The 72,089-nt window shown below is 40.5% G+C and overlaps 1 pseudogene; it reads left to right on the top strand.

Moving 5' to 3' along the window:
- Positions 1 to 26,481: 26,481 nt before the first annotated feature.
- On the top strand, positions 26,482 to 28,628 carry LOC140509294 (eEF1A lysine and N-terminal methyltransferase-like; annotated as a pseudogene).
- Positions 28,629 to 72,089: the final 43,461 nt, after the last annotated feature.

The raw sequence follows: 72,089 nt of genomic DNA, 5'->3' as shown, positions 1-72,089 counted from the left end.
AAATTTATATTATTAGCCATTTTCCTTCTCTTGGTGTTTATGTGTTTTTAAGGGCTTCTTTAAAAGTCACTTCTCCTTTTTGTCCTTAGGTATTTCTAAAATATTTTCATGGCATAGGAAGAAAATTACATTGGTTGACTTAGTATTTGAATATTAACAACATATTCTATTCCATAATGATACAAAGGATAAGTGGCAAAGAAATAACAGTTATTCATATTTTTGAATCTAGGTCTAGACATGCCAGTAAAATTCATATGGACAAAATGTTTTGGTTTCATTCATCCTGATCAAACTTAGATTTGACCAATGCCCTTGCTCCCTAAATAGAAGTCCAGATTCATAACCCTAACCTTTTTTTTCCTCTTTTCTATATTCATGACATCGTATCAGGATATATTTGGCCAGTAAGACTTTAGTATTTCAGAATGTTTGATACCCAACAAAATTCTACTTAGAGTTAAGTAATGTATCAATTGGGTGGATATTTTTGAGAGATTTCAGTCTCTATTAATCATTTCTGCTGAGAAAATAAATATCGAAAATAGAGATGTCAATGAAAATTTCTGTGACAAGCTCTGCCGGAGAGTTTCCTGGCAAACTGTTTCCTTCTGTTATGATTTAAACTGGGATAAGCCTTGACATCAGCATTTCAGAAGGATGATTAACTAAAAAGATAGTTAGATGATGGAATGTTTGAAAGACCCCAAGGAAGGAAAGAAATTAATTTTCTCTATGCATATGTTACTAGTCAATCAAACTCTTTTGACTATAGAAGAACTGACAGCACACATAACAAGAAATATAAAATGTCTTTCCAGGAATTGAAGCTAAGTAGAAACAGAATACCCAAAGTTGAACAGGGAGTGTGAATTAAAGGGAGTAAAACTAAATGGCTGCTTCCTCACTGAAAAGAATTGCTGGTTAGATTCAAATGATAAGTTCTGATTTGATATACATGTACACATGTAAAATGTTTCCTATAACTATGGATGTAGAGATAATTAATATAAAAGGAAATACTGCATAATAGATAGAGACTGGACCTATTATCAAGAGCATCTGGCTTTAAACCTTGCCTCAGTCAGTTATAAGTCTGAGTAAGTCACTTAACCTTTCTAATCTCCATTTTCTTCATCTGCATATAGCAACCCCTCTGGGCCACTCCTTCAGCTCACCCTCAGGAATTGAATTCCCACTGAGCAATGTTTAGGATACCCACCTGAATTGTCAATTAATTTGTGGAATTGTTCATTGATTTATTGCAACCCAAATGAAGTGGGAAAAAAATCTCCAGGAAGAGAATATGAAGTTCAACTACCCACCCTTGCTTTCTACCCATGAATTCACTGAGCCTTGTTCTTTCAGAGGTAAGGACAGCTATGAATAACATATAGTCTCAGTTCTGATGCTCCCAATTTGTGACTAAGGGAATGGGACCACTAGGTCATCCCTCTGAGTTGAGAGGTAGCTGGCATGCCTTTACTCCTAAATATATACATATATATATATATATAAAAGTGTGTGTATACATATATATGTATATATGTGTGAACATATATATATACATATGTGGGTGTGTATGTATGTATATATATGCGTGCGCACACACACACACACACACACACACACACACATATATATATATGTAAGTGTATATATGTGTGTATATTTCTCCAAGAAAGAGTATGATGGCAGAAAGCAGGAAAAAATGTTTCAATCACATTTTAATAAGGCACAGAGAGAATGACACAGCAAAGAAAGTACAAAGGTAAATGTCATGGTTGGTGGGTGGGGTGGGGGGAGGAGATAATAGGGCGGGGAAGGAACACAGAGTCAATTATGTAACCATAGATCAGAGTTGGGAGAACTTGGGCCGCATGGACCCCATAGTAGGTGAAAGAATGTTAGGGGGCAGGGGGAGGACAAGACTTTGAAGTTCCATTTTTATAGGATTTGGGGAAAAGGTGAATTAATTCTTATCCATGCTACTTTAGGGTTAGTTCATTAATATAATCACATCATCTAAAAGCGAATAGTAACACTTTAGGATTAATTCATTAGCACACTTACCGATATTCTTCTGGTCTTACTATACATGTCTACAGCATATTTGAGGTTTACTGACCACAGACATTTAGCATGACAACAAGGCTGTTATATTAAAACCTAGCTGGCTACCACAAATTTAGCACATAGTCTCTGGATATGGCTTTAGTTAATTTATGAAACAATTTATAAGTAACTGTCATGCTCCCTTAACATATGGGACAGTCTCTTCCATGTTTTCTTTTATAATCCTACTTCTTACTATTGTTACCTTTACTAACTACTTATAAACTTATTTATTATTCTTTCTGGAGATGGGTGAGGGAAGAGGGAAATGTCAAAGAAAGCAGAACAAGATAGCAATGTTAACACACCACTCCTAAAACCATAGCTCACCAATCCCAAATGTTACCTTTCTCCTTAGTAGCCATCTAGTAGACACAATTAGCTTGTAGTGAATGCTTTTTCTTTGATGATATAGTAAAAACAGTGGCAATGAAACATTCTCCTCATAATCCTGGAGTTCACTCTCCCACAAATATATACAGCATCAATGGGAAGAGTGAGTACATAGGAAGAGGTAGAATTCATGTGGTAGAGGACACACATGACCAACAATACCCATTCATTATTCTGGTACAGAGAGAGGAGGGGCAGCTAGGTGGGCAGTGGATAGAGCACCAGTGCAGGAGTCAGAAGGACCTGAGTTCAAATGTCACCTCAGATACTTGACACTCACTAGCTGTGTGACATTGGGCAAGTCACTTAACCCCAGTTGTCTAATCCTGAGTCATCTCCAGCCAACCTGATGAATATCTGGTCACTAGATTCAGATGGCTCTGGAGGAGAAGTGAGGCTGGTGACCTGCACAGCCCTCCCTCACTCAAAACAAAGTCAAGTGCAAGTCGTGTCATTATTTCTGTGATGGCATGGTCTTCTTTGGCAATGAAGGACACACACACACACACACACACACACACACACACACACACACACACAGTCCCTTCTTTCCTCAGGGAGTCCTCAGTCCAATTCTCTATTGCCATGGCTAGCTTTCTTTTTCCTATAGATAGTTTTCTCTGCTGCCAAATATCCTGCTCCTACAAGTTAGTTCTTTCCTCAAATGACTGCTTCATTGTATCTGTGTCTGTCTAAAGTGTGTGTGTCTGCTTGCTCAGCTGTGCCTTAAAATTTAACTCACTTTCCAACTACGGGATGTAGTGTTTTCTTTTGGTTGAGTAACTCCAATACTAGATGCTATGGCTGATGGTATCAGGGGTAAGAAGAGGAGAGGAAAGAGAAATTCTTTCTTCTTTGATAGGCATCTCATTCCACAAGGATTTGAGTCTTGATTATCTCCCATTCTCATAATGCCAAAGGATCCAGGGCTTAGCTATTAAAAAACACTATGAAGGCATGCCGATATGTTGCTTGCTCAATGGTATGTCTTTAATTAATTCCTTTGAAGGATCCAGCTTGATACAGTCTGGCATCACTCTAAATTTGTGGTTAAACACTTCATTATTGGCTCCCTTTCTATGATTAGGACTTGGACTTTCACCTTACATGTGAAATAGACATTTCACTTAACCTTTGTCTGCCTCCATTTCCTCAGCTGTAAAATGGGGATAATAATAGCACCTCTCATGGGTGTAGCTAGAATAAAATGAAATAATTATAAAGTACTTTGAGGACTTTAAAATGCTATAAATAAATACCAGGTATTGTTATTATTAAACTAAGAATAATAATAGCACCTGCTTCAGAGGTTTGTTGTGAGGCTAAAAGGATGTGCTTATGTATTTTAAGCATCATATAAATACGAGCTATTACTATTGTTGTTGCTTCAAGAGAGGATACAATATATCCCCAGTTTCCAGTTTTCCTCCCTCTAAATTATGGGGAATTTCCCTATGAGGGACTTTCTCTCTCTCTCTCTCTCTCTCTGTGTCTCTCTGTGTGTCTCTCTGTGTCTCTCTCTGTGTCTCTTTCTATCTCTCTCTGTCTCTCTCTCTGTCTCTGTCTCTCTCTCTCTCTCTCTGTCTCTCTCTGTCTCTCTCTGTGTCTCTCTGTGTCTCTCTCTGTCTCTCTGTGTCTCTCTCTCTGTGTCTCTCTCTCTGTGTCTCTCTCTGTCTCTCTCTCTCTGTCTCTCTCTCTGTCTCTCTCTCTCTCCCTCTCTCTCTCTCTCTCTCTCTTTCTTATTTGAGATGACAGGTATCACTTCCAGTGGGAGAGCTTATCCTCTCTGATAAATTTTATTGTCTGGTAAATTCTAATCTGTATAACTTCTCTGGTTTTTGTTTGCTATCTACTTGGATAAATGGTTTATTCAGTATTCACCATTTGTAATGATCTTTTGCGTAACTACCATTTGCCAGGATGGAACCAAGCTTGATATGAGATATAAGCTTGGGATACTTCTTCCTTTTAAGGAACAGTAACCAGGGAATCAGGTTGAACTTAAAAATAATTTTCCCTAGACTAATAATATTTGGAGAGAAAGATAGTGTAATGCTAATGAGATTAAAGGGCTTCCCCACCTATTAATGGGCCTGCTCATTAAGGGGAGTATGATTATGGGAGATATGTAGGAAGGCCCACACCTTTTGTTAATAAGGTACTTGTTCTCAAGGGTTGCGATGCCCTCTGGTTCTGAATAGTGTATATCTACTGTGAGGTGAGGTTTTGTTTAGGAGCTTATTCTTGGAAGTGTTTATTTGGCCAGAGAAGACTCTGGGCAGGCAGCTGTTAAGGAGCCTCCTGGCTTTGAAAACCCAGATGTTGGTGCTTCTCTCTCTGACAACTATGCATGTATGGTCAGTTATTTATCAATCTGTTGATCTGTGATACATATATGTATATATGCATATATACATATATATACATATACATACATACATACATATACATACATACACACACACACACATATATATATATATATATAGATATATATATGTATTGCTTATGCTCAGGTACCTGGATGCCCTGTCTATAGATTTTGATTTCTTTGTATTTTCTCTGAAGTTCAGGGTGCAGACTTTTCTCCCTGAATTAGGGGAATAATATATGTGCTTGATTAAAGTGATTGTTGACCCCTCAAATACTGCTTTCCTTTTAGAAAAGCAGATCTAAGAACCTGTACAGCAGGCCCTCCTCTGTATGTCGGGTGCTTGCTTTTACAGATAGATATAATTTTAGAACAATATCGTCTCTCTAAGGATAGCACAGTAGACAACCTAGTGGTCCCTCCCCTTCAGGCAAGAATCAAAATGTCCCTTGCAGAGGGATGGGTAAGATTTCAGAGGTATCTTTCCGTACTTTCCAATGAGACTCATTTAGACAGCCTATATGAACATACAAATAACTTAAATGAGCACACATACTCTACAGTAGAATAAAGCAGCTTGGTGACCAGCAGAAAGATCTACCAGAGATAAGAGGTTAGAAAGCAGATAAGCAACACCCAATACAGAGGCAATACAATGCTCAGCAGTAGCCACTGGAATGATGATATGTCCAGAAGACACTGGCAGCAGATCAATCCTGCATTCTATTACCTTAGGGATTTTTCAGGCGACTAGATAATCTGATAAACTAATTAGAATCAAGACATAATGTCTGATAATACTTTAATGTTACAATAGATATCCCCACAAATTATTTCTTTTGATCATTCTAAAATTCTATGAGCAAAAAAATGATAAAATTCATTTAGAAGAACAAAAGATCCAGAATATTAAGGGAATTAATGAAAAGAAATGCTAGGGAAGGTAGCCTAGTCATAACAGATCTTAAATTGTTTTGTAAAGCAACAATTATCAAAACTACTTGGTACTGGCTAAAAAGTACTTGAGCAATGAGTCAGTAGAATAGATTAAGTGCACAAGACACAGTAGTCAATGACTATAGTAATCTACTGCTTGATAAACCCAAAGAATCCAGTTCCTGGGATAAAAACTCACTATTTGACAAAAACTGCTGGGAAAACTGGAAAATAGTATGGCAGAAGCTGAGCATAGACCAATATCTTACACCATACACCAAAATACAGTCAAAATAATTTAGATTTATGATTTAGACATAAAGGCTGATACAAACTGGAAGAGCAAGGAATAGTTTACCTGTCAGATTTACAGAAAACAGAAGAATTGCTGACCAAGCAAGATATAAAGAACATTATGAAATGCAAAATGAATAATTTCATTACATTAAATTGAAAAATTTTTGCACAAAGTCAATGCAACCAAGATTAGGAGGGAAGCAGAAAATTGGGAAAGAATCTTTACAACCAGTATCTCTGATAAAGGCTTCATTTCTAAAATATACAGACAACTGAGTCAAATTTATAAGAATACAAGTCATTCCCCAATTGGTAAATGGTCATAGGATATGAACAAGTAGTTTTCAGATGAAGAAATTAAAGCCATCTATAATCATATGGAAAAAATGCTTAAAATCACCATTGATTAGAGAAATACAAGAAAAAACCCCAACAATTGTGGGGTACCACATCACACCTAGCATATTGGGTGACATGACAAAACAGGAAAATGATAAATTCTGGCGATGTGGGAAAATTGGAACACTAATGCATTGTTGATGGAGTTGTAAACTGATTCAATCATTTTGGAGAGCAATTTGGAACTATACCTAAAGGGTTATAAAAATGTACACACCCGTTGACCCAGCAATACCACTCCTAGTGCTATACCCCAAAGAGACCATAAAAATGGGGAAAGGACCCACATTTACAAAAATATTTATGGAAGCTCTTTTGTGGTGGCCAAGATTTAGAAACTGAGGGACCCTGTGGATTACTTATGGTTAGCAAGGGGAGACTAAAGAAGAGATAGAAAAGGACCTGTAAGAGAAATTAGAAGATGGTACTATGTCAAAGAAGCCAAAGGAAGAGAATGTCAAGGAGTAGAAGGTCCATAGAATAACACCCAACTCATTCAGTTGTTGCTGGGATTGGAAGCTCAATTCCATGTGGACAGTCTCGGGCAGGTAAAGGTGGGAACTTCTAAATCTTAGAGTTCTCACGAGGCCCCCCATAATAACAACAGGGAATCGAGGAGGAGACCAAGCTATCTCGTGTGTTTCCGCCTCTTCCCATGAGATACGTGATGGGAGGAGCATCCCCGCTCTGGAGATTGTCCCGGATCTGGGCACACCCATTGTTACCTAACAGGCACGGTATTCAGATGCAAATTATGCGGCTGGAGAGCTTAATTGGAGTCAGGAAAGCCTGAAAGTTCTCTTGGGCGGAGGGGCCACGTGTGAGGACAGAAGGCTCCACTTTTCCTCTCTCCGCTCTTCCCTCCCCCTCTCTCCCCACTTACACTTCTACTTCCAATCTCTTATTGTAAGATCTTTGCCTCCTTGGGAGATTCTTTGCTCCCTCCTAAGGAAGAATTCCCCTGCACTTGTAACCAGAACCCTGAATAAAGCTCAACCCTTGTTCGACTCTGATAGGTCTCTTCTCTCATACGAGTATCCGGTTTGGCCAGCCGAAGACCTCCGATAGAGGTAAGGTAAGACTCGGGTAGCCCACAGGCCTCTAGGCCTGGCAAGTTGTTGTGAGTATCAAATGACACATTCATAGAAAAGACTTGGCACAATTCTTTTCACATTGCAGGAACTTAATAAATGCTTATCCCTTATAGTAGCAAATATTATGAAGAGGTTGAGGAAGATAAAGCCTAAGAAGAGACCATTGGATTTGGAAGGAACAATTCTACTAAAATGCCAATAGTAAGAAGGAAGTTACAAAACCAGGTCCAAGGATCTCCTCACAATGTTGCCTATAATCTGGTCATGATCCTCCTCTCTCCCTCTTCCTTACAACAAACCCAAGCCTCAACAAGTTTATCTCACCTGGGACAAAATTTTCAGGCTACTTCTAGAGGTATATCTTTACCCCTGCTATTTCCTTTTCCTGTATATGTTATCTTCCTCTACTAGAAGAAGGAATGCTGCTTGAGAGTAAGGGATGTCTTGCTTGGTTGTATTTGAATCCCCCAATGCTTATCTCAGTGTCTGGCACATATCTATCCATCTATTTCTGTCTCTACCTATCCATTCACCTTTCCACCTGGAGGGGGGTTGGAACAAGGTCACCTGTCCTAATAACTGGTAGAGAACTTTGTCTGCTTGGTGGGATTGGAATTGTTATGGCTCCACCAACATTTTCAATTCAGGGGGAGAGAGGAGTGATGTCTAACAGTGGGCAGGTCCTACACATTCTCAGATTTGTCTATGGAAGGGAAGTAAGCAGCCTTATTTGGACTGGTACTTTTTTGTCAGGTTCCTTGCCATTACAGAGGTCTTACCAGGGCTTCTGAATTTTAGAGATCCAAGTGGAGCCACCCACTGGGATGATGTCATGAATCTATAGTTACTGATATTTTGTAACAATTATCAAAATGCATGAATATGGGGTTGAGGGTGGATAGAGAGATAGGTAAAACCAGAAAGAGAGTGACAGAATGGGACAATAGGGAAGGGTTCAGTGACTGAGGGTCAGGATAAGGAAAAAGAGTAGGTTGTTTAGGAGTTAGGAGGTAGGAAAGGTGAAAGGTAGAGAGGTTATATCATGAAGCCAAGATGGTGGAGTAGAAGGATGGACCTGCAGAACCTCCCCTTCATAGCCCCCCCAAAAATCTGTAAAAAAAGACTCTAAACAAATTGTAGAGCAGCAGAAGCCACAAAACAACAGAGTGAAACAGATGTCCAGCCCAAGATAGTCTGGAAGGCCAACAGAAAAGGTCTATCATACCAGGCATGGAGTGGAACTCAGCCCAGCCTTGGCTGCTGGCAAGGATAGGAACAGAACAGGTTTCAGGGGGCAGAATCTTCAGCTGCAGCTGTGGTTCCCAGATTGCTCGACCCACGAAAACCAAAGACATCTTCAAAGGTCAGTGAGAAAGCTCTTTCACCTGCATGAGAAGGGAACAGTGTTTGGCCCTGCCAGGAGCAACTGCAGTGGCAACATTCACTTTTGGAACCCTTGGCCTAAAGTCCCTGGGGGAATTGAGCAGCTGATATGAATCTCAGCCCTGACTGTCTCTCATGGGTTGAAGAAGAGAGCTGGCATGGTGAAGCTGGAGGCATTTGGGGAGAGGGAATTGTAGTTGTAGATTCTGGGCAGAATAGAGTGCTTCTGGGTGCTCACAAACAAGAGCACAGGCCAGGAGAGGATTGTGCCACCTTGGAGGAACTGAGAACTTACAGATTCCTAGGGTATACCTTCCTTTTGAAAAAGGACTCAAAAGTGAAGTAATTGGGTGGGGAAATGCCCCAAAATGGGGAAAAAATAAGACTATAGAAGGCTACTTTCTTAGTGAACAGGTATTTTCTTCCATCCCTTAGAATGAGGAAGAACAATGCATACCATCAGAGGAAGACCTAAAGTCAAGGCTTCTTCATCCAAAACCTCCAAAATAAATATGCAATGGTCTCATGTCATGGAACAGCTCAAAAAGGATTTTGAAAATCAAATTAAGAGAGGTGGAGGAATAATTGGGAAGAGAAATGAGAGCGATGCAAGAAAATCATGAAAAGCAAGTCAACAACTTGGTAAAGGAGACCCAAAAAATGCTGAAGAAATTAACATCTTTAAAAATAAACCAACTCAAATGGCAAAAGAGGCCCAAAAAGCCAATGAGGAGAAGAATGCTTTAAAGAACAGAATTATCCAAATGGAAAAGGAGGTTCAAAAGCTCACTGAAGAAAATAGTTCTTTCAGAATTAGAATGGAGCAGATGGAAGCTAATGACTTCATTGAAACCAAGAAATTACAAAACAAATGCAAAAGAATGAAAAAATTGAGGACAATGTGAAATATCTCATTGGAAAAACAACTGACATGGAGAATAGATCCAGGAGAGACAATTCAAAAATTATGGGACTACTTGAAAGCCATGATCAAAAAAAGAGCCTAGACATCATCTTTCATGAAATTATTAAGGAAAAGTGCCCTGACATTCTGGAACCAGAGAGGAAAATAAATATTGAAAGAATTCACCAATCACCTCCTGAAAGAGATTTGAAAAGAAAATCTCCTAGGAATATTGTAGCCAAATTCCAGAGTTTCCAGGTCAAGGACAAAATACTGCAAGCAGACAGAAAGAAGCAATGTGAGTATTGTGGAAGTACAATAAAGATAACACAGGATCTGGCAGCTTCTACATTAATAAGGGATCGAAGGGCATGGAACATGATATTCCAGAAGTCAAAGGATTTAGAACTAAAACCAAGAATCACCTATCCAGCAAACTGAGTATAATACTTCAGGGGAAATAATGGTTATTCAATGAAATAGAGGGCTTTCAAATATTCTTGATGAAAAGACCAAGAATCAAGAGAAGCATGAAAAGGCAAACAGGAGACAGAAACCATAAGGGACTTACTAAAGCTGAATTGTTTATATTCTTACATGGAAAAGTAATATTTTCAATTCTTGAAACTTTTCTCAGTATTTGGGTAGTTGGAAGGATTATACACACACACATATTAATATATATATACATATATATATAAACAAAGGGCACAGGGTGAGTTGAACACGAAGTGATGATATCTAAATAAATAAAGTTGAGGGGTGAGAGAGGAGTGCATTGGGAGAAGAAAGGGAGAGGTGGAGCAGGGCAAATTATCTCTCACTAAAAAGGACAGAAAAAGCTTTTTTGATGGAGAGGAAAAGGGGAAGGTGAAAGGGAAAAAGTGAAGCTTACTCTCATCACATTTGGCTTGGGAAAGGAATAACATGCACACTCAATTTGGTATGAAAATCTGTCTTACACTACAGGAAAGTAGGGGAGAAGAGGGTAAGTGGAGTGTGGGGGGGATGATGGAAGGGAGGGCAAATGAGAGTGGGGATAATTGGAGGTGGACACTTTTGGGGAGGGATAAGGTTGATTGTGGTACTTGTTTGTTTTGACAGATAATTTGTAATTTTAGCTGGACTTTTCTGGCAGGGGTGATAGGGAATGTGAGATAGGAGAAGAAATGAAGATGCCAAAAATAATTGCAATATAGTGGCAGAACCAAAGAACTGAGAGCTCATGTAGTTAAATCCAGTTTTCTTCTCATGCCAATCTGTACTGTAAGGAGAAGCAAGTTTACATTTTGTCCACCAGTCCACAGGCATATCATGATAACATGTTACAGGTACTGTGCTAAGACCTGGGGAGTACTTTGCTGATGGGAAATTACCGGGATAGGGATGAGAAAAAGCATTCATTGTACAAGACTATCTTGAAAGCATTTTGTGAACTTTGATGTAGTATATAAATGTGAGCAATAATTAGTAGACTCTGAAAATTGGTTGCAACCAGGTGAATAATCACTGACACTATTGCACCATTTCCTGGGACATGAAAATTGCTTTATTCTTTAGAATGTTCATGTGAGTTTACAATGTTTGACAAAGCACTTTCACATGTATTGTCTTATTTAACCCTAGAAGGGGGAAGAGAATAAGAAGCTATTAAGTACGTCAGGCTCGATGCTAAGTGCTTTGCAAATATTTGATATTTTCATTTGATCAATGAGAAAAAACACACCCACATCCAAACAGCATTAATATTAGGGGCAGGGACAGCATCTGTGATTTAATGAGTATAGAGAACTCCCAGATGAAGAAACTCATTTTGCCAATGCAGGTCTGCATTTTGTTTGTTTCTGCTTGTTTGGTTTTTTTTCCAGAAAAAGAAGTTACTTAGGACAGAGATGTCAAACACTTAGGCTCTCAGCTCTGGGAAGTCTGCAACATTCTCAAGTGCTGCCAAAACTAGATTAAGATGTAATTGCTCAGGGGAGAGCATGTGGGGCCTGAAAGTCAGAAGATTTATTTTCATAAGTTCAAATCTGCCCCAACTCTTACTAGTTGTTAGTCCCTGGGAAGTCACTTAACCCTGTTTGCCTCAGTTTTCTTATCTTTAAAATGAGCTGGAGAAGAAAACAGTAAATCACTCCAGTATCTTTGCCAAGAAAACCCCAAATGGGATCATTTAGGGTTGAACACGACTGAAAAAACTGAAAAATATTAATATGTGGTTTTGTAAGTCAAGATGCAGCTAGCTGGTATCCTTATGTATGGTTTTAGTACTGCCTCACCCCCCACTTTCTATTTGAGTTTGACACCTAGGTTTAGGATACTCACAAACGATTAAATAACTGCCCCAGAGTCTCTGAGCCAATATGTGTCAAGGTAGGTTCTTGAGTTCAAATGTGGCCTTAGGGAGGCAGAGTCAAGATGGCAGAGTAGAAGGACCAATGTGCTCTAGCTCTCCCCCCATCTCCCATGAAATACCTGTAAAAAAATGACTCTAAACAAATTCTAGAGCAGCAGAAGCCATAAAACAATAGAGTGAAACAGAGCCTGGAAGGCTGACAGGAAAGGTATATCACACCAGGCTCAGAGTGGAGCACAACCAAGCTTTGGTCAAGCAGCATGGCATAAACAGGACTGGAGCAGGCTTCAGGGAGAGGAATCACAGGTAGCAGTTGCAGTTCCCAGATTTCTCAACCCACAAATGCCAAAGATAGCTTCAAAGGTCAGTAAGAAAGCTCTTTCACCTGGGTGAGAGGGGAGTGCAGTTTGGCCCCAGCCCCCAGACCCAGGGCAGCAGCGGCATCCACTTTTAGAGCCCTTGACCTAAAGACCCTGGGGGAATCAAGCAGCTGATTTGGGTCTGAGTTCTGAGTGGCAGTCCTGGGATGAGGAGGAGCACTGGTGTGGTAGAGCTGGTTCTGGATGTGGAGAGGGAATCCTACTCACAGATCCAGGATAGAAAAGAGTATTTGTGGTTGTTCACAGACAAGAGCACAGATCAGGAGAGGAGTAAATTCCTCTCCCTTTATTAAGTCACCTTGGAGGAGGTGAGAACTTACAGGTCCTTAGAGTATAACCTCCACTTGACAAAGGACTCAAAAGTCAAGTAACTGGCTGGGAAAATGCTCAAAAAAGGGGAAAAAATAAGACTATAGAAGGTTAATTTCTTGTTGAAAAGATATTTTCTTCTATCCTTTTGTATGAGGAAGAACAAAGCATACCATCAGAGGAAGACATAAACGTCAAAATTTCTACATCCAAAACCTCCAAAAAAATATGCAATGGTCTCAGGCCATGGAAGAGCTCAAAAAGGATTTTGAAATTCAAATTAAGAGAGGTGGAGGAAAAATAGGAAAGGGAAATGAAAGCAATGCAAGAAAATCATGAAAAGCAAGTCAGTTTGCTAAAAGAAACCCCCAAAAAATGCTGAAAAAAATAACAACTTTAAAATAGACTAACCAAAATGGTAAAAGAGGTCCAAAAAGCCAATGAGGGGAAGAATGCTTTAAAAAACAGAATTGGGTAAATGGAAAAGAAGGTTCTAAAGCTCACTGAAGAAAATAGTTCTTTAAAAATTAAAATGGAGGAGATGGAAGCTAATGTCTTTATGAGAAACCAAGAAATTGCAAAACAAAACCAAAAGAATGAAAAAAGTACGAAAGATCACGTTTCAATGTGATATATCTCCTTGGAAAAACAACTGACCTGGAAAGGTAGAATGTAGCAAATCATCTCACATACAAGAAGGAAGAAAGAACTTTTACAATGGAAGAGAAAGGGGGGAGATGAAAGGAAATTATCGAACCTTACTCTCATGGGATTTGGCTTAAGGTGGGAATAACACACACTCAATTGGATATAGAAATCTATTTTACCCAGCAAAAAGGCAAGGAGGAAGGGGATGGGAGAGGGAAGATAGTAGAAGGGACAGCAAATTGGGGAAAGGGATAATCAGAAGCAGACATTATTGTAGGAGTACAGGTCAAAGAAGAGCATGGAATAAATGAAGGTCAGGATAGGACAGAGGAAAATGTGGTTAGTCTTTTAAAACATAACTATTATGGAAGTGCGTTGTTGCACATGTATGACCTATATTGAATTGCTTGTTTTCTCAATGCGGGTGGGTGGGGAGGGAGGGAGGGAGAAAATATGGAACCCAAAGCTTTAAGAATGAATGTTAAAAAATTGTTTTAGCATGCAACTGGAAATTAAGATACACAGGCAATGGAGTATAGAAATCTATTTTTCCGTATAGGAAAATAGAGGGGAAGGGAGATGGAAGAAGGGTGGGTAATATAAAGGAGGACAGAATGATTAGATAGGGCAAATACTTCCTTGGGTGGGAGTGGGGAGACATGGTGAGAAAATTTTGAATTCAAATTCTTGTGGAAGTGAATGTTGCAAACTGAAAAATAAATAAATTATATATTTAAAAAATCTGGCCTCAGACACTTATTAGCTATGTGACCCTAGGTAAGTCACTTAATCCTATTACCTCTCAAAAAAAAAAAATATATATATATATACATATATATGTATGTATGTATCTATATATATGTATATATATTCATTTTATTTATTTTTAATGTTCTACAATCACTACCACAAAACTAAGATGTTTTTTCCCCTACCTGCCCCCGATCACCCCCTCCCTCCCCAAGATGGCATACAATTCTACGTAGGATTTACACATACATTCCTATTGAATACGTTTTCATTATAGTCATGCTGTGTAGAAGAACTAAAATAAATGGGAGAAATCATATAACAAACCAAAACATACTACACACACACACACACACACACACACACACACACACACACACACACACACACACACATGATCTGCTACATTCTGCGATTGAATTCCATAGTTCTTTCTTTGAATGTGGAAGGCATTTTGCCTTAGAAGACCATTGGGAGTTTTTTTGTTTTGTTTTGTTTTTTATGTCCTTGCATTGCTATGAAGATCCAAGTCTACCAGAAAAAACTTTCACACACTGTGGTTGTTGCTGTACACAAAGGTCTCCTAGTTCTGCTCCTTTCATTTAGTATCAGATCATATAAGTCCTTCCAGGTCTCTCTGAAGTCTTCTTGTTTATCATTTCTTATAGCGCAATAGTATTCCATTACATTCACATACCATAATTTATTCAGCCATTCCACAATTGATGGGCATCCCCTTGATTTCCAGTTTTGGGACACTACAAAGAGTGCTGCTATAAGTATTTTTGCACATGTGGGACCTTTTCCCATTTTTATGATCTCTTGGGGATACAGTCCTAGAAGTGATATTAGTGGGTCAAAGGGTATGCACATTTTTGTAGCCCTGTGGGCATGTTTCCAAACCACTCTCCAGAATGGTTGGATGAGCTCACAGCTCCACCAACAATGAATTAGTGTTCCAACTCTTCCATATCCTCTCCAACATTTGTCATTTCCTGTTCTGTCATGTTTGCCAATCTTATAGGTGTGATGTGGTACTTCAAAGTTGTTTTGATATGGATCTCTCTAATCAAAAGTAATTAGGGCATTTTTTCATATGATTATATATATCTTTAATTTTTTCCTCTGAAAATTGCCTGTTCATATTCTTTGATCATTTATCAATTGGGGAATAACTTGTATTGCTGCACATTTGACTCACTTCTCTATATATTCTAGAAATGAGGCCTTTATTCCCCAAGATTAGCTATAAAAATTCTTTCCCAATATACTACATCCCTCTGAATTTTGGTTGCATTGGGTTTAGTTGTGCAAAAACTTTTCAGTTTAATGTAATCAAAATTCTCTCTCTTGCACTTCATAATGCTTTCTATCTCTTCTTAAGTCAAAAGTTCTTCCCTTTTCCATAAATCTGATAAATACATTATTCCTTGCTCCTCCAGTTTGTCCATGGTGTCAATTTATATATCTAGATTGTGTACCCATTTGGACTTTATTTTTGTGTAGGGTGTCAGGCATGAGTCTATACCTAGTTTCCCCCACACTGTTATCCAGTTTTCCTAGCAATTTTCTTATCCCAGAAGCTGGGATCCTTGGGTTAATCAAACAGTAGATGGCTATATTCATTGCCTACTGTGTCTTAAGTACATAGCATATTCCACTTGTCTACCCTTCTGCTTCTTAGACAGTACCAGTGGTTTTCATAATTGCTGCTTTATAATACAATTTAAGATCTGGTAGCGCTAGGCCACTTTTCCTAGCATTTCTTTTCATTATTCCCTTTGATACTCTGGATGTTTTGTTCTTCCAGGTGAATTTTGATATTATTCTTTCCAGCTCTAGAAAATAATTATCTGATAGTTTAATTGCTATGGCACTAAAGAAGTAAATTAATTTAGGTAGAATTGTCATTTTTATTATATTAGCTTGACTTACCCATGAGCAAGTGATGTTTTTCTACTTACTTAGATCTGACTTTATCTGTGCAAAAAGTGTGTTGCAATTGTGTTCATACAGTCCTTGGGTATTTTTTGGCAGGTAAACTCCCAAATATTTTATAGTGTTACCGTAGCTTTAAATGGGATTTCTCTTTCTATCTCTTGCTGTTGGACTTTGTTACTAATATATAGGAATAAAGAAGATTTGTGAGGGTTTATTTTGTAACCTGTAACTTTGCCAAAGTTGTTTATTATTTCAGGTAGTTTTTTACTTGAATCTCTGGGATTCTCTAAGTATATCATATCATCTTCAAAGAGTGATAACTTAGTTTCTTCTTTGCCTATTCTTATTCCTTCAGTTTCTTTATCTAGTCTAATCACTACAGCTAACATTTCTAGTACCATATTGAATAAGAATGGTGATAATGGATATCCTTGTTTCACCCCTGATCTTATTGGAAATGCATCTAGCTTATCCCCATTGCATATAATGCTTGCTGAAGGTTTTAGGTAGATACTGCTTATTATTTTATGGAAAGTTCCCTTTATTCCTATGTTCTCCAGTGTTTTTAATAGGAATGGGTGTTGTATTTTGTCAAAAGCTTTTTCTGAATATATTGAGATAATCATGTGGTTTTTATTAGTTCTATTATTGATATGATCAATAATGCTAATAGTTTTCCTAATATTGAACCAGCCCTGCATTCCTGGTAGGAATCCTACCTGATCATAATGTATTATTCTTGTGATAAGAAGCTATATTTGTTGTGCTAAAATCTTATTTAAAATTTTCGCATCTATATTCATGAGAGAAATTGGTCTATAATTTTCTTTCTCTATTTTGTCTCTTCCTAGATTAGGTATCAAAATCATATTTGTATCATAAAAAGAATTTGAAAGGACTCCTTCCTCCCCAGTTTTCAAAAATATTCTATGTAGTATTGGAATTAACTATTCCTTAAATGTTTGATAGAATTAACTTGTAATTGCATCTGGCCCTGGAGAATTTTTTCCTAGGGAGTACATTGATGGCTTGTTCAATTTCTTTTTCTGAGAAGGGGTTGTTTAAGCATTCAACTTCCTCTTCTGTTAATCTGGGCAATTTGTATTTTTTAAAGTACTCATCCTTCTCATTTAGATTTTCAGATTTGTGGGCACAAAGTTGGGCAAAGTAATTTCTAATTATTGTTTTAATTTCCTCTTCATTGGAGGTGAGTTCACCCCTTTCATTTTTGATATTAGTAATTTGATTACCTTCTTTCTTTTTTTAAATCAAATTGACCAAAGGTTAATCAATTTTATTAGTTTTTTCATACAACCAACTATTGGTTTTATTTATTAATTCAATAGTTCTCTTAATTTCAAATTTATTATTCTCTCTTTTGGTTTTCAATATTTCTAATTTGGTATTTACTTGGGGATTTTCAGTTTGTTCTTTTTCTAGTTTTTTCAGCTGCATGCCCAAGTCCTTGATCTCCTCTTTCTCTATTTTACTTATGTAGGCATTCAAAGATATAAAACTTCCCCTAAGAACTGTTTTTGCAGTATCCCATAAGATTTGGTAGGTTTTCTGATTATTTGACAACCATTATTTATTATTATTATTCTCTTGAATGAAGCTGTTGATTGTTTCTTTGATTTCTTCTTTAACCCACTCCTTCCTTAGGATTAGACTATTTAGTTTCCAAGTGATTTTTGGTTTATTTGTCCAGGGCCTTTTATTACATATAATTTTCATTGCATTATGATCTGAGAAGGATACATTGATTATCTCTGCCTTTCTGCACTGGATTGTGAGGTTTTTATGTCCTAGTAAGTGGTCAGTTTTTGTATATGTGCATTGTACTGTTGAGAGAAAGATATATTCCTTTCTATTCCCATTCAATTTTCTCCAGAGTCTGTCATATTTACCTTATCCAGAGTTTTATTTACCTCCTTATCCTCTTTCTTGTTTATTTTGAGGTTAGATTTATCAAGGTCAGAGAGGGGGAGGTTGAGGTCCCCCACTAGTATAGTTTTACTGTCTATTTCTTCCTTCAACTCCCCCAGCCACTCCTCTAAGAATTTGGATGCTCTACCACTTGGAGCATACATGTTTAGAATTAGAATTGCTTCATTGTCTATGGTGCCTTTTAGCAGGATATAGGTTCCTTCCTTATCTCTTTTGATTAGATCTATTTCTGCTTTTGCTTTGTCTAAGATTAGGATTGCTACCTCTGCTTTTCTTACATCAGCTGAAGCATAATATATTCTGATCCAACCTTTCACTTTTACCCTGTGTGTTTCCCCCCATTTCAAATGTGTTTCTTGTAAACAACATATTGTTGGATTATGGCTTTTAATCCATTCTGCTATCCGTCTCTGTCTTATAGGAGAGTTCATTCCATTCACATTCACAATCATGATTATAGTCTGTGTATTTCCCTCAATCCCCTTTCCCACTCTTTGTGCTTTTAGTTCTCCCATGTCCCTTCTCCTCCTCGATAATGTTCACTTTTCACCACCACCTCCTGCAGCCTTCCCTTCCTTCTTTTGGCCCACTCCCTTTTACTCCCCTTTATCCTTACTGCTTCTTCCCTCCCTTTTAGCTTCCCTTCCTCTTTCTTCCTCTTCCCCTCCTACTGCATATAGAGCTAATTAGAATTATATACTTAAGTTTAATGTTCCCTCCTTGAACTCAATTAGATAAGAGTATCTCTCAACGTTCATCTCCCTCCCCTCTTTCCCTCTACTATAATTTTGTACTTTTTCCTGTATTTTGCCTTTTCCTGCTTCCTCCTTTTCACATCTCCTGTTACAATCCCTTCACATGCTTAAATCATATTTTTATCATTACATCATTTACTTTATACCTGTTTCCTCTATGTATATCCCTTTTATAGTTCATAATAGATGTACAATTCTCAAGATTAACAGGTATCATCTTCCCGTATAGGGAACAGTTTGCCCAATTTGAATAACAAGTTTTGGTTTTTTTCCCCCATTTACCTTTGTATGCCTCTCTTAAGACCTCCATTTGAGACTGAATTTTCTATTAAGTTCTGGCGTTTTTGTCAGGAAGGTCTGGAAATCCCTTACTTTGCTGAATGACCATCTCCTTACTTGTAATGTTATACTGAACTTTACTGGGTAGTTGATCCTTGGTTGTAGTCCCAGCTCCTTTGCCTTATGGAATATTATATTCCAATTCCTTTGGTCTTTTAATATAGAAGTTTCAAGGTCTTGTGTGATCTTGACTGCAGTTCCTCGATATTTGAATGGTTTGTTTCTGTCTGCCTGTAGTATTTTCTCCTTCACTTGATAGTTCTGGAATTTGGCAACAATATTTCTTGGGATTTTGAATTTAAGATCCCTTTCAGGAGGTGAACAGTGGATTCTTTCCATGACTATTTTACCCTCTGGATCTAGCACTTCTGGACAGGTTTCCTTGATAATTTCCTGGAAAATATTGTCCAGCTTTTTTCCATCATGGCTTTCTGGCAGGCCAATAATTCTTAAATTTTCTCTCCCGGATCTCTTTTCCAGGTCAGTTGTTTTTTCAATGAGATATTTTACATTTTCTTCTATCTTTTCATTTTTTAGATTTTGTTTGATTGATTCTTGCTTTCTCATAGAGTAATTAGTTTCTACTTGCCCAATTCTAATTTTTATCAAATTGTTTTCTTAAGTTAAGTTTTGCATCTCCTTTTCCATCTGTCCAATTGTTCCTTTTAAGGAGTTATTTTCTCCAGTTAAGTTTTGTACTTTGTTTTCCATTTGCTCAATTTTCCCAGTTAGGTTTTGTGTTTCCTTTTCCATTTGTCTAATTTTCCCAGTTAGGTTTTGTGCTTTCTTTTCCATTTGTCCAATTTTCCCACTTAGGTTTTGTGCTTCCTTTTCCATTTGTTCAATTTTCCTTTCTAAAGAGGTGTTTTTATCAATGAATTCTTTTTTTGTACTTTTAAAATCATTGGCCCGTTTTTCTTCTATTTCTTTCTTCAATTGTTTCAGGAGAGCTGTTTGTGCATGCAAGCAGTTCATAGTCCCTTCTAAAGTTTCCGATGGAAGTACAGTCCCACTACTGACATCTTTGGTATTTGTGTTTTGGTCTTTGTCCCCATAAAAAAATTCTATGGTTTTTTTCACCCTTGTTTTGCTTTTTCTTGCTCATGATGGTGATTGTGTGTTGTGGCTTCTGGTTCTTTCAGTTAGAAGCTGCAGAACTTGGTGTTGAGCTGACTGGTGTGAAAAAGCTAAGAGCAGGTGTCTTTTTATCTTTTTGTTTTCTGTTTCCCTGATCAGCCCTGGGGTTAGCTTGTTAAGTGTGGGGGAGGGGTGGTCTGGTCAGGGGAGATCTCCTCAGCTGAACTGAGGCGAAGGCAAGCTCAGGGGATGGTGATCCCATCTGCCCTCTTGTCTTCCCATTTCCCCTGGAGTGCTGAGGCACACCTAGATCCTAGTGCGAGTTTTCACCCCTCATGGAGCTCCTTTCCTGGCTCTGAGGCTTGCCTGGGTCCTAGTGTGAGTTTCCACCACCCTGGGGCCCCTCTCCTTCCAGTTTGCCTCTGCCACAGTAGGAGGAATAACCTTTAGCTGTTTTCCTAGCCTCAGGTGTTATGAGACTATTTGCCCCCTCTGCTGTTCCCTCTGATCCAGGATTTTTCTGGGAAACTATGTTATGGTTCTTTTGAGGTCATCAAGGGGAAAGGAGACAGCATTTACTGATCACTCTGCCATCCTGACTCCTGGAATTTCAAGTAGGTGACTTACAGATGTTTAATCTGTGGGCTGAAAGTCTCAGGAGCTGCTGTGGCTGATATCTGGGGCTCAGCATCTGTCACTGGCTTGGCTCTGCTGGTCTCTTATTCTGGGCTGCGGCTCCACTGGTTCCATCTGCTGCTGCCTCAGGTTTCCCTGGGACCCTCCTGCTCCACTGCGCTGGATGTGCTGCGCTGTGTACTGTGGTCTCACCCTTATGGAACAGAGCCTTCCCATCAACCTTCCAGTCTCTCCTGGTCTGTGAGTATGCCACAGTCTGTCTCCTATTGGATTCTGCATCTCCAAAATTTGGTCAGATTCTCTTTTTAGAGGTATCTGAAGAAATTTGTCTAAGAGCTTAGGTGAGTAGTTGTTCTCACTCCACCATCTTGGCTCCGCCCTCCTGAAATTTTTTTTTTTTAAAGAACAGCCACTGAACACATTCTTCAATGCACACCATAATGTGAGATTATCTTTGCTATGTCAGTGGTATTTAGGGAAAATACAATGAATGAATGAAAAACATTTAATTACTTAGCATATGTTGGCCATGGGAGACAAATTTTAAAAGAAGGACAGGTCCTGCCCCCAAGGAGCATATTCTAATAGGGCCAGAGGAAGAAAGCGCATATTGAGGAGCTACATAGAATTGGAAAGGGGCAAGGGGAGGTCATAGGCATTGTTTAAACATGGTCAGGAAATATTGTAGTGTCCTCTTCCAACAGAGATGACCCCAGCATCCCGTGAGTGGGAATCTGAAGAACTTCAGGTCCAATATCTGATCATGAAAATCTGCATTTCCATGTTGGTCTCCATATAACTTGACAAAACAAGGACAACAATAAAACAGGTTGACAGAACTATTTGGATCTGAAAGCACCAAATTCTGTCATTCAAGGAAGCCACATATTTTGGGGACCTTGGGAATGCAATCCAGGGCCAGACTTGGACAACATTTAAGAGTAACTTAGGAAAGGCAGTGTGGTATTGTGGAAAGTGTTTTGGCATTTGAGTCAGACAGACTAGATTCATACTGCACTTCCATCACTCCTTGTGTGAGCTTGGGTAAATCACTTGATTCCTCTGATTCTCTACCTCCTCATTTGACAGTTAAGTGGCACAGTGGATAAGTTATTGTACTAGGAATCTGGAAGAACTCAGTTCAAATCCTACCTCAGACACTTATGACCTGACCAAGTCACTTAACCTGTCTACCTCAGTTTCCTGATCTGCAAAATGAGGATAATAATAGTAACTACTTCAAAGATTTTTTATGAGGATAAAACAAGTTAATAGTTCTAAAATTTTTTGCCAACTTTAAAGCCTCATATCTATTATTTGTAAGGGATATTAGATGACTTCTTAGATACCTTCCAGATCCAAATCTATGTTACTATGAAACCATGGAAGTCAGTGAGGTTTGTCCACAGCATACCAAAGTTCATTTTGTATACAATTTTCCCATTTTCATGATAATCTGGTAAATCACTCCCCCATCCCACTGCTGAGCTTCAGTTTCCTAATCTGAAAATAAGAGATTTGGACTAGGTGATCATATTCCAGCTCTAAATATATGACCCTATGGTTGTTTATTAACCAGACTTATGCCCATCACTTGACTTTCACATATTTAGTATGCTTAATTTTAACCTCCCCTCTAGTTTATGGAATAGACTGCTGGACACAGAGGTTAAATAATATCTCCAGTGTTATATAGACAATAAGTGCTATTAAATGTCTGGCCAAATTTAAACTCAGATTCCTGTCTATAAGTCTGACATTCTATCCATTGTACTATCTCATATATATATATATGAGCATGTAAAAAATAATACAAAATTATTTAGGAGGAGAAAGTAAGGTTTCATATTCATGGTGGCACTTGAGCACAGCTTGTAAGGAAACAGGATTCTAAGATGCAGAAGTTAGTAAGGAGTGTATTCCAGGTAATTGTCATTTGTGAATATGGGAAAGAATTATGGGAAAGAAGAAATCAACAGCATACTGATAATTGTTTAACAATATTTTAGCATTTCTCTGAAGAAAAAAAATTACACAGAGCACATTTTTAAGTTTAATCTGCATTATTAACATTTTTCCATGACCTTCTTAAGTCTAGATTCTAGATCAATCCATATATAAGGTTCTCTGGGGGCTGTATATTGACTTACTTTGAAAATATAATGTTATCTGTATTTATTGTATTTTATTTATTCTGTCAAATATTTCCCAATTATATTTTAATCCGGTTCCTGCAGCACTAGCAGTGTTGAAGCCAGCTGGGTGTCTGATACCTCTCTGTTCTATTTTCTATGTTCTAGAAACAATCAATAACAAAAAAATCAAGCTGAAATCTACCAAATCTGTAGTGGTTGCCATTTTCCAAGGTGTAAATGCTCACACTGAACTTTGAACTATAGAATTCTCTGGACCAGAGCAGACAAAAGCTGGCTCCAGCATATCCCTGGGCATAATGAATAACAAGGTAAATATACCATTATCTCCATTTTATAGATGGGGATGCTAAGATATAAATTAACTTGCACAGGGTCACTTAGCTATTAAGAATAGTGTATAATGAGGTAAATGATATTATTATTCCCTTTCTACAGAAGAGAAAATTAATGATTAAGTGATTTACCTAAGGTCAGAGAACTAGTAAATGCCTCAGACAGGATTTGAACTCAGATCTTACAAGTCCAACATACTATCTATTACCCCACCTCTCCTCTTTAAAATAGTTTCAGGCATCAAAGAGAAATCTTTAAAGTATTCTTCTCCTCATTGGCTTGTTGGACCTCTTTTTCCATTTGAGTTAGTCTATTTTTAAAGGTGTTAATTTCTTCAGCATTTTTTTGAGTCTCCTTTAGCAAGCTATTGACTTGCTTTTCATGATTTCCCTGCTTCACTCTCATTTCTCTTCCCAATTTTTCCTCCACCTCTCTTAATTGACTTTCAAAATCCTTTTTGAGCAGCTCCATGACCTGAGACCATTGCATAATTATTTTGGAGGTTTTGGATGCAGAAGCCTTGACTTTTAGGTCTTCCTCTGATGGTATGCATCATTCCTCCCCATCCAAAAGGATGGAAGTAAATACCTGTGCACCAAGAAGTAACCTTCTATTGTCTTATTCTTTTTCTCTTTTGGGGGCATCTTCCCATCCAGTCACCTGACCTTTGAGTTCTTTGTCAAGGGGAGGTTATACTCTGGGGACCTATAAGTTCTCAGTTCCTCCAAAGTGGCACAATCAAGGGAGAGGAGTTTATTCCTCTCCTGGCCTGTGCTCTGGTTTGTGAGCAGAATTCCCTCTCCAGAATCTCTACTACCTCCACCATGTCTGTACTTCTCCCCACCCCTGGGCAGCCCCTTAGAGATTAGATCCAGATCAGCTGCTCAATCCCCCCAGGGACTCCATGTCAGGGTTACAATGATGGAAGTTACTGCTGCCTTGGGCTAGGGCTAGACCACTGCATTCCCTTCTCACCCAAGTGAAAGTGCCCTCTCACTGACCCCTGAAACTGTCTTTAGCATTTGTGAGTTGATGAATCTGGGCCCCACTGCTGCTGGTGACGTGGTTTTGAAGCCTGCTTCAGTCCTGTCCTTTCTGGGGTCAGGCCCAATCTGGGCTGTGCTCTGCTCCCAGGTGAAGTCTTTTTGTGTTTCCCTGGATTTACCCTGGAGTTAAATTTTAAATGTGGGGAGGGGTGGTCTGGCCATAGGAGGTTACCTTTGCTGAACTAGAGCATAGGCAAGCTCAGGGGTTGGTAATCCTGGCTGCCCTAGTGTCTTTCTGATTTCCATGGGGTGCTGAGCCACGCCTGGTGTCCTGATGTTGGTGGCTGCAGGACTCCACCCCTCTGGGGCTTCAGACATCTTTCTGGTTTGCTGAGGTAGGACTGTGTGAGACAACTCCAGTCCTCCACTGGTCCTCTTCAGCCACAGCAAGAGGGACCTCCCTTAGCCATTTTCCTAGCCTCACCAGCTAAGAAACTGTTTGCCCCTTCTGCTGATCCCACTGTTCCAGGATTTTTCTGGGGAAATATTTTATGGTTCTTTCAAGGTCAACAAGTGGAGGGGGAAGAGCATTTACTGATCACTCTGCCATTTTGGCTCCAGGAAGTTCAAGTAGATGACTTACAGACATTTAATCTGTGGACTGATAGTCTCACAAGCAGCTGCTGCAGATACCTGGGCTCTGCAGCTCTCACTCACTCGGTTCTGCTGGATTCCTATCCTGGGCTGATATGCCTGAGATTCTGCAGTGTAGCCGCTGCCTCAGACCATGCAGAGCTTCCTGCTCTGCCCTGCTGCAGGTGATGGAGATGTGCTGGTACAGCCTGTGTGCTGTGTGCTCCTCCAGCCCCATGGAGCAAATCCTTCCCATTGACCTTCTAGTCTGTCCTGGGCTGTGAATCTGCCAGAGTCTCTCTCCTATTAGATTCTGGCTCTCCAAAATTTGGTTAGATTCTCTTTTTAGAGGTATCTGAAGGAGTTTGTCTAAGAGCTTAGGTGAGTAGTTGCCCTCACTCCACAATCTTTGCTCTACCCTTGTCTCAGAATAATTTTTAAAAAATCATAATTGAAAGAAATGTTATATTTCATGAAAATATATTACTTTTTTCACCCGAGTTCATGGACCGCATAAAAATCTGTCCACTGATTTCATGGACCCCAGGTTAAGAATCCCTAATCAATAGGAATAGAAAAGAGATGACTGTCTTGACAAACTGGGGAAGTATTTTGTGATGATTCAAATTGAATTATATACTATGAATAGAGTTGGGGCAACTAGGTGGCACAGTAGACACACTGCTGGGCAGGAAGATTCATCTTCCTGAGTTCAAGTCTGGCCTTGGACCTTTACTAGCTGTGTGACTCTAGGCAGTCACTTAGCAATGTATGCCTTAGTTTCCTCATCTGTAAAATGAGCTGGAGAAAGAAATAGTAAACCATGTCAGCATCTCTGCTGATAAATAACTGAATTAATATTTTCTGATTTATTTCAAGTCACTTCCTATATCTAGATCTCAGTTTCCTCACCTGTGAAGTGAGGCTATTTGAGTAGCTCAGAGGTTCTTAGCTTCTCTTGGTGGAATGGACCTTTGGAACTCTAGTGAATCCAATGTCTCCCTCCTCAGAATAATGTTTTTAAATGCATTAAACAAAATATGTAGGAGTAAAAAAAGACCCTACTACATTGAAATAATGAAGTTATTGAAAATTGAGTTCTGAGAAAGTGCGGCCAGGATGGGGGAGGGAGACTCTGGGCATATGGGTCCTGCACCCTGTGTGACCTGGCTTTAGTCTAGGCTCCGCGGGTTCACGCGCAGACGCTCCGCATGAAAGAGAGGATCCAGAGGAGAAGACAGCTCCCCAATTCTGCACAGCCCCGGGGTCAGCCTCCAGGTGCCCGTGGAGAACCACGGAACCTTTGTACCCATGGAGAAGACTGGTCCAGGACCAAGAATCTGCTGCCCCAAAGTTCCAAGGAGTTTGGGTCCATGGATTACTGGGAGAAGTTCTTTCAGCAGCGGAGGAAGAAAGTCTTTGAGTGGTATGGGAGCTACCTGGACCTGTGTGGGGTGCTGCACAAATACATCAAGGCCAAGGACAAGGAGCTGGTGGTTGGATGTGGTAACTCAGAGTTGAGTGAACAGCTTTATGATGTGGGCTCCCAGGATATTGTGAACATTGACATCAGTGAGGTGGTCATCAAGCAGATATGAAAGAATGCAATGCTAGCAGGTGGCCTCAAATGAGCTTCCTACAGATGGACATGACAAAGATGGAGTTCTTGGATGCCTCCTTTCAGGTGGTGTTGGACAAGGGTACCCTGGATTCTGTCTTGACAGATGAGGAAGAGAAAACACTGGAAAAGGTGGACAAGATGCTGGCGGAGGTGGGCCGCGTATTACAGGTGGAAGGCTGATATCTGTGCATCTCCCTGGCCCAAGCTCACATCTTGAAGAAAGTTGTGGGCCACTTCTCCAGGGAAGGGTGGATGGTAAGGGTACACTAAGTAACCAGCAACCAAAACCAGTTGTCAGAGATGGAGTCACAGTTTTCCCTGCCTGTCTTTGCTTTCATCATGACCAAATTCAGGTCAGTTTCTGGCTCTGCCCTTCAGATCCTTGAGCTGTGTGCTCAGGATCAAGGCAAGCCTGTACAGCTGAAGAACACTGAGCAGCTGGTAGAGGCAGTATGGAAGTGGCAACAATATGCCTGGTTGCAGAGCCAGCTGAGCCACAAGACTGGACCTGGGAGTGTGTCCCTGGATTTATGGGATGGGAGCACTGGGGAGCCACACTACACCCTGCATGTTGTGGACATGCTGTGTCCACTATGAAGCTGTCCAGAGACAATCATTTTTCTGTTTTTGTCATTCCCCAGGGCTGAGAGACAGAGTGGCTGTTTGGCATGAAGGAAGCAGCTGGCAGTCAGTGTGGGCTTCAGGCGACTGATCACAGTGGCCCTGCACAGGGACCAGCAGTACCAAGGCATGGACAGTATCCAGGACGAGCTGTCAGGGAAAGTCATGGAGCTGGCACCTCCAGGGCTGCCAGCCCAGCAGCAGGTGCCTTTCTTATATGTGGGTAGAGACATTGGGGTCTGGACCATTCAGCACTGAGACTGTAGTTCCTTGAGTGGTGACTATGTCATTGAGGATGTCCAGGGGGATGACAAGCGCTACTTATTTGGCATGTTTAATGTTGTCTGATCTTTCTTAGCAACAGGAATGTGATACAGTTGGAAGCCAGGTTGCTGACTGATACATCTCATCGAGCCCAAAAGCAACAGAAAAAGGATAAGAAGAAACTGCGGCCAGCTGATGTGCCAGAAAATCCCCCAGTGTCTGCAAGTCAGCCCATTGATAAGAGTTTTCTGTGCTGTGAACATCACAAGGCCATGATTGTGGGGCTTGCCTCCTGAAAAACCCAGAGATGCTCCCAGAGACCTCACTGTCATTGCTGGTGGTTGACTTGGGTGGCGGGAACCTGCACCTCTTCATCCATGATCACTTTTTGAAGTCTCAGGCATGCTGGAGGTGGCCACCCGCGGGTTTAGCTTCACCCAGAGTGACTGGATGAAAGTTCATATTGTAGATGGCTTGGACTACACCACCAACCTGGCCAGAGAAGCACAGGCTCTCTATGATGTCATCATGTTTGATGTAGACAGAAAGGACCCAATGGTAGGAATGAGTTGCCCGCCTCCAGCCTTTGTGGACCATGATTTTCTGCAGCAGGTCAAAGAGATCCTGACCCCAGAAGGTGTCTTCATTCTGAACTTGGTGTGTCAAGACTCGGGGTTGAAGGACTCAGTGCTGGTTGGACTCAAGAAGGTGTTTCCCCTGCTCTACCTACGGGAGATCGAGGGCAAGGTCAATAAAATTCTCTTCTGCCAGCTGCAGTCTGACCATAATGTGGCTACCCCTGAGCTCCTGGAGATGGTCCAGGCCCTGGAAAGGACACTTAGGAAACCAGGGAAGGATAGTACACACATCCTATCGGACATGCTCAAGACTGTGAAGATTGTCTAATGACTGAGAGCATTGGAAAAGAACAACCTAATGGGTCTTTGGAGACAGAAACAGAAAAAAAACCAAAAATCATTTGAAAGCCTAAAAAAAATAATGAAGTTATTAAAACATTAAAGAAAAATAAGCTAAAGATTTTATATTTGATCCTTGGAGGTAATAGGGAGTCACTGGAGTTGATTGAAAGGGGTTTGGGTTGAGGCAACATAATCAGATTTGTGCTTTAGGAAAATCAGTTGACAGCTGAGCTGTGGGTAGATTGGAGTGTGGAGAGAGAAAGTAGAGGGAGGGAGACCAAATGGCTAGTTATGTTGTGAGGGGATGAGGGTTGTACCAGGGTGATGGCACTATTGCATATACAAAAAATATTTTGAAAGTTGAAGTGATGAGATTTGACAACTGATTGCATATGTGGTGAGAATGAGGAGTTGACGATACTATTTAGTTTGGGAGCCTGGGTGATTGGGAGGATGGTGGTACCCTTGAAAGCAATAAGAAGTAATGCATTTTTAGTTTCATTTCCATTGATAAAACTACATCCATTTCTGATGATGAACCACTTGATGATAGGAGGGACTTTGGTGACAAGAACTTTCTCTTCTAGGGCTTCAGTACCTGTGGCTGCTGAGGATATTAGGGATTCAGCAAAGGCCCCTTCAAGACCACATCTCCATAATGGTTGCCATTATCTATGATGCTGCAGGGGCTAGGGTGGACTCAGGGCCAAAGTACTGGCACGTGTAGGAGTGGGCAGGTTTACCTGCCCACAAGTGGCTGCCAGTCAGCAGTTGGTGATGCTAGTGGTAGGGATGCTGAATGCCTTATCCACAGGGATGGCTCCCCTCTATGTTGGCTCTAGGAGTTTGGTGTTTTGGTAGTAGCCCAGGTTCTTAGGCTCAACATCCCAATCTGTGTCCACCAAGGTCAGAAGCCCAGGATCTCAGGGGATGGGGTTTGAAATGCCAGGAGTTTATTTTTTATCCTAGAAATATTGAGAGTAGCCACTGAAGCTTCTTGAGGAGGATAGTAATTTCAACAAGTTGAGGGAAGATGAAAACACTGAGTTGCTTGTTTTCTAACTGGTCAGGCGCAATTCATTCTTCCATTTTCCTCTAAGAAGACCTATACTGTTGCTAAATTACTTCTTTTGTCCTTAGTTCTGATAGTAGTGGTATATAGCCCATCACTGCTACTTGTAGGAAAAATCATGTGTGTGTTTGTGGCTCAATGCATCTACCTAAGATTCTGTCTCACATATCTGATCATTGTATCCCTGTCATCAAGTACAGGGATTGAAACAAAATGGGTGCTTAATAAATGGTTGTTGAACTGAATGAAAAAAAAAATGTTATTTCTCCAAGCCTGCTTTTCTGTGGGATGAGTGAGTATTTAAAATAGTTTACTTATCTGAGATTATGCTGCTCCCTAAAAGATCCGTTTAGAGGAATCTTGGCCATTACCCCTACCATGGTTAGCTATTTTATAGACATTATTTTGACAAGTGTAGGCCCCACCTCATTACTGTGGTAAAGACTTTTAATTTAGGGGTTCTCTCTAAGCATAAGCCAGCCACCATTCTTTCTTCTTCATTAGGGAGGTGTTATTAAGAAAACATCTTATCACTGGAAGGTGCAGCCTCTTCATTACTCATTTGAAGCAAAACACATCTAAGAATTTGGGGCCAGGATTTTGAAAAAGAACAAATATTACTAAAATTGAGAAGTTTGGCGCTGGTTTTATAATCTTGATCCTGGCATAGCTGCAGAGAGGGCTCTAATGTTTTCTTGTTCCTTTTAAAAGCTAAATTTCTACTCTGGAGTATCCTCAATCCCAACAAAAAGCAGACGGAAGAAAGGAAGCAAGGAAGGGAGGGAAGGAGGGAGGGAAGTAGGGATGGAGGGAGAAACAGGGAGGGAGGAAGGAGGAAGAAAAAGAAAGAGGAAAAGATATAAGGAAAAAAGAAGGAACAGAAAGAAAGAAGTAGAACAAAAAAAGAAGGAAGGAGGACAAATTAGAGAACTACAGAGATACTAGAAATTCTTTAAGACCTGAGAGAACAAAAACATTTATTTGCTTGTTTCTTTCATTGTATGTTATTTTAATACTGATTTTGTTAATGGTTAATACATTTTAAATAAACCTTAGAAAAATAATGATTACATGTACAGATATCAGCCTGTTAATTTGGGGATTCCTAAAGGCTTCTTAGAGACCCCACATTGTTTTAATTCAGTTTCCAAATTCCTGATTTCAAGTGGATCCATTCCTCCTCCCTGTGCTTAGTCCTATGTCTTTGATAAGCACATCCCCTGCAGCCCTTCACATCACTGTTTTGAATGATTTGCATTTTTATGTCATTTCAATTTTCTCTCATATTTTTGCTATTGAATCACTACTTATGTTGAGTCTAAGCTCATTGCTACTTCCTTATCAAATTAAAATGACACTCTTCTAAGGATATTTAGATGTCAATTTTTATAAATATCTCAAAATTTTGTGTCAGGTTGAGAATGGGAGATACTGTCTTCTCTCTAGGTTTTTGTGATACTACTCTCTCCTCGTTTTCTTCCTACCTGACTGACTATTCCTGAGCTAAGGGGTATTCAGAGCCCTCTTCTTTCTTTTTCTCTCTAGAGGGGCTACAAACTCTCCTTTTTGATTTATCTTACCTATTTCCCTGGAGAGAGAGAGAGAGAGAGAGAGAGAGAGAGAGAGAGAGAGAGAGAGAGAGAGAGAGACAGACAGAGAGAGAGAGAGAGAGAGAGACAGAGAGAGAGAGAGAGACAGACAGACAGAGAGAGACAGAGAGACAGAGAGAGACAGAGAGAGACAGAGAGAGAGAGAGAGTGTTAATAAACATTTAAGGACCTACTTTGTTTCCTGCACTGCCAAGACAAAAATGAAACAATGAAAATGGTTCCTGCCTTCAAGGAACTTACAGTTTTTCAGAGGAACTGTATAAATATATACCAAACAAAGTGATTTAACAAAGGAGGCATTAGCTGCTTTGGGGAGGGGGGGAAGCACTTAGCAAAGGTGTCATGTATGAAGAGATACTTGAGCTAAGTTTTAAGAGGCAAAGAGGAGAAAAGTGTACTCCAGGCATGTGCAAAGGCCAAGAAACAAAGTACAATGGTGGGAGTGAGAAACAGCAAGGAAGCCAATTTAGCTGGATTATAAGGTGTGTGAAAGGGAGTAAAGTACAACTGTGGAAGGGAAGGTTGGAACCAGCTTGTCAGGGTCTTTAATTCCCAAAAGAGGAATTTGCTTTTGGTCCAAAAGGAAGTAGGGAAAAAAGGAATATAAATTCTAAAGACATTTCCATGGAAGCAGTTTTCTATTTTCATGCTTTAAGAGTTTCCTGTCAGTTACTAAGATTTAGAGATTCAATAAAAATAAGTACATTTTACATCCATGCACTTTGTAAATTGTCAGTCATTATCTCAGTGTAAGCTATTGTTTGTATCATGATTTCTGAGTGTATTTTAAACAATCTTCTAGCTGGGTCTTTTATATTGAATATGGATTTGACCTAATGTCCTTACTTCAAATTCTTGAAACATGAGTTCTAAAATACTGAAGAAAGAGAAGCCCATCTTATCAGTATAGCACATTAATCTGTCAGCCCAAAAAACTATATTACCAAATTTTAAAATATTATAGCTTTAAAAGAAGCTTCTTTTATAATGAGAGTGTAAATTTACCCTGCTTTTATTTCTAAAATCCCCCAAGCAGAGTATGTCAATAAAAACTATAACAAATTACTTTTTATAAAGTGTCTAGAGAACCTAACTGCCTTAACTGGCTTTTTGCACATATTAGCCACAACATCAGACTTACAGATTTTAAAAAAAATTTCCAGTAGCTATTACTACTTAGCTTTTGTGCTAACACTTTAAAATCAATAGTTCTCTTTCATTTTTAATGTCCTTCCACCATTAGCCTCTTATGTTCTCTTTTATTGCTCATCAAAGACTTGGACAGTGACCTTGGCATTTTCCTAGGTTGTTAGGAGAAGATCATGTTTCCCTTGAATTTTCAAGTGTGAGGATAAAGGACTTAGGTGTGTGTGTCTAAAGTCAGGGTTTCAAGTCTTTAGGTTTCCTTCATAAATCTCATCATAAAATATAAAACTTGAGTCTAGACACTCTTTGTGTGATCGCCCTTTCACATCAGGGGTACATATTATTGGAGAACACATATAGATTCTGGTAGATTCAGTGTCAGATGATTGGATCAAGAATTCAGATTGATATAGTGTGGCCCATAAAAAGGCCAGAACCTTGTGTAGGCTGTGACACAATTAAGCTAATACAAAATCAACAGAGAAGGAGTTGGCCCTTGATCATTAATCATTATGAGGTTACATTATATGTTTATTTTTTAAACATTCATATTAGAATATCTTAAGTGTAGAACCATGGAGTCTAACACATAATTTGTCCAAGATTACACCGGTAGTATATGTCAGAGGTGGGATTTGAACTCAGAACCTCTGACTCCAGAATCCATGTGCTTTCCACTATAGCATACTTCTGTGTTTTGAGGTCTGTACAAGCAAGAACATAATTGTATGTTTTCTGAACTCTCCCCTTTCCAAGTACCTCCCCCACCTTTAAAGACCTGCGTTACTCTTTCCTTGGGAACCCTTTAATAAAAAATTAAATGCAAGGTTAAAAAAAAAATCTCAAACCAGAATACACTTTTAGTTTGAGGTATACCCAATCTGATGCTTGGGAGATATTCCACAACTGTCCTTCAGGGGAGATGACTGCAAATTGACTTTCTAATTCCTTTACAAATTAAATGGTTTTGGTTGATAAATTCACTAAATGTAATGTTCATAACTGACAGCTTCAAATAAGTTGTAATTTTGGGGAGCATATTAGTATTCCTGTGTGTGTGTGTGTGTGTGTGTGTGTGTGTGTGTGTGTGTGAGCTAAGTGGTACAGTGGAAAGAGTGTCAGACCTGAAGTCAGAAGGACTCATCTTCCCGAGTTCAAACTGGGCCTTGGATATTTACTAGCTATATTACCCTGGATGAGTCACTTAACCTTGTTTGTCTTAGTTCTTTATCTGCAAAATGAACTAGAGAAGGAAACGGAAATCTGCTCTAGCATTTTTGCCAAGAAAACCCCAAATATGGCTATGAAGAGTCAGATACAACTGAAATGACTGAACAACAACAATATGCATAGATATGAATATATAAATATGTGGATATTTATCTACATATATACGTGTAAAAATACATGTATAGATACATACAGAGATCAGTATTGTTCATTCAAGTCAACTTGTTAACTTTACATTCAAGGCTCCAAATTCTATCTTTACAGTCTTATTTCATATTATTTTTTCCCACATATTTCATTTCAACAAAAATGGGCAATGTTTTCCTATTTTGGTTGCCACTGTTCCCTATGCCTAGAATATGCCACCCCCATAATACTCTCAACTCTTTAATTCCTCCCTATCCTTAAAGACACTTCAAAATTCTACCTCCTCCAGGAGACCTTGCTGGATTTCTTCATTAAGTAATGACTCTCCCCTATGGGGCAGCTAGGTGGTTGTATCAGTAAGCACCCCAACATACATGTGGGGCCACCCATGCTACCAGCTACCACAGATTCTTTGATCTGCTTCTCTAAAAAGAAAAGCAACCTTTGAGGAGTTAATAATAACTTTAATCAAGTGCAGGTATCAGAGAAAATACAGAGAAAACAAAAGTCAAGAGATAGAGCTTCCAAAACTGTCTGACCATTACATACATACACAATTACCAGAGAGGGAATCACCAACTTTTGGGTTTTAGCTAGAGTCTCCTTAGCAGCTTCCCAGAGTCTCTCTGGCCAAAGAAACACTTCCAGTCAGTAAGCCCCAAAGTAAAACCTCACCCTCAGAGTATTTATGCACTTTTCAGAGCCAGAGGGCATAACCCTCTGATCCAGTGCCTCAATAGAAAAAAACAGAAGGTATGTGGGACCCTCCTACAAAACAACTCCCCTAATCAAACTTCCTTCAAAGGCCTATCAATGGGTGGGGAAGATCTTTAATTACATTATTCAATCAGAGGTACTTTATTAAAACAAAAACAGCAAAAGGATCCTAATTTGATTGCTACCATGGTGGTGTAGTGGGGTAAAGGGTCAGACCTGAAGTCAGGAAGACTCAGCTTCCTAGAGTTCAAACTGGCCTCAGACACACAACTGTGTGACTGGACAAGTCACTTAACCTTGTTTGCCTCAGCTTCTTCATCTGTAAAATGAGCTAGAAACAGAAATGGCAAAACTACTCCAGAATCTTTGCCAAGAAAACTCCAAATGGGACCAACAAGAGTCAGGTATGACTGAACAACAAAACAGCTCTCCTGAGGCATGGAGCCAAGATGTCAGAGTAAAAGCAAGGCCTTGCTTGAGTTCTCCCCCAAACCTCTTCAAATACCTGTAAAAAAAAAAACTCTAAACAAATTCTAGAGTAGAAATTATAGAGTGAAACAAATTTCCAACCCAAGAAAACTGGAAGATCAACAGGAAAGGTCTGTTGCACCAGTCTGAGAGAGGAGTGCAGTTCAGCACAAAATGGGCCTCCACAGACTAGGTCCTTCAGCAAACCCTGAGCAGGCCTCAGGGCACTGAATTCCTGGCATCTATAGTGGTTTCCAGACTTCTCAACCCACAAACACCAAGGACAAATTAGAAGGTCACTAGGAAAGGTCTGTTGGACCTTGGTGAGAGAGCATTACTGGTCCAGGCCCAGACCCAGGGCAGCAGGGGCCCACAGATGGTGGAAGGATTGAGCAGCTGATCAGAGGCGGATTGCAGGGATCTCTTTGCTGGCACTGAGGCAGGATTCTCTTATTTTGCCCATACTTAGATCTGGGTCATAGTCCTGGGGTGAGGAAGACTGTGGCAGAGCTTGTGGTGGCAGTGGAGAAGGAATGCTCCTCACAGTTTCAAGCCAGAAAAGAGGGCTTGTGGTCCCTCACAGACCAGAGCACAGACAGGAGAGGAGTAAACACCTCTCCATTGATCATATCACCTTGGAAAACCTGAAAATTTTTATAGGTACCTGGATATAATTCTGAAAACAGCTATACAAAACCTCTGAGGCTTGGGACAGCACACCTTCCACATTGGAAGCAGAGTCCTACCTTAACAAAGAGCTAAAACATCAGGTAACTGGAGTAATTGACTGGAAAAATGAGCAAACAACAGAAAAAATTCAGAGTATAGAATCTTATTTTGGTGGCAAGAAAGACCAATATACATATTCAGAAGAAGAAAATAAAGTTGAAGCTTCTACATTCAAAACCTCCAAAAAAACTATGAATTGGTCTCAGGCCAGGGAAGAGCTCAAAAAGAGCTTGATTTCAAAAATCAAGTAAGAGAAGTAGAGGAAGAAATTGGGTAGAGAAATGAGAGTGCTGCAAGAAAATCATGAAAAATGAGTCAACAACTTTGGAGATGCAAATAATGATGAAGAAAATAAGACCTTAAAAAGCAGACTAACTCAAATGGCAAAAGAGGTCCAAAAAAACCAATAAGGAGAAGGCATGCCTTAAAAAGCAGAAATGACCAAATAGAAAAGGAAGTTCAAAAGCTCACTGAATAAAATGCTTCCTTAAAAATTGGAATGGAACTAATGACTTCATGAGAAATCAAGAAATTATAAGGCAAAACCAAAAGGATGAAAAAATAGAAGACACCGTGAATTCTCATTGGAAAAACAACTGGCCTAGAAAATAGAACCAGGAGAGATAATTTAAAAATTATTGGACCACCTGAAAATCATAATAAAAAAAAGAGCCTAGACATCATCTTTCAAGAAATTATCAAGGAAAACTGCCCTGATATTCTAGAACCAGAGAGAAAGATAGAAATTGAAAGAATCCACCAATCACCTCCTGAAAGTGATCCTAAAAGGAAAAACTCCTCAGAATATTGTAGCCAAATTCCTGAGTTCCCAGGTAAAGGAGAAGATATTGTAAGCAGTAAGAAAGAAACAATTCAAGTATTGTGGAAACATAATCAGGATAACACAGGATTTAGAGGGCACAGGGTGAGTTGTATATGAAGGGATAATATCTAAAAATAAAAATAAGGGGTGAGAGAGGAACATACTGGAGGAAAGAGAAAGGGAGAAGTAGAATGGGGTAAATTATCTCACATAAAAGGCACAAGAAAAAGCTTTTATAATGGAGGGGCAGAGAGGGGATGTGAGAGGGAATGAGTGAACCTTACTGTCATGGATTTGGCTTAAGGAGGGAATAACATACACACTCAACTAGGTATGAAAATCTAACTTACCCTATTGGAAATTAGGGGGGAAGGTGATAAGAGAGGGTGGATGATAGAACGGAGGGCAAATGGGAGGAGGGGTTACTCAGAAGCAAACACTTTTGAGGAGGGACAGGATCTAAGGAGAGAATAGGATGAATGAGAGGTAGGATAGGATAGAGGGGAAGTTAATCTTTCAAAACAGGATTGTTATGTGGGTGTTTTGAATGACTACACATATATCCTATATAAAATTGCTTGTCTTCTCAATGAGGGTTGGTGGGGAAAGAGGAAGAGAGAGAATGTGGAACTCAAAGTTTTAAAAATGAATGTTAAAAACTGTTTTTACATTCAACTGGGAAATAAGATATACAGGCAATGAAGGTATAAAATCTATGTTACCCTGTAGGAAAATAGAAGGGAAGGGGACAAGAGAAAGGGTGGCGGTGATAGAAAGGAGGGCAGATTTGAGGAAGGGGTAATCAGAATGTATGCTATCTTGGGATGCATGGAAGGAGAGAGATGGGGAGAAAATTTGGACCTCAAAATTTTGTGGAAGTGAATGTTGAAAACTAAAAATAAATTAATTAGTTAAAAGAAAAAAAAAACAATTCTCGTCCTTACCCCTACCTCCCCACTGCTTGGTATAGCACTTTTCTCCCACTTATCCTAAGCACTTAGGTATTATTTTGCATTTAAATTGCTTTCATTTGTATCATATCTTTCTTCAAGTTTGGAGGCTCCATTATGACAACAACCTTTTCTTTATCTAAACTTTGTGTCTTTCTGGTTGATTTAGCATAGTGCTTTGCACATAGTAGGCCCGTAAGAAAAGTTTATTGAATTAAATGGGCCTTGAATTTCAGTGACTAAATCAAGAAATTTTAATTTCATTAGTTTCATGGCCAATTAAGCAGCAAGTATTTATCAAACCCCTACTTTCTGTCAGTTACTATGTTAAGTGTTGTTCTCATGGATGTGGGTACTCCTTATAATAGTGTGGTTCAAAACCCATGCATACCTTCTCGGTTTCCTTCCATATATACTCCAAAGGGAGCACACCTATTTGATTTTGTTGTTCAGTCATTTCAGTCATGTCTAACTCCTTGTGACCTCATTTGAGGTATTCTTGGCAAAGATACTGCAGTGGTTTGCCATTTTCTTCTCCAGCTCATTTTACAAGTGAAACTGAGGAAACAGGGTTAAGTGATTTCCCCAGGGTCACACATCTAGGAAGTGTCTGAGACCAGATTTGGACTCAGGTCACCCTGACTCCACAGCATGGTGCTCTACTCGTTGGGCCAAGTTATTTAACCTCTACCTGCTTCAGTTTCCTCAACTGTAACATGGAGATAACAATGGTACCCACTTCCTAGGACTATTATATTGTTAAAATTAAATAATTTCTGTAAAACACTTTGCAACCCCTAAAGTGCTACATAAGCCAATGATTCTTATTTTTTTTATGTCAGTGTGGTGAGGAAAAGATGTGGTGTTCATTCTTTGCCTTGTTATAACGACCTAATTCTGAGTGAGATTTAGGACCCAGGAACTGAAAATTGTTGCCAAGAAAATGGTGCAGCATGGGCAGAAGTAATGAGAGAGAGGACAGGTAGAAGAATAAAAGGGAAGGAGCCTACCTTCCCCCTTCCTTTTGGCTGTTTGTAATCCTTTGATGTGTGTGAAGATTGGTAAGCTTCTGTTTCACCACCCTGTGAACCTTTATTTTTAAAATACAATATTTTATTTCCTTCCAATCACATGTAAAAACAATTTTTAACATTAGCTACTTTTTTTTAAAGTTTTCATTTCCAAATTCTATCCTTGCCTCCCTGAGAAGGTAAGTGATCTGATATAGGCTGGACATAAGCAATCATGTTAAACATTTCTATATTAGCCATTGTGTGGAAGAAAATTTGAAAAGAAGAAAAAGAGGAAAAGGAAGAAAGATAGAAAGAAAGAAATGAAGGAAGGAAAAGAGGAAGGAAGAAAAGAAAGAAGAAAGGAAGAAAGAAAGGAAAAGAGAAAAGTAGTGTGCTTTGGTCTGTATGCAGATGCCGCCAGTTCTTTCACTGGAGGCAGACAACATTTTCCATTATGAGTTGTCAGCCCTTATTGAATTTGATTTAGAAGTGGTCCCAGTACTCTTTAGGAAGAGAAGTATCAACTCTCGAACATGCTGAGCAAAGATGGAGGGAACATGAACTAATGTTGAGAGCTGCCTGAGCCAGACACCATTGCCATACTCCCTAATGCTTGAAAGGTTCATGTCCTCCTTAAAAAATGCTGATGCTGCCTTCCCCTCTCTCCCATCAGCAGAATGTAAACTGCTTGAGGATAGGGACTGTTTTGCTCAATCTCTGTATCATAAGCCCTTAGAACAATAATTTGTACCTAGTACTCAATAGATGCTTGTTAGATTAAACCTTATGCCAGGTATGTTTGACACCATAACTTACTCTCTCTTTTGCCTGCTTCCACTCTATTCATGCCCCAATCTTTTTCTCCTTAGTTAATATTCTATCACCATCCCCATTTGGAATGGTCAGAGTTTTATTACCAACACAGAGCCCATCTTCTGATTTACCAGCATGATCAGGAATTATAACCTCAGCACACTATCTCTGAAAGATCAGCCACCCCTGTTCTGAATAATGTATGTTTAAATAGTCACACCAGTTGCCAGAAAACTGGAAAGAAGATAACAATGCATTTTATTGTTTGCCAATTTCAGCATCTTATTATAACATACACTGATTCACTTCAGTGCTTAAGGCCTTGGCTTTGAGATTTTCATATTCCTGGATCAAACAGCATCTGGGAAAGAGTCCGTAAATACAAACCTGCATTTGATTGGATTTGGAAAATTTATCTCCTTGAGTTATATAGATCATGATTAGGGTAACATTCCTGTATGTGGCATTTGGCAAATGTCTAAGAAGGTTTAAAGTATTCAGAGCTAACCTACACCATAATCCTTAATTAATCAACTTGTGAGCTTTCAGGAAATGTACCTCTTACTGTGGTTCTTCAACAATGCTGAGTTTAGTAGAATTCTCCTTAGAATAATCACAAGTAAAAATATCATTAGGACAACTAGGTGGCACGGTGAATAGAGTGCTGGGTCTGGAGTCAGGAAAACCTGAGTCCAAATTAGGACTCAGATAATTATTAGCTGTGTGACCTTGGGCAAATTACTTCACCCTTTTTACCTGAGTTTCCTCATCTGTAAAATATGCTGGAGAAGGAAATAGCAAGAATATACCATCCTTTGTGGTATTTTTGGATGGTGAAAAAAATTCTAATATTCCCCTCCTCCCCATTCATCACTTCCTTCATAATTTTTTATATAGTTGTAATCAATTGGAATGCATATTAAGGGTAGACTTTAGGAGAAGATGAGTTGGGTGGCACAATAGTAAGAATGCTAGGCCTAGAATTAAGAAGACCAGGGCTCCAGGGTGACCTCTTACGTTTACTAACTGTGTGACCTTGGATAAGTCACTTAAACTCTGTCTGACTCATAATAATAGCACCTAGGTTGTTGTAAGGATTAAATGAGATAATATTTGGAAAGTGATTAGCACAGTGCCAAACACATGATAGGGCTTATTTCCTTTCCTTCCTTTTGTTTTAATTGGGGAATAGGTGGTGGGATGTCACTTTATGGGCTGACTGTATGAATTATTTTGTTCATTCAACAAACACTTGCTGAACACCCATGATGTTTGGGGCTATAGTTGTAGACAATACAAGGTTAAGTAAGGCTTGTTCCTAGCCAATAAAAATCTTACAGTCTGAAAGAGATGATAAAACATGTATTATAAATAAAAAGAACTTATGCAAGAGTAGAGAGTATTATTAGATCAGATGAAAGATAAGGACATGAACTTCATGTCTTTTTAAGTACTGGTTGATCAAGTTAACATCATCTACAAGGCCAGTTGCCAAAGCCTGGGCCTCTGACAATTCCCTGAATCCCCATCCCCCAGGGACCAGCCTGGGAATAGATTATTCTATGCCAGTCATTGACAAAAGTTGACATCCAAAAGAAAGCATGTGAAATATGAACCCTTGGGGCTTGTGGTTTGGCAATCCATGGTCTGCTTCTGAAATGTAGTACAGAGGACATATTATTTTCAAGGAAAAATTATGATTCTGAGAGTCAGGATGGCATGATGGATACCCAGGTCAGTCTGGGAGCCATGAAGACCTAGGCTCAAGTCCTATTTCTAATACTTGCTAACTGGATGATCATGGACAAGACCTTTAAACTTTAAGTGTGCTGGGAAATATTCAAAGTCCTTAAGTTGTAGGCCATCTGCCCAGTTGCATGTATTGAGGGGGTTTTCATACTAGGAGTTCCCCCAAATAATAAACTCACGGTTGGAGACCCTGTCTCTCTCACCACCAATAATTTTTTTTAAAAAAAGATCATACTTCTTAAAGGGTAACTTCCAAAATTATAAAATTAGGCAAGGTTAATATTAGAGTTTACTTGGAGAAACTCAACTTCATTATCACATATTTAGAATAGGTAAGAAGAAATTAACCTTAGTAAACACCTACTATGTGCTGTGCACTGTACTTTATAAATGTGCTTCATAATATCTTATTTGATCCTCACAACAACCTGGGGAGGTAGGAGCTGTTATTATCCTCTTTTGACAGCTGAGGAAACTGAGGGAAAGGAAGGCTAAGTGACTTGCCCAGAATCAAACTAGTGACTGATCTCAGATTTTCACTCGGGCCTTCCTGATTCCAGGTTTTATACTAGCTCTCTTAGACTGCCAGACTTGCTCTTAGCACAAGTTTTTGAAAAGAGATGATGTCAGGATGTTTCTGCCTATCAGAAGGAGCTCTTCTTCCCCAGCTCATTCTGTGTACTGTCTCCTTATGGGTAGTAAATCCTATACCATCATAGCTTCAGTATCAGACTCATTTATGGCCAGAAATAAGGACTTTGGTGAAACTAATGTTGACTCCTTTCAGATTACATGAGAAGGTAAATTTAAAAAAAGTCTCTAACTTATGAAGTGATTAATTTGTCTCCCCAGTTCTTCCATGAAATTGGAGAACCAACCTAAATTTGTTAGTGAATCTTGCATTAAGGAGGCATTTATATAGCCCATTTATCCAGAGACCAGACTTTCATTGATGAGTTTTTCTAAAAACTCCAAATCTGGAAATGAGAGGAAAAGTCTTCTGCGCACCTGGAAGCCTTCATATGTAATTCTTCTGAGACTGTATCTGGGCTGAGCTGCCTGTGTAAAGTTAAAAAAAAAATCTGCTACACTAGGGGAAGGATTAGGATTATTACTCTCTCCTGTCCCTTTCCTTTAGAGTGTGGGTATCATCAATCTTTCCCAGCCATTCTCTTTCTCCTGAGAGTGACTTTCTATCTAGTCACTGTTTTCAGTTCAATCCCTCAGAATGATCTCCTTGAGTATGCTTAGAGAATAGGAAAGACTAGGTAGACCTGGGGCAGTTGACCTAATTCTACCATCAGGAAGATACTGCCTCATGCTTGCTGCTTTGGGAAGTTATGTGATATAATTCAGAAAAATTATCTTTTATTTAACTCGAAGTACCTTATCTAATCTGGGAAAGGCCCACAGTAATTTTTAATATTCTATTCTCTCTCTGACTTTATCTTTCTGTCTCTCCCTGTCTCCCTTTATCTCTTTGTCTGTCTCTGTCTTTTTCTCTTTCTGTCTCTTCTTCTGTCTCTCGCTCTGTGTCTCTGTCTGTCTGTCTCTCTTGTCACTGCCTCTATTCTGACATTCTCATTATCTAGAATGAAATACATATAAATCAGAAATGGCTATAATCAAACATAGCTTTTTTCTTATGCTGGTCTTTAGTATTAAGTAAACAGAATTATAAACAAAAGTTAAAGAGCAGATAAACTTTGAATTTGTGTGGAAGGGGATATAGGTAGGGAGAAAGGAGATCATTCATAATTATCATTTGATATTAGTCCTCTCAAAAAAAAGTTCAACAATGACTTGTCCATTCAGACACTCTTTTTAGTTTTGGACTTTTTATCCTGGTCAGCAGAGAAGGTGGGGTACATGGCTGAGCTCCAGTGGCAGGCCACGTGCCTCCACACACATCCTAGTCTCTCAAAATTCATGCACAGGATATCCAAGCTTACCCAAAGTCCATATAATATCTTATCTCTCACAAAACCTGCAGGACAAGGGAAAGTTAGCATTGGCTCTTCATGGCATCCTTCCTCTTTACTTTGTAAATCAAAAGCAAATGGAAGGTTTCCATAGTTACTCTGAAGCTCATAGACTGGACCATAATAGGTCCCTGACCAAGTTCTACGTGATGGCTGTTTTTTGGCCCTCCTGGCTTAGAGTGAATATTGATGGTAACTGTTTCTCTTTGGAACAGCAACCCTGAGGGTCTTGCCCTCCCAGCTTGATTTTTTTTTCAGTTAAAGAGGCCATCCCTTGATCACTTCTTAAAGAGGAATATTCACTGAATGAGCTCTAAGTGAGTACCTGAAAAGGCCTTAGCCTAAAAGGGCCAGGGTCTCCCATTGGATCCTGGAACATCTCCAGTCTTTCTGATGAATATCTGATCACTGGATCCAGATGACTCTGGAGGAGAAAGTGAGGTTGGTGATCTTGCACAGCCCTCCCTCCCTCAAAACAAAGTCATCATTTCGCTGATGTCATGGTCCTCTTTGAAAATGAAGAACAAACACAGCAACAATAACCAGGATTTATCTCAGCTACTCTAAATCCTTTGTAGAGGAGTGGTATACTTCTTTTAAAAACAGTTTTTAATGCCTTTGTTTTTATGTTACATATACTTCAGAATATATTTTCTTTCTTCCAGTGGGGAAGAAAATGTAATTTCCTTCCTCACACCAAAGATTTAAGAAAAAAATCAATAAGGCCAACCAATTGACTGAATTTGACATTTTATACAACACTCCTCACTTATAGCCCCCCATCTCTCCAATGATATGAGTCTTGAGGAACATGCACTTTCTGTTCTCTTCTCTGAGGCTAAGATTGGTCATAATTACACAGAAGTAAGTCAGTTTCATATTGCCTTTCCTTTCTTCCTTCCTTCTTTTCCTTCTCTTCCTCCTTTTCTCCTCTTTCTGCCACTGCTGCTCCTCCTCCTCCTTCTCCTTGACTTGTTAGTGCTCCTTAGGTAGGGTCCACCCTTTCTTCCAACCCTTTCAACCTCCACTGCCAAGGATTTGTCATATTAGCCTTCGTCTGGATATCAGATAAGCTTAACTCACTGCTGCTCAGTACTCCTAAAATTAAATGATCTACTGGTAGTAGTGATTTCAGGCACACTCCTGATTGAGCATGTAATTCTTAACAAATTCAACCACCTGATTTCTCAGGCCAGACAAGATTAAAAGTAACCCAAAATGGGGTTGGTTTGAAGGAGGAGGAAGGAAGTAGGTGAGAAAATGCAATTGGGGGGCAGCTAGGTGGTGCAGTGGACAGAGCACCAGTCCTGAGTTCAAGAGGACTTGAGTCAAATCCGATCTCAGAACCTTGACACTTACTAGCTATGTGACCTGTATGCAAGTCACTTAACCCCAATTATCTCACCCCCACCCTTCAAAATAGAAAATGCATTTGGAAGTAGTAAGTTATTATACTGAGCATTCCTTGCTGGGTGGTTCAGTGGAAAGAATTCTGGGCTTGGAATCAAGAAAACTTGAGTTCAAATGTAGCCTCTTTCAGTTACTAGTTATGTGTACTAGTCATTTAGTCAAGGCACTTAATCTCTATTTGCCTTAGTTTCCGTAAGTGTATAATGAAGAAAATAATAGCACATACCTCCCAGATTGTTGTGATGATCAAATGAGAAAATATTTTCAAAGCACCTTGCACAAAGTAGGAGGCAAATAAATGTCAGTTATTTTTATTATTGGGCAACTAGGAAGTACAGTGGACAGAGCACTGGTACTGGAGTAAGACCTGTCTTCCTGAGTTCAAATCTGGCCTCAGACACTTACTCACTGTGTGACCCGGGGCAAGTCACTTAACCTTCTTTGCCTCAGTTTCCTCATTTGCAAAATGAACCGGAGAAGGAAATGAACCACTCCACTATTTTTGCCAAGAAAACTCCAAATTGGGTCACAGAGGATCAGATATTACTGAAAAAGACTAAATAATAACACCATATCATTATTATTAAATAGGGAAGTCTCCCTTCCTTGATGAATGGAGGAAGAATATTCCACATACTGTCAGAAATGACTGATGCTTTGTTAGTTTTATTCAACTGCTCTCCCCATCCCCACTCCCTTATTCTTTTTTTTTTGTTCTTTCCTAAAATGGATTGTACACTGGATAGGGAAAGAGAGAGGGATGCAGACACAAATGCAGGTGATATAAAACAGAAAATATGAATAATTAAGAATGAAAGGAGGGGCGGAGCCAAGACGGCGCAGTAGAAAGACGCACATACACATAGCTCCGAACCCACAACCCATAGAACAACTACAAAGAAGTAACTCATGGCGAATTCTGCACCCAGAGGCCACAGAACATTGGAGCGAGGGAGATTTCTGTTCTGGAAAGACCTGCAAACCTCTCGCAAAAGGTCCTTCGCGCTACAGATTGGGCGGCGGGACTGGGAGCTGAGTACAGCCCTGCCGCGGCCGTGGCACCGAGAGGAACAGATCCGAGCGGGCTTCAGGGACGGGATCTCCAGCGGCCACACAAGTCCCTCCACCCACAGGTGAAGGGGGTCGGTGAGAGAGTCTCTTTGGCGGGTCGAGGGGGGAGTGGGGTGCCCCCATGGCTTGGGCCCCTTCGGGAGACAGAAGCTGAGGGGCAGCGGCAGACCGGGGCTCCCCAAGCAGGCAGGAGCCTGGATCCATTGTTGAAGGTCTGTGCATAAACTCTCTGAGGGAATGGAGCCTGAGAGGCAGGCCTGCCCCCACCTGAGCACCTGAACTTAATCTCACACTGAATACCAGCCCTGCCCCCACCCAAAGCCCTGAGGCTGGAAGCAGCATTTCAATCTCAGACCCCAAACGCTGGCTGGGAGGATCAGGAGGTGAGGTGGGTGTGAGGAAAATATTCAGAGGTCAAGTCACTGGCTGGGAAAATGCCCAGAAAAGGGAAAAGAAATAAGACTATAGAAGGTTACTTTCTTGGTGAACAGGCATTTCCTCCCTTCCTTTCTGATGAGGAAGAACAATGCTTACCATCAGGCAAAGACACAGAAATCAAGGCTTCTGTGTCCCAGCCCACCCAATGGGCTCAGGCCATGGAAGAGCTCAAAAAGAATTTTGAAAATCAAGTTAGAGAGGTGGAGGAAAAGCTGGGAAGAGAAATGAGAGACATGAAGTCAAAGCATGAACAGCAGGTCAGCTCCCTGCTAAAGGAGACCCAAAAAAATGTTGAAGAAAATAACACCTTGAAAACTAGCCTAACTCAATTGGCAAAAGAGGTTCAAAAAGCCAATGAGGAGAAGAATGCTTTAAAAAGCAGAATTAGCCAAATGGAAAAGGAGATTCAAAAGCTCACTGAAGAAAATAGTTCTTTCAAAATTAGAATGGAACAGATGGAGGCTAAGGACTTTATGAGAAAGCAAGAAATCACAGAACAAAGCCAGAAGAATGGAAAAATGGAAGATAATGTGAAATATCTCATTGGAAAAACAACTGACCTGGAAAATAGATCCAGGAGAGACAATTTAAAAATTATGGGACTACCTGAAAGCCAGGATCAAAAGAAGAGCCTAGACATCATCTTCCATGAAATTATCAAGGAAAACTGCCCTGAGATTCTAGAACCAGAGGGCAAAATAAATATTCAAGGAATCCACAGAACACCGCCTGAAAGAGATCCAAAAACAGAAACTCTTAGGAACATTGTGGCCAAATTGCAGAGTTCCCAGGTCAAGGAGAAAATATTGCAAGCAGCTAGAAAGAAACAATTCAAGTATTGTGGAAATACAATCAGGATAACACAAGATCTAGCAGCTTCTACATTAAGGGATTGCAGGGTGTGGGATAGGATATTCCAGAAGTCAAAGGAACTAGGACTAAAACCAAGAATCACCTACCCAGCAAAACTGAATATAATACTTCAGGGGAAAAATTGGTCTTTCAATGAAATAGAGGATTTTCAAGCATTCTTGATGAAAAGACCAGAGCTGAAAAGAAAATTTGACTTCCAAACACAAGAATGAAGAGAACCATGAAAAGCTGAACAGCAAAGAGAAGTCATAAGGGACTTACTAAAGTTGAACTGTTTACATTCCTACATGGAAAGACAATATTTGTAACTCTTGAAACATTTCAGTATCTGGGTACTGGGTGGGATTACACATGCACACACGCACACATACATAGAGACAGAGTGCACAGAGTGAATTGAAGAGGATGGGATCATATCTTTAAAAAATGAAATCAAGCAGTGAGAGAGAAAGATATTGGGAGGAGAAAGGGAGAAATGGAATGGGGCAAATTATCTCTCATAAAAGAGGCAAGCAAAAGACTCATTAGTGGAGGGATAAAGAGGGGAGGTGAGAGAAAAACATGAAGTCTACTCTCATCACATTCCACTAAAGGAAAAAATAAAATGCACACTCATTTTGGTATGAAAACCTATCTTACAATATGGGAAAGTGGGGGATAAGGGGATAAGCAGGGTGGGGGGGATGATAGAAGGGAGGGCATGGGGAGGAGAGTGCAATTTGAGGTCGACACTCATGGGGAGGGATAGGATCAAAAGAGAATAGAAGTAATGGGGGACAGGATAGGATGGAGGGAAATATAGTTAGTCCTATACAACACAACCATTATGGAAGTCATTTGCAAAACTACACAGATTTGGCCTATATTGAATTGCTTGCCTTCCAAAGGGAAGGGGTGGAGAGGGAGGGAGGTAAAGAAGTTGGAACTCAAAGTGTTAGGATCAACTGTCGAGTAATGTTCTTGCCACTAGGAAATAAGAAAGACAGGTAAAGGGGTATAGAAAGTTATCTGGCCCTACAGGACAAAAGAGAAGATGGAGAGAAGGGCAGAGAGGGATGATAGAAGAGAGAGCAGATTGGTCATAGGGGCAATTAGAATGCTTGGTGTTTGGGGGGGGAGGGGATAAAAGGGGAGAAAATTTGTAACCCCAAATTTTGTGAAAATGAATGTTAAAAGTTAAATAAAAAAAAAAGAATGAAAGGAATTCTTAGAATCCATCCTAGAAAGGCCTGTTTGAATAGTTAAGTTTGGGTGATAGTATGATACAGTAGAAATAATATTGTCTTTGAAGTCAGAGGACCTGGATTCAAATCCTGCTCTCAATTACTTAACGTTTGTGTGACCTTGGGTAAACCACTAAATTCTCTAAGCCTCAGTTAGACTAGAAGGGGGTTAGACTAGAAGGTATCTTCCTGCACCAAATCTAGGATATTATGATCATCCAAATGATGTAAATTAAAGCAAAGATTTTGAAGTCAAAGTGTCCCCTCACTTCACCCCCAGTGATGTTTGCTGACACAGACATCACTGTAGCACTCAACTTTACTCTAAGAGATTGAAGCAGATAACAAAATTCTATAGAGGGAAGAATACTAGGATTTTTAGTGGAAAAGACCTGGGTTCAAATTTTGCCTATACCACTTATAGACTTAGGGAAGTCACAACCCCTGTGGGCCTTCATTTCTTCATCTATAAAATAAGGAGATTGGACTAGGTGATCTCTAAAGTCCCTGGCAGCTCTAAACCTATGATTTATCACTCCATTTTATCAGTTAGCCATTCAGCTACTTCATATATATGTAGACATGGGTCTGGCAGGAAGGTGAGGAGTTGATGCCTTTGGTTGCTTATTTGGATGCAACTAACTCTTTTCTAAAGTGTTTTTTAAAGATACTTCTACTTCAAATGATGAATAAGCTTTTTAGTGATTTGTTGTGAGGGGAGAGGCAGAGGAGAATGTGATCATCTTCCTAGAAAATGAGTAAATTTCCTAGAAAAATAGCAATAGGGAATACAGAGCACAGTTATAGAAGTGCATCATGCCGTTGGGGCAATTGATGCAATACCCAAGTCATTGAAGTAAAAAAGTAAAAATTTAACTTCAGAAGGTATTCTCATTCCTTACTAAGGAAAAAAAAGCCAGTTATACAGACAAAATTCAAAATAACCTGTCTCACAATAGCTTTTCTGGCTCTGGCTCTGGCTTCATCATAACGCCATGCTAAAGGTCAAATCACAAAGTGGTGGGTATGACTGCAGTTTCACCATCATGGGGACAATTTTTCCCCAAAAGATTTGTAGAATGTGGTACAGTACTAACCCTGTGCTTTTAGTTTTCTCTGTGCAGAAGACACATTATGATGCTCATCTATGGAAATGTAGGCAACTGAATCACCAAGAGTTTAAGTGAGTTAGATAGATCAACTAAACAAGTGAATTTTATATTTTTAGTTAGAGTCTACTATTGACACCACTAGACAAATGTACAATAAACTAGCTACATTATTTGGAAATAGCATTAGACTTGCAGTCAAAAGACCTAGGGCTAATTCTACCACTTAATGGATACTTTTGTTGTTCAGTTGTAATCCTGTTTGGGGTTTTCTTGGAAAAGATACTTATCATTTTCTTCTCCAGCTCATTTTAGAAATGAGGATACTGAAGCAAACATTGACTTACCAAGGGGTACATGGCTAGTAAATGTCTGAAACCAGATTTGAACTCACGAACATGAGTCTTCCTGACTCTAGGCCCTGCACTATACTCACTGAACCACCTAGCTGTGCCTGGTTGTTGTTGTGTTCATCCTTCATTTTAGAAGAGGACCATGACATCAGAGAAATGATGACATGACTTGTAGTTGACTTTGATTTGAGTGAGTGAGGGCTGTGCAAGGTGATCAGCCTCACTTTCTTCTCCTGAGCTATCTGGATACAGTGACCAGATTCATTCATCAGAATGACTGGAGATGACACAGGATGCACTAGAAGATCTTGGCCTTTTTAGGCTAGGCCTTTTCAGGTGTTCACTTAGAGTGAGGTAATGCCATTCAGTGAATAGGTGCCAGGCCTAGAGGCCTGAGGGCTACCTGAGTCTTACCTTACCTATCGCAGGTCTTCGGCTGGCCAAACCGGATAAACGTATGAGGAAGAGACTTTCCAGAGTCGAACAAGGGTTAGGCTTTATTCAGGGTCTTGGTTACATGTGCAGGGGGAACTCTTCCTTAGGAGAGAGAGAGAAATCTCCCAAGGAGGCAAAGATCTTACAGTAAGAGAATGAAAGCAGAAGTGGAAGTGGGGAGAGAGGGGAGAGGGAAGAAAGAAGAGAGGGGAGAAGGAAGAGGGGCCTTCTGTCCTCTAAGGGCCCCTCAGCGCTAAGAGCGCCTTCAGGCTTTCCTGACCCTACTTAAGCTCTCCTGCCACATAGTTTGCACCTGAATACCATGCCTGTTAGATAACAATAGGTGTGCTCAGACCCGTGCCAGTCTCAAGGGCGGGGATGCTCTCTCCCATCACTTTTCTCACGGGAAGAGGCGGAAATTCACGAGATAGCTCAGTCTCACACCTCAATTCCCTGCTGTTCCCTGGGGGGCCTCATGAGAACTCTAAGGTTTAGAAGTTCTCACCTTTACCCGCCCGAGACTGTCCACATGGAACTGAGCTTACACCCCCAACAAATAGGCCTCTTTAAGAAGTAGTCAGAGAGGCTCAGATTCAATCCAGCTCAGACTCTTTCTAGCTGGGATTCTATCTGGCCCGCTTGTAAATACAAGCCTTACAAATGCTTAGGTTCCCAATTTGGCGAATTTTTAATAAACTTTGTTTTCTTTGGCTTTAAGAAGGCTTGAGTTGAATTCATTCGAGCGCGACCCAGACTGTTGGTATTTTGGGGTCCCCATCACCACTTAACCTCTTCATTTATGGTTCCCTGCCTGGAAAAGCTGCTAATCTCAAGTTCTTCTGCTCAAACTGGAAGGTATGTAAGCCTTCCCCTCTCTCTATCCCCTACTTGCTTTCTAAGCACCTTGGAAGCGGTTTTTCAGACTTGGCTTCAGGTCCCAGTATCAGGCAAAGTCTCTGAACTTTCTGGGCATTAGAGAGTTAGAATCTCAGGTTGTCGGTCCATTGGTTAGGCAGTGGACCTGGAAATTCTCTGGATTTCCTGGGCGCAAGGAAATCGGGGAAAACTTGGTTACTTTTTAGTGTGTGCCTAAGTCTCTGAACTTTCTGGGTGCTAGAGAGTTAGAGACTCAGGTTGTTGGTCCAGTGGCTGTGTTTGAGGCCATGGACCTGGGCATACCCTCCAAAGCACAATTCTCTGAACTTTCTGGGCGCTAGAAGGTTAGAGAAACATCAGTTAAGTGGGTGCCCAATTCTCTCGATTTCCTGGGCACAAGGAAATCAGGGAAAACTCAATTATTTTTGTCCTCTTGTTTTTCTCTCAAGGCTTACTTCCACGTCCTCCTTTAAGGAGTGGGGGGGGGGGACTTCCAGCCCCAAAGGGAAAAAAAAATGGGTCAAAATTCATCAATTCCAAGGAATTTGCCTTTGTGCTGTCTTTTACAAAATTGGAAAAAAATAACTTCTCTAAAGACCTTAAAAAGAAAAAGATGATATTCTTTTGCAACACACTTTGGCCTCAGTATCACCTGGAGGACAATGAAGTGTGGCCCATATTTGGGATCTTACAATGTAATATCCTTTTACAGTTACAATTATATTGCCTCCGAAAGGGAAAATGGATAGAAATACCTTACATAAGGGTCTTTGTCAAACTCTCTCAGGACTCCATTCTCAGAAAAGATTGTAAGATGCTTGTAGCTAGAGCCGTCCCACAAAAGGGAAATGGGGGTAAATTGGACATTTTGGATGACCCCCTGTTTATGCCTCCTAGGGTCTCGGCCTCACTTCCTCCCCTATCTCTGTTCACAACCCCTGCTCAGTTCCCAGTCTGCGGGGCTTGCTAAGATGCCTCCCTCTGCAGCCCCTCTCATTGGGGCAACATTCACTCAGATCTCAGGCCCCATCCCCATGGCAGTCTCTACAGTATCACTGCCTGTAACTCATCCCTCCTTGGGGACTCTACCTCAGTGCCCAACTATGGGTCTTGCTGGGGTGCCTCCCTCTGCAGCCCCTCTCGCTGGGGCAATATTCACTCAGGCTTTAGGCCATGCTCCCGTGGCATTCTCTGGGGCATCTCCCCCTTTGATCCCTACTCTTCCTCAGGCACCAGCAGATCTTTCTCCTTGCCAGCCAGATCCCCTGGCCCTGCAGCCTAATCCAGTTCAGCAGGCATTCCCCAGCCCCTCCCTCACAAGAAGTGGGACTTCCTATCTCCCTCCACAAACCACTGTCCCCACTGGGCCCTCTGGGCTGTTTCCCTTGAGAGAGGTACCCACCCAACCCAGTGGGACAATCAAGGTACAGGTTCCGTTCTCTCTCTCTCGGATCTCACCCAGATTAAAGAGAAACTGAGGAGATACTCAGAAGACCCCACTAGGTTTACTGAGGGTTTTAGGGACATATCCCTACAATTTGAACTTTCTTGGAAGGATCTGCTTATTCTTTTCTCTGTCTGTTGTACCATTGAGGAGAAGTGGAGAATTTGGGAACATGCTCAAAAGTTTGGGGATCATATGGCTAGCAATAATCCCATAAAATACCCCCCAGGAACAGCTGCTGTTCCCACTAGTGACCCTAGATGGGACTATCAAAAGAGTGAGGACAGGGGAAAGAGAGACTTTATGGTAATTTGCCTGTTAGAAGGCCTAAAAACTGCATTTCAAAAACAAGTAAATTTTCAAAAAATTAGGGAAATTACTCAGGGAGAAAAGGAAAACCCTGCCCTTTTTCAAAACCAGCTAGTAGAAGCTACTAAAAAGCATACAAATTTGGATCCTGACTCTATAGAAGGGGCAGCAGTCCTTAGCATATATTTTATTAGTCAGTCTGCTCCAGATATTAGGAGGAAGCTGCAGAAATTGGCAATGGGACCCCAAACACCTCAGGCCCAGTTACTGGAGTCTTTAACAACAGAGACCTCATTGCAGCAGAGGAAAGAGAATGAAGGAGAAGGACTAGAGGCAGGGAGCATGCTCAATTCTTGGCTGCTGCCTCGGCCAGGAAAAGACACAGAGAGCACCCCTCCAGGGCACCCCCTTGGAAGAAGGCTGGCTAGTTGGGCAGTGGGGAAACCTGCTTTCCTTGCCACAAAGAGAGTCACTGGTCCAAGGAGTGCCCCTCCAGGGCGTCCCCGCAGAGGGAGCCCCAGGAACCAACGCCTGTGGAACTGTGCCCATGTGACCAGAAAGGACATTGGAGGAAAGATTGTCCCTCAGGTTGTAAAAGTGGTGGAGCCTCCCCCCAGTACCATGTCCTCCAGTCTTCTCAAGACTTGAAACAACAGGAAAGCCTGGGTGCTGGCAGTGCTCCCACTTTCTCCACCTCTCTCGCCGCCAAGCCCTGGGCAAAAACGAAGGCTGAAGGTAAGGTTACCCACTTTGACATGGCTAAATTCTCTGCTTTAACCAGTCACTCTGGCCCTACCTGTCCCTTGACCCCTCGAGTCATAGGCATTGAAGGGGAAACTAAGGAATGTCTCCAGACATTCCCCCTCCCCAGCCTGCTTGAGGATCTGTTGTTTAAACACCCCTTCCTTATGCCCTCCTCTGACCCTGCCCCCTTGTTGGGAAGGGACCTGATGGTGAAATTGGGAAGCCAATTTTCTCTAGTTAAACCTCCCATCTCCCTTTTGCCTCTGTTCACTACATCTTCCACGGTTTGCTTGAGAGTGTGGGAGACAGTCAGGCCAAATATTTGGGACACCAGAATTCCAGAGAGAGCTACTTCTGCATTCGCAGCCACTGTTAGTCTCCTGGACTCTAAAAGTGCTCCCCCATCTTACCCAGTATCAGATTAAGCCTGAGACCTGGGAAGGACTACAACTTTTAATTGAAAAATTCCTTAAGTATAGAATCTTTGTCCTTTGTTCATCTCCTTGCAACACTGCAACCCTTCCCACAAAAAGGCCTAATGGAGAATACTCACAATTTATTTTTGCTTTTGAATGTACTTTTCCTGGGGAATCAAGTCCATATCAGCTAACTTGGACAGTCTTGCCCCAAAGCTTTCGAGATAACCCTCATTTATTTGGCCAGGCTTTGGGAAGGGATTTAAGGCACCTGAAACTAGCAGGCAGTAGCTTAATTCAGTATGTGCATGATATTCTTATTTGTAGCCCCACTCAGGAGGTTTCTTTGGCAGCAGCCACAGAAGCCCTTAATCTCTTTGGCATTCGAGGCTATAGGGTCTCTTGGAACAAAGTCCAGATAGCATCCATTCCATAAGGTATCTGGGCCATGAACTCACACCCACCTCTCTCTCCTTAACCTCTGTGAGAAAAAGGACAATCCTGTTTATCCCTGTTCCAGCCACTAAGAAACAAGTTCAAGTGTTTTTAGAAATGACTGGATTTTGTAGACTCTGGATTCCTAATTTTGGTTTTATTGCTAAACGCCTTTATGACCCTACTCAAGGCATTGACTCAGACCAGGCTGAAGTTTTTGAGACTCTGAAATCTAATTTGATCACCACCCCATCACTAGACCTACCCAGTCTGGTAAAACCTTTCACTCTGTATGTTGATGAAAGAAGAGGACTGGCTTTGGGAGTCTTAACCCATTCCTTAGGACCTGACCCCAGGCCAATTGATGTTTTTATTTACTCAAAATATGCTTTCCTTGCTCTACATGCCCATGGAGCAATCTGGAAAGAAAGGGGATATCTGACAGAAAAAAACTCCCCTATCAAACATTCCCTTCTATGTTTTGGCCTTGCCACAGTCATCTTTAATTTTCTCCAGAGAAATTATCTTTTATGCCAGGGAAATTGTCTTTTCTTTATACTCCTTTTGTACCTGTTTGGTGTGTATTTGCCTAATCTCCTTGCCAGGTTTGTCTTTTCCAGAGTGCAAGCCATCAACTTCTAAACGACAACCCATGCTCCTCTGTCTGAATCCAAGGTCTCCAGCCCACTGGACCTGGCACCACCCAGATTCTGAAGTCTGACCCCCTCGAAAGGACCCATCGAGGCAGGGACAGCTCTACACCCCTTGCCAGCAGGAAGAAGTTTCAGAAACTGAGACCTTCGCCCTTTACCCCAAAAGAATTTGGGTTCAATCTGTTTGAAGGGGGAATGATGAGGTTCAGACTCCGGGAACTTCCTTGAGCTCCCCTGGAATCTCCTCACTTAACCTGGCTTTTCATACTCAAATTGAGCTCCCCTTGTATCTCTCCACAGAACCTGGCTTTTCATACTCAAATCTGTGACCACTGTCTGTTATCTCCCGATTGACCCACCTGCTTCCCACCCAAACCCTCCATTGTCTGATATCTCCTGATAGCCTCCAGCTGTTTCCAGCCTTTGACCCTCCTTGGATTCCCTCCTTGGACTTCTCCCCAAGACCCTTCCTAAACCCCTCCTCCCATCACCCTGGACTACCAGACCACCCCCACCCACCACCCACCCCCAGATCCCTCCTATACTCTTTTCTGTATTTAAGTTCCATCTTGCCTCCATGAAGGCACTCAGATTCAATCCAGCTCAGACTCTTTCTAGCTGGGATTCTATCTGGCTCAGTTGTGAATACAAGCGTTACAAATGCTTAGGCTCCTTAAGAGGCAACCCAATTTGGCAAATCTTTAATAAACTTTGTTTTCTTTGGCTTTAAAAAAAAAAAAAAGAAGAAGTAGTCAAAGAATGACCCCTTAATGAGCATTTAATGGGATTGGGCAGGGACCTATTGTTGTCCATCTATGGGCTTCAGGGTGCACCAGGTTTAAGGTTTTGGAAATGACAAGAAAGACAGAAAGAAAGACAGGAAGAAAAAAAGACAGGAAGAAAGAAAGACAGGAAGAAGAAAAGGACCAAAACGACATCACCACGATAAAGTGAAATTTCAGTGTATCCGACTGTGGCTGATCAGACCAATAAGAGCTCGGAATGCTCTACCAAAGGTTGGGCACGGATAGTCTGTGTGAATATTTGGAGTGGATATTCCAAATTTGTGCATCCTACATTTACTTTGTGCTTTCTCAATTCTGCTTTGTTCAAAGAGCACAGCACCCTTTCTGATGTGGGCACATCAAGCTGAGTGGTCCTGTGCCAGTGTCTCCCATGTTGCACAGTCAAATCCAAAGTTCTTGAGAGAGACCTTGAGGGTGTGCTTGTATCATTTCTTCTGGCCTGTGTGATTGCCTGCCCTATGTGAGTTCACCATAAAATAGTCTTTTTGGCAAGCGTACATTTTGTATTCGAACAATGTGGCCAGTCCATTGGAACTGCTCTCTCTGAAGCATAGTTTGAATATTTGGCAGTTCAGCTTGAGCAAGGACTTCAGTGTCTGGTACCTGATCCTGCCAGGTGGTCTTCAGAATCTTCCTAAGACAGTTCAAATGGAAGTGATTCGGTTTCCTGGCATGGTGCTGGTAGACTGTCCATATTTCACAAGCATATAACAATGAGGTCAGCACAACGTCTCTGTAGATCTTCAGTTTGGTAGTCAGTCTAATACCTCTTCTCTCTCAAACTTTTTTTTGGAACTTCCCAAACACTGAGCTAGCTCTGGCAATGCATGCATCAACCTCATCGTCAATGTGCACATCCGTGGAAAGTACACTGCCAAGGTAAGTAAACTTATCCACAGCATTCAAAATTTCTCCATTTGTTGTAATATATGGTTCCACATATGGATGGTGTGGTGGTGACTGATGGAGCACCTGTGTTTTCTTGGTGTTAATTATTAGGCCAAAATTGGTACAAGCAGCAAATCATAGTCAAAGAAACATATATATGTATGTATATATATATATATATATATATATATATATATATATATATATATATATATATATATATATATATATACACATATACACACACGTACACACACATACAGGTTTTATGTATATGTGCGTATATATACACATATACATAAAATCTCATTTATTCCTTATAAGCACACTATGGTTACACATCTAGTAAAGCATACAGGTAAGAATTAATTATAGCCATGTTACAGATAAGGAAACTGAGGTTCAGAGAGGTTGTGATTTGCAGAGGGTCAGAGTAGATTGAGTCTCCTAATTCCTCATTCAAGTTTGTATTACAGCATACCACATCTCTAATATATTACAATTATAGTCATGTCTTTGGATGAAAGCATTATCTTCACAAAATAACTTATCTGGGGAGGATAACTCATTCATTCATAATCACTTATTATCACATTAATTCAGAAATTAATTTTTAAAATTAGCTTGGAAAGTAGCCAGTAGAACTTAGATGGGAATAAAGAAAGATCCTTGGATTTGGTTGGAAAAGAGGTGAAAGGGCAAAACTGAGGGGTGGAAAAGCCTAGTGGGAAGTCCTAAGTTATCAGGGAATTGCATGACGGTACAGTAGAAATTTGGACATGGAAGATAGAGTAGTGGTCAATTAGAGTCAAGTTGGTTGAAGGATATTATTGAAGACAGCTTCACTTACTACACAATTTTGTTTATGGCTGTTTTCGTTTGTGATACTGCAATAGTTCAATGGATTTTTGTGGTCTTGCATTATAATGACACATGATGGTTGTGGAAAGGAAGGAAAGGAAGAAAAAGTTCAGGGTTCAAGTGAACAATCAGTCAGTCATTTACACAGATATCTAGAGATCTCTGAGACATTAAAATGTCAGTAGTGGATGCTGCCCAATGAAATTAGTTGGTAAAGATCTTGTTTACACATCACCACTGAAAAAATGGCAGAAAGTAAGAACCTTTCTTCAAAGTTGTGTCCTCTAGCACCTCCTCATATTAACAAGCATGGGTTGGCAAGGCCCAGCTGGGGCTAGGCACCAGAAATTAGCATTGGACCTTCTTCCGCATCCATTTTAGTGAGAGCAAGGATTTCACTTAGCTTTGCATTTCTTTCAGACCTGGTGAATATTAGTCAGAACAGCCCATTCCCTTTGTGCCGTCATATGTGATATATGAAAGAATGGGGCAATCAGTGGAAAAGAAGAAAGGTTCTGTGAAGCCTTCCATTATTGGTTAAAGTGGTACAAGGTTTTCCCTTCCTTTCTTAACTGGCGTTATTGAAGATAACTCCAACTGATGCACAATAAAAGGAGGCTAGTCAGTCATGAGCTGATGAGACTTGCCTGTATTTGCCTTGGGGTCCTGTGTGGTCCGTAATCAGGTCATGAACTGCTTGGGATCCAGGAAACAGAGTATCTTCCAAAGGGGATCTTAATTGTGCTGACATTTTCCGTACCTCTGCGGTTCTAGGGCCAAGTATCCAGTCCTTTATGTCTAAGCCCAATCCCTGACAATGATATATAGCAGTGTTCTACCTGCTGAATATAGTTACTTAGATTCAAAAAGGAGAGGAAATAGGTAGAATTTCTGAAAGCAGCATAGGCTTCAAAGAGAAGTTGTCAGATTTAAAAGACAGTCTTTGACTGAAAAATGAAATCTGGAAACATAATCTCTTTTATTGAAAAATGACAGGTTGGTTGAGACAAAAAAAAAAATCAAAGAATGGAAAGAGAACAAGGAGTCAATAGAAAGGTTTTCTAAACCATTCTTCATTGAAAGAATCTCAGATTTCTTCAAATTATTAGATATTCAGTAGTAATTATAATCCTCATCCAGATTAAATACTTGTTAATCTTTAAAAATGAAACAATTCAGCTTTGTAGAGAAACCCAGGTATGCTATGACATTGCTATTTCTAAAGGCAAACTATATTGTTCAGCAGCAACACTGACCTTAGAAAATTCATTTTCCATGAATATTCATTGGATACTTGGTTCAATCTCATTGCCATCAAATACATATTACAACTTCTTTAAAAATTATTTAACAGGGGGGCGGAGCCAAGATGGTGGAGTATATATACACATATGCTAGCTCTCCCCCCACAGCCCATAAAATACCTGTTAAGAAGACTCTCAACAAATTCTAGAGCAGTAGAAGCCACAGAACAACAGAGTGGAGGAGATTTCCAGACCAGGGTGACCTGAAAGGCCCACAGAAAACGTCTGTCCCGTGGAACGTGGAGCCCAGCCCAGCCCAGCCCAGCCTTGGATGCTCAGTGAGGCTCTGGGAGGAGGACACGAACAGGAATTGGGGGCGGAATCTCCAGTTGCAGTAGCAGTGGTTCGCAGATCCCTCAACCCACAGGCGCCAAAGGTCAGTGAGAGGGTTTTTTCAGCTGGCCGAGAAGGGAGAAGGGCGAAGGGCCTTACCATAGCTCTGGCCTCAGGCAGCAGCCACAGAGGCCACATCAGGCAGGCAGCAGCAGCCCCTACAGCAGCCCACATCCATTATTGGATTGTAAAACCCCTGGGGGCACTGAGCAGCTGACTCTTACCTCAGCCCTGTGTAGAGGCCCTGCAGCAGCTGATCTTTATCTCACACTGAATGGCAGCCCTGCCCCCTGCAGCTTATCTGAATCTCAGTCCCCAGTGGAATTGGAGGCCAGGTAGTTATGAAGAGGAAACTCTGCTAAGATTCTGGGCACAAAATCTCTCACTGCACCCAGACCAGTGTACACACTTGATTGTGTAGGAACTGAGATCTTCCTTGGGAGGAACTGAGATCTTACATATCCCCAGAATATACCCTACTCTTGACAAAGGACTCAAAAGTCAAGTAACTGGTTGGGAAAATGCCCCCAAAAAATAAGACTGTAAAAATTATTTAACATTGTTTCATTGTGACTCTATTTTGAAAAAATATTTTTGCAAAGCCTACTAAGATTGGTGCTCATCTTGAAAATAAATTTGTAGGAATCTTTGTAACAGCTGTATATTTAAATAGGTTCTGTGTTTTTGAACCTTTATTATATTTGTAGAAAAGTGAGCAGCCTGAGACTTTGTTGCACTTGAAACCAAGGGGTCAAAAAGCCACTTTTGAATTATGGTTATCTACATGTTAATTTCATCTTCTTTTTGAAAATAGGAATCATCTCCAAAAAGAAAACAACGAAAACCTCACCTTGCTTGCGCTTACAAAAATCCATACAATAGTCAGTAAGTAACAAGGTGGAGACCTTGGAAGCCCATGAAGCAGCAGTGGTTACTATAGAATATCAGAAGTCTGACCAGAAGAGCACAGGCAACTAGGGGCTCCAAGATGCCTAATATTCCCTTATAAGACACTATAGAGAACCTTGAAGATATAGTACTCTAAATCATAAAGATCCAGAGGGACCTACACCCAGGAGAAAAAAGTCAATGCAGGAAGGAGGTGTCCAGGTGACCCAGGGAGAGAAAAAGAGGGCCAATCACTCTACACATAAGCATAGCAAGGAGTAGACTCTGGCCCTGGTACAAGGTTCCAATTTAGGAACTGAAATTGGCAGGATGAAAAGAAGAATAAAAGGAGACATCAATTAGTATAAAAATGACTGTAGACATACAGATTCCTTAAAAATAAGGATAGAATAACTTTGTAACAAGGTCAAGTAGAAACTTCTCATCAGTAGATTAGACATCAGTTCTAGACATTTTCAGCCATGGCAACCCATGCAAACCACTAATTAAAGCATAGAAAGTTTGTGAACATCCACATCAATGAAAACATGGCTCCTTAAAGTTTGAAGAAATATCTGTTTTCAATCAGAGAAACAACCTGTTAAAAACCATACTTTAGGATGATAGAATGGATATGGAGAAGACATAGAAGAAGGAAAAGACAGGGAGTCCTGGACATCCTGAGGAAGACGGTATAATATAGTAATGTGTGCATGACATGTCAAAAATCTAGACTAAGAGAGATAAAAAAGAGAAGAAGACATGAAAATGAAAGATAATATGAAAGAAGAATTAGATGTAGAGAATAAAAGTGTATGATATAACCCTAAACATGACATCAGAAAAGCAGGGTCAGTTCATCAGGTTAAGAGATCATATACAGTCTCAAAGAGCAAACTTCTTTTCTCCTCCTCGCTTCACTGAACCCTCACTTCATTTACTTAGTGAAACTACTTTTTTAATACATCTGGAAAATGATATGACAGTTGGCCTAACAAAAAGCCTGGAAAAAATATAAAATGCAACTTTTCCAAGGACAGATTGACAATTTTAGAATTGGTGACCAACAATGAGGCCTGAAATTGCTGAAAATGTGTACTGTACATCTGAGAGCCTATAACACAGAGATGTATGTACCTCCAGTGAAGATGATCCACAGACAAAAGTTAGAAGCTAAGCAATATAGCAGGTGGTAGGAGGATATTGTTTAAAATATATTTTTGAGGGCAGAGGGTGCTTGGTCTATGATTTAATCAGTATTAGTAACATTTTTATCAATGCAGATTGAGAATTCTTTTCCAACTTATAGTCTAAGGGAATGGTCTGGAGTCATTGAGAGGTTAGGTGACTTTTCTAGGGTTATACTACTGGTAGGTGCCTGAAATAGGGTTTGAACTGAGGACTTCCGAATTCCAAAGCATGCTCTGTACGCTAAATTGCATACTCCCGAGTAAACTGGCTATTCTTGTAGTTTCAAAACAAAACAGCCACCTCATAGGTCTGAGAGCTCCAATTCTTCAAGAGTGTATGTGAAAGCAGTGTGAAATGTAGAAATGGCAGACATGTCTTGCCATGCTATATCATCTTCTCTGGACTTTGTTTTTCAGATGCAAAAACAGAGACATTAGACACAATCTATTTCCTTTAAAACCTAACTTTATTCCACACTTGCAGTACAAGTTGGAAGAAAATGGCCTGTCCTACACTTTCTAAATATATACGCTTGTAATTCCTGTTTTAAGGGGACATAGAGAACATTTATGAGACCTGGACTTGGGCAACTGCCAAATAAAACTCTAGTCAACCTACGTGATTGAGCACTATTCTCCCAAACCCATTACTCTCTTGTCAGTTGAAGGCCTTTCTTACATTGCTCTTTCCTGAAATCAACACCATCCATAAAATAGTTTTATCCAAAATGTTGCAAAGAGCACTTCTTAATTCAAAAAACAGCCCAAACTCTATTTTACCAAAAGTTTCCTAGTGTAAACACATGTTTCTGATGTAAGGGTTGGCTCTGCTCTGGCAGAGGAAGAACATCTGGCAAAGCCCATGAGCAGAAAAATGTTTCCTTAAGAGAAATTTTTAAAAACACAGGTACTCAGAATTTTTTTAAAAAATCCCCTGGGCAAAGGGTTTCAATCCCTCCATAATCATTATCGCTCTGTCCTCTGCAGTAATGTGGTCAATTTCAGAAGAAATCAAATTATTTATTTAACAAGACACCTGAAATAGCTCGAATCAAACTATGGATTGTTTACTTCCTTAATTCTTTAGAGAGTCTACGTTTATTAATCATTACCTTTTGAAATGAGCAGAGTACACCAAGAATCCAGATTATATTTGTCCCTCATCATTGGAGCAAAAATTGTTAACTTTTAGTGTCATGATTCAGTAGCTCCACTGGAATCCCAATGGACTTTATCAAAGCCTGGCTTTTTAAAGTTCTTTTTTCAAGAAATCATAAATGAAACTACACAGGACAAAAGAGTTAATTGTCCCAGTTTTTCAGGAAAAAAATTGATAGAATCATTAACTACAGAAGAGAAAAAAATCTAACTCCTAAACCGCAAGATATCTTGCTAGGTTTAAATGACCAGAATTTATATTCCTTTGGGCAGAGCACCCACATGTGAAGGTGTCATTAGAAGTGAAGGAAACTGATGGAGCAGGCTGTAGCACTTAGCCAATGATAAACCATTGGCATTAAGAAAATAAAGATATGCAATGGCAAAACAGATGAGGGCAGAAGAGGGCCAGTCATATAGCTGTGGCTATGACATATGGGTTGCCCTCATGCTGGACAGGTACACACAGAAGATTAAAAGACTTACCATGGAGGATGGCCTCCATATGTTGTATAGAGCCTCTGTGAAGTATCTTTATATGAGAGCATGTTCCAGAATCATACAAAATAAACAGATGTTTATGGGTTTCCATTTATAATGCAGTATCTCCATTGATGAAAGCATGCATCTACTGAAGTACTGAAATATTTAACAGAAGTCTTTTCTTTCTCTGAATTCATGGTTCCACTAGACTCTGCCTTTCTTTCTGGTAGTACAAACCAACTTTTTTCCTACCCTCCTGCCCCCCAATACTGACATCAGGATTGCAATGAGACTTTACTCAGTTTCTGTTTTTATTTGCATTTCATATTGTCATTATTTTGGAGTTCAGAATTTGGAATAGTCAAAGACAAAGCTGATCGCATTATAAGGAATACAAATCTTTTTTTGGAGAAGTTCCAAAGCTTCATCCAAGTGCTACTTTGTTGCCTCATTTTTTTTTTAACATTTATTTATTTTTAGTTTTAAACATTCATTTCTACAAAATTTTGAGTTCCAAATTTTCTTCCCATCTCTGCCCTTCCCTCACCTCAAAACACTGTGCATTCTCATTATCCCCTCCCCGAGTCTGCCCTCCCTTCTATCAAACCTCTCTCTTCCCTTATCCCCATCTTCTCTCTTTTCTTGTAGGGCAAGATAGATTTCTATACCCCATTACCTGTATTTCTTATTTCCCAGTTGCAAGCAAAAACTATTCTCAACATTTGTTCCAAAAATTTTGAGTTCCAACTTCTCTCCCTTCCTCCCTCCCCACTCATCCCCTTTCAGAAGGCAAGTAATTCAATATAGGCTATATATGTGCAGTTTTGCAATGAGTTCCATAATATTCATGTTGTGTAAGACTAACTATATTTCCCTCCATCCTATCCTGTCCCCCCATTTATTTTATTCTTTCTTTTCACCTTGCCCCTCCCCCAAAGTGTTCACTTCTAATTACTCCCTCCTCCCATTTGCCCTTCCTTCTATCATCCCTCCACCCCACTTATCGACTTCTCCCTTAATTTTCTGTAGTGTAAGATAGATTTTCATACCAAACTGAGTGGACATGTCATTCCCTCCTTAAGCCAAATGTGATAAGAGTAAGCTGCATTTTTCCCCTCTCACCTCCACCATTTCCCCCTTCATTGAAAAAGCTTTTTCTGAGGAGCCAAGATGGCAGAGTAGAAAGACACACATATGGTAGCTCCGAACCCACAGCCCACAAAATATCCATAAAGAAGAACTCCCAACAAATTCTGGAGCAGCAAAAGCCACAGAACAATGGAGCAGATGAGATTTGTGTTCCAGAGAGCCCTGAAAACCTGATGCAAAAGGTCCGTAGCACACTGGACCCAGAGCAGAGCCCAGCCCTGCCTTGGCCGTGCGGCACCAAGAGGAACAGATCCCAGCAGGCTTCAGGGACAGAATCTCCAGCAGCAGCGCAGATCCCTCCACCCACAGGTCAGTGAGAGAGTCTTTTTGGCTTGCCGAGAGGGGAGCAGGGTGTCTCCATAACTCAGGCCCCCTCAGGACACAGCAGCGAAGGCAGCCGTGGACAAGGGCTCCCCAAGCAGGCAGGAGCTTGGATCTATTGTTGAAGGTCTCCGCATAACCCCCCTAAGGGAACTGAGCCCTGTGTGGTGGCCCTGCCTCCACCCGAGCAGCTGAACTTGATCTCCCACTGAATAGCAGCCCCACCCCCGCCAAAAGCCCTGAGGCTGGAGGAGTATTTGAATCTCAGACCACAAGCTCTGGCTGGGTGGATCTGGAGGTGAGGGGGGGGTGGAAAGAAAACTCAGAGGTCAAGTCACTGGCTGGGAAAATGCCGAGAAAAGGGGAAAAAAATAAGACCATAGAAGGTTACCTTCTTGGTGAACAGATATTTCCTCCCTTCCTTTCTGAGGAGGAAGAACAATGCTTACCATCAGGGAAAGACACAGAAGTCAAGGCTTCTGTATCCCACATATCCAAAATAAATATACCATGTGCTCAGGCCATGGAAGAACTCAAAAAGGATTTTGAAAATCAAGTAAAAGAGGTGGAGGAAAAACTGGGAAGAGAAATGAGAGAGATGAAAGAAAAGCATGAAAAGCAGGTCAACACCTTGCTAAAGGAGACCCAAAAAAATGCTGAAGAAAATAACATCTTGAAAAATAGGCTAACTCAATTGACAAAAGAGGTTCAAAAAGCCAATGCGGAGAAGAATGCTTTAAAAAGCAGAATTAGCCAAATGGAAAAGGAGGTTCAAAAGCTCACTGAAGAAAATAGTTCTTTCAAAATTAGAATGGAACAGATGGAGGCTAATGACTTTATGAGAAACCAAGAAATCACAAAACAAAACCAAAAGAATGGAAAAATGGAAGATAATGTGAAATATCTCATTGGAAAAACAACTGACCTGGAAAATAGATCCAGGAGAGACAATTTAAAGATTATGGGACTACCTGAAAGCCAGGATCAAAAAAAGAGCCTAGACATCATCTTTCATGAAATTATCAAGGAAAACTGCCCTGAGATTCTAGAACCAGAGGGCAAAATAAGTATTTAAGGAATCCACAGATCACCGCCTGAAAGAGATCCAAAAACAGAAACTCCTAGGAACATTGTGGCCAAATTCCAGAGTTCCCAGGTCAAGGAGAAAATATTGCAAGCAGCTAGAAAGAAACAATTCAAGTATTGTGGAAATACAATCAGGATAACACAAGATCTAGCAGCTTCTACATTAAGGGATTGCAGGGTGTGGGATAGGATATTCCAGAAGTCAAAGGAACTAGGACTAAAACCAAGAATCACCTACCCAGCAAAACTGAATATAATACTTCAGGGGAAAAATTGGTCTTTCAATGAAATAGAGGACTTTCAAGCATTTTTGATGAAAAGACCAGAGCTGAAAAGAAAATTTGACTTCCAAACACAAATATGAAGAGAAGCATGAAAAAGTAAATAGCAAAGAGAAGTCATAAGGGACTTTACAAAAGTTGAACTGTTTACATTCCTACATGGAAAGACAATATTTATAACTCTTGAGACTATTCAGTATCAGGGTAGTGGGTGGGATTACACACACACACACACACACACAGCACACACACATAGAGACAGAGTGCACAGAGTGAACTGAAGAGGAGGGGATCATATCTTAAAAAGAAAATGAAATCAAGCAGTGAGAGAGAAATACATTGGGAGGAGAAAGGGAGAAATGGAATGGGGCAAATTATCTCTCAGAAAAGAGGCAAGTAAAAGACTTTTCAGTGGAGGGAAAAATGGGAGAGGTGAGAGAAAAAACATGAAGTTTACTCTCATCACATTCCACTAAAGGAAGGAATAGATAGCACACTCATTTTGGTATGAAAACCTATCTTACAATACAGGAAAGTGGGGGATAAGGGGATAAGCAGGGTGGGGAGGATGATGGAAGGGAGGGCAATGGGAGGAGGGAGCAATTTGAAGTCAACACTCTTGGGGAGGGACAGGATGAAAAGAGAGAATAGAAGCAATGGGGGGCAGGATAGGATGGAGAGAAATACATTTAGTCTTACACAACACGACTATTATGGAAGTCATTTGCAAAACTACATAGATAGGGCCTGTATTGAATTGCTTGCCTTCCAAAGGGAAGGGGTGGGGAGGGAGGGATGAAGAGAAGTTAGAACTCAAAGTTTTAGGAACAACTGTCAAGTACTGTTCTTGCTACTGGGAAATAAGAAATACAGGTAAAGGGGTATAGAAAGTTATCTGGCCCTACAGGACAAAAGAGAAGATGGGGACAAGGGAAAGGAGGGATGATAGAAGAGAGGGCAGATTGGTGATAGGGGCAATTAGAATGCTCGGTGTTTTAGGGTGGGGGGAGGGGACAAATGGGGAGAAAGTTTGGAACCCAAAATTTTGTGAAAATACATGTTAAAAGTTAAATAAATTAATTTTAAAAAAAAGAATCATGGGATTTAGAACTTAAAGTTACCTTAGAGATAACCCAGTCCAGCTCCATATCTTATGGCTGAAGAAACTGGCATGAAGAGAAGCAAAGTGACTTGTTACAAGGTCACACAGGTAGTCAGCAACAGAGCCAAGATTCTAATTCAGATCATTTGACTCCAAGTCTAGAGATCTTTCTGAGCTCCCTCAGTGTGGATAGAACTTAACAGCTTTGTAACAGCAGCAGTGAAGCAGCTAGGTGGCACAATGGGTAGAGCACTTGGCCTACCTCAGAAAGATCTGAGTTCAATTCTGGCCTTAAATAGTCCTAGCTATGTGACCCTGGACAAGTGACTTAACCCTTTTTGTCTTTGTTACCTCATTTATAAAATGATCTGAAGAAGGAATTGGCAAACTACTGTGGTATCTTTGCCAATAAACCCCCAAATGGGGTCACAAAGAGTTGAACATGACTGAAACAACTGAACAGCTACAAAGTGGCAAGACCTTGGAGTATCACTAGGTCACTTTCTTTTCATCCATGCATCCAGGAATTAAAGTGTGCTGATATGGAGGAGTAGATGATGTGATCTCTGCTTTTTCTGAGCTGGGCCACACTTTGGCTTCTGTAGCTTTTGTGTCACTGGGGGCCACTGGGTGGTGCAATGGAGAGAAGGCCAAATTTGGAGTCAGAAAGACTTGAGTTTAATTCTGGTCTCAGACACTTCCTAGCTGTGTGATCCTGGGCAAGTCACCTAACTTGTGTCTACCTCAGTTTTCTCATCTATAAAGTAGGAATAATAATAGCCCCTACTTTCCAGGGTTGTTGTGAGGATCAAATGAGGTAATGCTTGTAAAGCACTTGGCATTTTGCCTGGCACATAACTGGTGCTATATAAATGCTGATTCCCTTCCCCTTCTCTTCTCAGAATCTAATTACAACTCAGACAATTAGTTGAGAGGCAATTGGAACATTTGCAAACAGTTTCTTTTTCTTTGAGAGGACTGCTAAGGAAGAATTTTATATTTCACCTCCACCAAGTACAACACCAAGTGGAATCTTTGTAGTGATCTCTAGCTTTGCAGGTCTATCTATTGGCCTATTTCTACTGCTGTTGCTACAACTGCTCTGGTGCCTGGAAAGGGGAGGATGCTAGCTGCCTTTTGAGACTTTGCAAAGCCCTATACCAAAGGAAAATATGGAAATGGGAGGCAACCACATCCCACGCACAGGCATGTCTGGGAAGTCATGAGTTCATGGCACCTGGTCAGATCTGGGGAAATACACCCTCTGCTGAACATTGAGAATTTTCTTTGCTCTTGGAAGCCTTCAGAAAGAGGAAACCTCAGGGATGTGGATGAATTCTCTAGCATGTCTGCAGAGTTCTAGTTTCACAGCTAATTAAAAGACCCATACCTACCCCAGTCTTCATGATTGACAGGAAGTGGAAGTTGTTATTTTGCCTTTGTTTAGGAAAAGGAACAAAGATATCGCAGGATGGTGCCTTATTGTGTGTGAACTGGATTTAGGGGAGGAAGGATTGCACAAAGACATCAGCCCCACTCTCTTTTTAAGAATCATGGAAGTCCAGTGGCAAGACAAAAGTCAGAATGACTGGTGATATCCCTGGATGCAGGGGATGACTTTGCTGTCTTGAATGTGTCTGCTTCAGCAGTATTCATTGTCATTGGAAAAAAATTGTTCTTATCATTCCATTCTGCCATGGGAAGTCTTCAGTACTTGGGATAGACATTCCCCTAATTCTTTGTTAAAACTACTCATTGTGAAGTGATGAAAAGGCTAATCAATTTTCCCTAATAATAATAGGAAGGGGAAATAACTAAGCCAGTCAGATCTTGAGTTGGAGACAGTAGAGTAAGACACCACAAACCCTCAGCACTTTCCCCTAAAATCCCACCTGCTGGCCCTGGGAGAGTGGAATCATAGCCTACAAACTACAGACTTAATAATTGTTAGTTGGCTTACTATCTACGCACGTTGTTCTTCAAAGAGGACTGAAGCTCCTTGAGAACCAAAACTTCCTTTTCTTTCTTTCTCCCTTTCTTTCTTCCTTTCTTTCTTTCCTTCTTTCTTTCTTTCTTTTTCTTTCTTTCTCTTTCTTTCTTTCTTTCTTTCTTTCTTTCTTTCTTTCTTTCTTTCTTTCTTTCTTTCTTCCTTCCTTCCTTTCTTTCTTCCTTCCTTCCTTCCTTCCTTCCTTCCTTCCTTCCTTCCTTCCTTCCTTCCTTCCTTCCTTCCTTCCTTCCTTTATTGTTCCTTTCTCTTCCTCTATTTCTTTTGAAACACTTTATTTGCCTCATCAGGTTCAAATTTATTTTCTCTGTATGGGGACACCGAGATATTTAGAAAAGTGTAAATAACTTAAAAAGAATTGGTAAGCATTTCTTGGTTATGAAGTCAGAGTGTCCAAGTTTCTCTTCAACAAAAAGTAGATTTCTTCAGTGTTGTCTAATACTGAAGTCAGCTAGTGGGAGAGAATGAAGTGGGGGAAGAAAGTAGGAGAGGAGAGAAGAGGAAAAGAGAGGAAGAAGGAGGGGAGGGAGAAGAGGAAAGAAAAGGAGGAGAGAGGAGGAGGGGAGGGGTTGGGAGGGAGAAGGGAAACCTTCTACAGCTGGGAATTAGGTTAAGAGAAATGCAATGAATAAAACTGAAAGAGTTCATAGTTTATATTTTGTTGGTCTTTATCGTCAAGGCAACCAACTGCATAATGTTTGAAGCCATGTAATGGAAGGCATTCCTCTCAGTCAATGTGTTATTAAAAAGGAAGCAATCACACTGCTATGGAAATAAATTATAAATTCCTGGATATGGTGGTTCAGGATAGAAGTAGTGATTTTCGGGATCCCACTTCTCTTTGCCTCCTCCCTATTTTTGACAATAAGTAAGTTGGAGATGCTTCACTTCTTCTGGGACTGTCAAGCACTTCTTAAAAACTGGAATAATGCTACCTGTCCTGCAAGCCTAGTGTTTGCACTAGAGTGTTTATATTGGTAGTTTATAAAATGTAAACTGCTAAACAAATATTAAGAGATATTCAAAGCCCTTAATTCCAGAAATGGTCAGGTAATTTTTTATCTAAGTTCTCTGGCAGTACATCAATTACTTCAAATTATTCTCTTCTCTCCCTGTCTCTGACTCTGTCTCTCTCTCTATCTCTCTCTTTCTCTTTCTGTCTCATACACACATACATACACACACAAAGAGTCTAAAAGATGCAAGTGATGGAACTTCTATCAATTTCTTGGTGGCTATTACTTCATAAGTGAAATGGACAGACCGAGACAAGCACAGGCAAGAGTTAATTGAGAATTTGGGAGTGTCTTTATTAGCCGGCGACTGTCCACTAAGGAAGCAGCCCCGAACAAAGGTGTGTGTGCCTTTTAAGCATCTTAGCACCTCCCGGTACAGCCTTGCGGTTCCAATAGCACACATTTTTCACAGAACAGTTTTGACGGGGGTTCCTAGGTACTGCTAGGCAAGGGGGCACAACAGAGAGGGGGGCCCAAGCAGCTGCTAGGCAAAGGGGTACAACAGAGATGGGGGCCCAGGCAGCTGCTAGGCAAAGGGGTACAACAGAGAGGGGGGCCCAGGAAGCTGCTAGGCAAAGAGGTACAACAGAAAGTGTAGCCACTAACAGAAAGCGGTTACTAGGCCCAACCCTGCCTAGAAACTCAGCAGACATTACCTCAACCCAGGGGCTCCAGGGAGGGTGGAAATAATATCCATTTCAATAACATTACCAGAAATCTCCCTCCTCCCCAATATTCTCTTTTATAAATGATCTTCCTTAATTTCCAAGAGCTACTTGTCTAGTCTTTTCTGCCTTGTTAGATATTCTTCTCCCTGTTTTATTCTATGCCTTTCAAATACTAGCTGATGTATAATTTTCTGAGGTCTTAACAAACTGGGCCATTCCTTAACTTAAGTTTTTTTTTTTTAAATGTCTTTTCACATTTGTGTAACTCATAGCCCAGAAACAAAACTCAAGTTTGATAAAGCCTTGAATCAGTCTTGGTAACTTATCATTATGTGTCTCTTTGATTCATGCTCCCATTCAGATTTACCACTAGAGACAAAAGAATATGGCTCATGCTCCCATACATAGCATTGCCCTTCAAAAAATGAAAATTTGGGGGGGGGGGGGGTTGGAACCAAGATGGCATGGTGAGAGCAACTACTCACCTAAGCTCTTAGACAAACTCCTTCAGATACCTCTAAAAAGAGAATCTGACCAAATTTTGGAGGTGCAGAATCCAATAGGAGACAGAATGTGGCAGATTCACAGCCCAGGAAAGACTGGAAAGTCGATGGGAAGGATCTGTTCCATAGGGGTGAGACCACAGTGCACAGTGCAGCTCATCCAGTGCAGTGGAGTGGGAGAGCCCCAAGGAAACCTGAGATAACAGCAGGCAGAAATGGCAGAGCAGCAGCCCAGGGTGAGAGACCAGCAGAGCCAAGCCAGTGACAGCTGCTGAGCCCCAGATATCAGCCACAGCAGCTCCTGAGACTTTCAGCCCACAGATTAAACACCTGTAAGTCACCTACTTGAACTTCCAAGAGCTAGGATGGAGGAGTGATCAGTAAATGCTCTCTCCTTCCCCCTTGATGACCTTGAAAGAACCATAAAATATTTCCCCAGAAAAATCCTGGATCAGAGGGAACAGCAGAGGGGGCAAATAGTCTCATAACACCTGAGGCTAGGAAAACAGCTAAAGGTTATTCCTCCTACTGTGGCGGAGGCAAACTGGAAGGAGAGGGGCCCCAGGGTGGTGGAAACTCACACTAGGACCCAGGCAAACCTCAGAGCCAGGAGAGGAGCCCCAGGAGAGGTGGAAACTCACACTAGGACCCAGGCAAGCCTCAGAGCCAGGAAGGGAGCTCCATGAGGGGTGAAAACTCACACTAGGATCTAGGTGTGCCTCAGTACTCCAGGGGAAATGGGAAGACAATAGGGCAGATGGGATCACCATCCCCTGAGCTTGCCTTTACCTCAGTTCAGCTGAGATCTCCCCTGACCAGACCACCCCTCTCCCACACTTAACAAGCTAACCCCAGGGCTGATTGGGGAAACAGAAAACAAAAAGATAAAAAGACACTTGTTCTTAGCTTTTTAACACAAGTCAGCTCAACACCAAGTTCTGCAGCTTCTAACTGAAAGAACCAGAAGCCACAACACACAATCACCATCATGAGCAAGAAAAAATAAAACAAGCGCTAAAAAAACAGATTCTTTCTATGGGGACAAGGACCAAAACACAAATACCAAAGAGGTCAGTAGTGAGAGTGTAATTCCATCTGAAACTTTAGAAGGGACTATGAACTTCTTGCATGCACAAACAGCTCTCCTGGAACAGCTGAAGAAGGAAATAGAAGAAAAACTAGCTAATGATTTTAAAAGTATAAAAAAAGAATTAACTGATGAGAACATCTCTTGAAGAAGGAAAA

This window comes from Notamacropus eugenii, chromosome 5, assembly GCF_028372415.1.
Source record: "Notamacropus eugenii isolate mMacEug1 chromosome 5, mMacEug1.pri_v2, whole genome shotgun sequence".
In the NCBI taxonomy this organism is placed as follows: Eukaryota; Metazoa; Chordata; class Mammalia; order Diprotodontia; family Macropodidae; genus Notamacropus; species Notamacropus eugenii.
This window is presented reverse-complemented; position numbering and strand designations above follow the sequence as displayed.